Source organism: Engystomops pustulosus, chromosome 2 (assembly GCF_040894005.1).
Source record: "Engystomops pustulosus chromosome 2, aEngPut4.maternal, whole genome shotgun sequence".
Taxonomy (NCBI): domain Eukaryota; kingdom Metazoa; phylum Chordata; class Amphibia; order Anura; family Leptodactylidae; genus Engystomops; species Engystomops pustulosus.
Window position 1 is genome coordinate 68,679,496 of NC_092412.1, and position 64,289 is coordinate 68,743,784.

General features: G+C 41.2%; 1 protein-coding gene across 1 annotated transcript; it reads right to left on the minus strand.

The window, feature by feature from the left end:
• Positions 1–29,544: 29,544 nt before the first annotated feature.
• Positions 29,545–47,021, minus strand: TAMALIN (trafficking regulator and scaffold protein tamalin). The gene is made up of 8 exons (XM_072135200.1): positions 46,763–47,021; positions 35,878–35,927; positions 35,244–35,298; positions 34,092–34,194; positions 32,029–32,122; positions 31,688–31,754; positions 31,307–31,373; positions 29,545–30,137 (listed from the first exon to the last, which is right to left on the minus strand). The coding sequence occupies exons 1-8, from the start codon at positions 46,940–46,942 to the stop codon at positions 29,701–29,703; spliced, it is 1,053 nt and encodes a 350-aa protein (XP_071991301.1). The 5' UTR covers positions 46,943–47,021; the 3' UTR covers positions 29,545–29,700.
• Between the last annotated feature and the right edge of the window lie 17,268 nt (positions 47,022–64,289).

The window sequence follows — 64,289 nt, forward strand, 5'->3', positions numbered from 1 at the left end:
CTTCCTTTCCAAAAAAGTGACAAATTTCTTCTTAGGAAGGGGTGGACTTTTTGTAGCTGTATTAAAGGATCCCCAAAACCAAAAGACCACCTTAACCAGTGGAAATGTAGGACCTCGTCCACACTCAGCACACTGTAGGCAGCACCAGGAGTGGCTTTAGCAAAGCTAATCAATGCTAGTGTGAATACAACAGCCGTGTAAGGGGCTCAGAAGTCAAGACATATTATATTCCATATGACTAGATCTTAGGAGAAAAAAGGTATGAGCTTAAACAGATTACTGGCAAAAGCTTTATTGTCACCATTGATTTGGATGAGAATGCGTCTGACAATACTATACTGACAATTTCACAATACTGAAAGATACTGGGGAATCTGGACAAGCAGGTAAGTACAGGCAGTCCCCTACTTAAGAACACCTGACTTACAGACAACCCCTAGTTACAAACGGACCTCTGGTGATTGGTAACTTACTGTACTTTATCCATAGGCCACAACAAAAAGCTATAACAGTTATCACAGGTGTCTACAATTAAGCTTTATTGGTAATCCTAGTTCTGATGACAATCCAACATTTTTAAAATCCAATTATCACAGAGACCAAAAAAAAAATTTATCTGGAGTTACAATTATAAAATATACAGTTCCGACTTGCATACAAATTCAACTTAAAAACAAACCTACAGAACCCATCTTGTACATAACCTGGGGACTGTCTGTATAGCCCATCAAACTACATCTTTGGCAAAAAGTATATTATCATAATACTATAGTAGATGTTTGGTCAATCAAGTCCAACCTATAATCTTACAGCGATACAGACAAGGGCAGAAAAACGTCAGATACCAGTTGGTCAATAGTAGATTTATTATTTTGTATCCTGATAACATTTGTGTTTAAGAGTTGAAACTTTGGGGGAAGGGGGGGATTAATCGGGTTTGTGTGCCAGTTTTCTGCTGAACAAGACCTGAAATGGGTGCAATTCTTGCCGCGCGCTCGTGTGAAACCTATAGCCGGCCCCATCAACAGACGTGCGTTACAGTGCAATCCTATAGCCCGGAAGCACAACCCTCTGCTATATATATAAGAAGACCAGAGCTTCCTGACGTAAAACACTGGTGCACAATAAGCCAGTGTATGATATATGCACCCTTTATTTTTTAGCTTGTACTGTACATTTACATATTTGTGAACATCTTAAGAGCAATTGCAGAAAAAAACACAATCAGAGATTTGTAGCCTCTTCACTCATTTTAATCTTAGACAACAATTCCTAGGATTGTAGTTATGGATGGATAAAAATAGTGTTTATAAAATCTCAATCATCTGTATGCTCTCCAAACCACTCATTTATCATACGGTAAAACATAGGATTTCTAAGAACACCATACCACCCAGTCTGCTACTTATGAATCATGCATCCTCACTCTCCATATGAAGGCTAGAAAAACATATCACCCATGCCGAATCACCCCCATTCAGGCTTTACAGGCACTGAACAAAATGGAAATGGAAATTGATAATAATGCTATATCAGGTTATGTTAACCCCTTAGCGCTCTGCGCCGTAGCTGTACTGCACTGAGTCCCGCGAATAGCGCTCAGCGCAGTACAGCTACTGCGCAGAGACGATGCCGGTTCAGCGCTGTATAGCAGCCGAACCGGCATCGTTAGCCCCGGGATTTAAACGGTAATCTACCGTTGACATCCCAAGCTAACACCCGCGGTCGGAGTGGGCTCCGATCGCGGGTGTTTAACCCGTTAAATGCCGCGGTCAACGCGACCGCGGCATTTAACATGCCTTCTGGGGGTCTTTACCCCACGATCGGCCCCCCCGCACCGTTTTCGGGGGGTCCGATCGCTGTTTTGGCACCTCTGGGGTCCGATCGGGACCCCAGAGAAGCCTGGAGGGTTTACCTTTAAGATGGCGTCTGTGACGTCATCTTAAAGGCAAAGTGTCAGCCTATGCATCTGCATAGGCTGGCACTGATAATACCCTGCAATACATTAGTATTGCAGAGTATTATCAAGAACAAGCAATCAGATGATTGCTTGTTCATATCTCATGGTGGATCAGGTAAAAAAATTTAAAAAAAAATGTTTTTCAATAAAAAATTACTTTATAAATCACTAAAAATGCCCATAAGCCCCAAAACATATAAAGAGACATATAACACTCAAAAAAGTCTAAATCATAACACAAACCCCACATATATAGTATCACTGCGTCCGTAACAATCCATAGAATAAAACTAAATAACTATTGAACCCATATGATGAACGCCGTAAAAAAAAAACGTTAAAAACCCGCCAAAAATTATGATTTTTACCTATTATATCCCACTAAAAGTGCAATAAAAAGTGATCAACAAAACGTATGTACTCCAGAATGATATTGTTGCAAAGAACAACATGTCCCGCAAAAAACAAGCCATCGACCAGCTCTGTAGCCAAAAACGTAACAATGTTATGCCACTTGGAAGACGGCGATTTTTCCCCACATTAGGGTTTTATTTGGCAAATTTAGTAAAACATGAGAAAAAATATTCATGTCTGATATCCCCGTAATCGTATCGACCCATAGAATAAAGATAACATGATTATTAGGCTATACGGTGAACACGAAAAAAAAAAAAAGTAAAAAATCCAGTACAGAATTGATGCTTTTCTACTCATGACCTCAAAAAAAGTTCCAAAATTTTCAACAATAGGTGATACCAACCCCAAAATGGTAACACTGGAAAAAGCATCTCGTCCCGCAAAAAAAATGCCATCACATGGCCGTAATAGCGCAAAAGCGAAAATTTTATAGCCTTCAAAAGGGGGCAACCAGAAAACTAAAATCCTGGCAGCTGCAGGGTGCTCCTTCCCTTCTGTGCCTCGCTGTGTACCCATAAAACAAGTAACGTCCACATGTGGGGGGTCGCTGCACTCAGGAGAAATTGTAGAACAAATTTTATGGTGAGTTTTCTCTTTTTATCTTTTGGAAATGTGTAAATTTTAGGGCTAAATGAACGTATAACCGACAAAATTTGACCATTCTAAATTTCACCGCCATTTTGATTCAATTACTATGAAGATCTCAAGGGGTTAACAATCTTCCTAAAAGCTGGTTCTGATAGTTTGAGGGGTGCAGATTTGAAAATGGGTTGGTTATATAGGGGGTTTTGTAGCTAAATATGTAAAATTTGATTTCAAACAGTATTTATCCCCAAAATAGTCAATTCCGAAAATACGGAAAATCGCTATTCGATTTGTAGGCCACGTGAAGTCAAAATAAATTATCCAAACATTTCAAAAATTATGAAAATGTAAATGGGAAATGTTATTCTGCAAGTTATTTAGGTGGTAAATTTATTTGCCTGAAAACGCGGTGATTTTGAATTTCGAAAATGGCAAATTTTTCTAAAAATTCATCATTTTTTTTCTTTTTTTTGTAAATAAACGCAAAACTTATCAGCCAAAATTTACCACTAAAATGAAGTACAACATGTGGGGAAAAAACTATCTCAGAATCGCTTTGATAAGTAACAGTGTTCAAAAGTTATTACCACAGGAAGAGACACTGGTCAAATTTCAAAAAAAAGTTGCGAGCCTTAACCTGCAAACAGGCTGCGTCCTTAAGGGGTTTTTAACTATTTGACTGTTTATCTTACTACATCTGTCTTTTTTACAATAAACATATATAAATAAAGAAAAAGAAATTTGCACAAATAGTGATAAATGTCTCACAATGTCCCACTTAGCTTATGTGTGCTGGAGCTTACCGCTGTGTGCTGGAGAGGAGGCCGCACACCACACACACCGCACGCATGGCCGCACACACGCCGAAAGATAAAAGTTAATCCAGTCTTCACCAGGATTTTAAAAAGTTGCTTGCGTTCAAGAGTCCTAAAACTTTGTCATGAGCCTCACACAGGATCATAACTTTAGGGGTGCACAGTTATAAATCACATTCTGGGACCTTGGTGTCTGCAGGGGCCTATCACCAAAATTACTGTGGATTGCACATGATAGGTTGAAGCCTTCTTACAGCTATTGCTTCAGGGGTCAAGAGTATCAGGTCACACTTCTGGCTACACAGGAAAAGTATGTGCTTCCAGTTTGGGTTATGTTCAAAGAACTGGTTTGTGTACATCTAAGGAAATCTTGTACATGACGCTTCTTATTGGATCATAAATTACAGTTATACAATTAAAGATTTTTAACCAACCAACCAAACATCACATTAAAGTGACAGGTATTTGATCTTTTAGTTGTCACTTATTCATCAAGAAATTACTGGGGCTTTCTTGTAGTTCAATATTCAAAAGCTAACACCAAAATAATTCAGGTCCACTGAAGATCATACCGCCTAGTAAATACGTAGTTAACTCCACCCTGTTCCAGTAACATTTGCTCAATTTTAGAAAAACAAATGAGTTAAAGCAGAAGAAGAAGTAGAGAACTTTCTCTTGGGTGGAGATTGTTTTGCACAATGACAGTTTAGAACAGCTAAAATTTAGTAAGTTATTTAAAGTGATTGTCTGATTATAAAACCAAAATTCACAATCTACTGATGTTACATGAGAATCAATAGTCCTTGATCCCCGGCTTTTTTCCTAAACCACACCCATTGTCCCACCCCTTTCCCCACCCTTTAACATAGAATAATATCGTCCTTAATGGCCCCCACATAGTAAAATGTCCCCAGCTTGTGGCTAATCCGCCTATGGACCGCCTCCCCTCATATTAGGGCCCCCTGTCCTCTCTCATATTGTGGTCCCAACCTCATATTCTGGCCCAACGTACTCTCTGATATTGTGGCTCCCTGTACTCTTTTATACTGTGGCCCCCTGTCCTCTCTTAAATTGTGGCCCAAAACCTCATACTGTGGCCACATTCCCTCATATTGCGGTCCCCTCCCCTCATACTTCTATACGCATATGACCTGCTGATATACCTAGCTGACCTGGGACGCTCACTTGAAGCCCTACTCTCAGTGGTGGAAGAATCGGGGGGGCAATCGTGGTTTAAGGTTAACTGGAACAAATGAACAAGTGGATGATTTTGACCCTACTCTGGTTTTGGAGTCTTCAAATCTGCCCAAGCTCTTGTATCTGTACCGTGCTGCTCCGTTGTTGCTACCTAATTCTCACTTCTCATTCATGGATAACCTCTTAATCCTGTTTTTATGGGGGAATGGACCACCAAGACTTGCAAGAGATACTCTCAATGCCCCAATGGACAGAGGAGACCTGGCTTTGCCTCACATGCAAAAATATTATCAGGCACACTGTGTGGTAGATAAGGGCAGACTCTAATAATCCGTCTGCAGTCCTTGAGGTGGCTCTTGTGGACTTGTATGAGGTGCTGACCGATTTTATTTACAGCTTGTGGAGTATACTATACTATACATCTAATATGGTGGCAACTGTAACAGTATGGACCAGTGTGATGGACTGTTGAGGGGATAATACTAGGACCTGGTCTTCCGTTACCCCCCTGTGGTGTAACTCTTTATTTCCAAGTTTTACTCACTTTCAGACTTCCAGAGTTCCAAAGTTCTGGGTGCATAAAGAGGTTAAATATCTTATTCAGCTTTATCAATATGGGATTCTCAAAACATTTGTTTTCCTTAGTCAGGAGTTGAGTCTAGCACCCATTGCCTTTTATAGATGCCTGCAGTTGCGTCATTCTTTGGGGGCGCAGAATGGTGAGGAAGAACTGAAAATTTAGCATACTCATTTGGGGACCGTTGCTGAAACTAAAGGTCTTACAAAACTCATGTCCTCTTTCTATAAGCAATTGATAGACACCCAGCCCTCACCATCTGATAGAAGTTTTAATGTATGGCAGAGAGATATCCCTGAATTGGAGGATTGTCACTTTAAAGAACTCTAGCATAATTGGGGCTCTACGGTTGTTCAGTTGATACAGGTCCAATGGCTGTATTGGGTGGCACGGTGGCTGAGTGGGCGGCAAGTGGCTGAGTGGGCGGCATGGTGGTTGAGTGGGTAGCACTTCTGCCTTGCAGCGCTGGGTTCCTGGGTTCAAATCCCATCCAGGTCAACATCTGCAAAGAGTTTGTATGGTTCTCTCCGTGTTTGCGTGGGTTTCCTCCGGTTTCCTCCCACACTTCAAAACATACTGTTAGGTTGTTTAGATTGTGAGCCCCATGGGGACAGGAACCAATTTGACATGCTTTGTGCAGCGCTGGGTAATCTGTGTGCGCTATATAAATAAAGAATTATTATTATTGCGTATATCTGACCCCTCTGCATCTTCAGCAGATGAGCAGGCCCCCCTCAGACTTGTATACCAGATGCAGGAAGGGTTCTGGTAGTTTTTTTCACATGGTCTGAGAATGGCCATCCATTCAGGATTATTGGATGGACATTCATTCCTACATTAATAGGCGCTTGGGTCTCCCTGGTGTTTGTTCCCCTCAGGTGCTTCTTGGTCTGGTTAGGGATGTTCTTCAATCTAAGTATGAGATAACTCTTTTTTTATATGTTAATATTCTATGGTAGGAAGGTTATCATGTTGAATTATAAACCCCCTATGTTTCCCTTCCTTGCTGGATGGATTTTGCTGATAAACGTGGATCTTTCAATTTAAAAATTCACCTATGCTGCCAGGGAACTCTGGACAGATTCTCCCTGATTTGGGATGTGTGGTTGGCTGCTCAGACTGCCTCAAATGTAAAGAAGGAATAGCTCATGTATGTGTGTGGTGTGAGTGGTCGGAAGAATGTGATTCCACCCCTTAGGGAAATTCACTGCTTGATGTCATCTATCCTGTGTCACTCCTTTTGCACTGATGCCTTATATGTTTTTATGCCTTTCAAAAATCTAAAATAAAGTCTTCTCTTGGGCTCTGAGATGACTCGAAGGAGGGGGCTCGGACAGCCAGGGGAGGCTCTCTGCTGTAGAGTAGAAACAAAGATGTGTGGAGGCATCAGGAGCTGATCTTGCCTACTGCTCCTGGTTCCGAAGCCTGTCTAGTGTGTCGGGACTGGGACCAGGAGGTGGGACATGCTGGGACATTCTCCTAACCACCCAGGATGGCGGGATGGCACCGAAAAACCGGGACTGTCCCACTGAATTCGGCATTGTTGTTAGCTATGCAGAAATGGATAGAGAGGAAAGAGTACGTCCTAAGAAGTTAATAAACTGGAGCAGATTTACAAATTTCGTTTCGTCACCATTCAGATTTGTGAAAACTGATGCAGATACACCATGTTTATTACCAGGTTTAGAGTCTGTTACACTGTGCTAGACATTTCTCATCAGCAGAGTAGCTTATACATGTGTAATACTTACAGGGGACTATTATATCCCTTAGATAAACCATCTATAATCCATACCAATTAAGTAGGGGTCTGTCTCTTATAACTCTTTCTGAGCAGTGTTTTTAGAGACTACAAAATGAGTAACATGAGAGGTAGGACAGAGATTAGCATTGCTTTGCTCTCTCTGATGGCACTCTGTGTGACAGCAGTCAGCAAAGGGGTTTTCTGTAGTATTTAGTGCATAGCCCACAGGGCACTAAACAGCAACCACTGGTTCATGCAGCAATGTGACAGCATGTCAATATGGTACTACTGTGTAGAGAGGACCATTATTAAACTTGAAGCACTAGTACTTTATAGGGCTCACACAAGGGACATTGTTTTGTTTTCGGCACAAAGTTGGGCATTATTAGTATGATGAGCACTAAAATTCAACTATTATTGAATAGTATAACATATCTATAAATTGGGGTTAATCTTTAAAAACTGATTTTATATTCCACTATTCAAAACACATCAGACTGTCTTCCTATTCCAACCCTGCAAATGTACCTTGAAAAACAATTTTTTCAGAATTGCCTACAACATGTAAAAACTCCACTGCTACACCCCTCACCTAGTCCCTCCCTCTAACCACCAATATACAATAGATTATGAGCCCTCACAGTCAGAGTCTTCATTGTTCCAGATTAGTTTAGTTTTGAGTCTTTTGTACTTATTTGCACTTATTTTATGCTATGTATGTAGATCACTTTCCATTTATATGGTAAGATGTAATTATTGGTAATTTTTTATACTCAATAAGAATACAAGGAAGACAATTAGCATGGGTTTAATGTAATCTTCAAATGCTTGTATGACATCAAAATATAGATAACTCATAGTACAATTAATAGATAGTGGGAAATATTGCAGCTCATATCATTTTTAGTGCATAAGATAGTTACCCTAGTGGAGCCACAGTACCAACTGTCGTGATTTCAGGGACTGGTGTAAGTCGGGTGTACTTAAGTAGGGGACCTCCTGTATTTTAGTTATGTTTTTTTTAGAGGGAGAAGAGAGGGGGGAACAATATAATAATTAATAATAATAATTCCTTTATTTATATAGCGCACACAGATTATGCAGCGCTACACCGCTACACAGAGCTTGCCAAATTGATCATATGAGGGGGGGGGGGGGCGTACAAAAAAGGGGGCATTAAAGTGTGGGGGTAACTTAACAGGCCATAATACATAATACAAGGGGAGCAAAATTAAATTGGACATTATTTGTGAGGGGCCAACAGGAAAGGGGTATTGGGTGGGGGTCTTACAAAAGTTGGTGGCCACTGGATCAGAGCCATTATACATTGAGGCCCACAGGAAGGGTGAAATTGTACATTGGGGGTGGATAACAGGTAAGAGGTGTCACAGGAAGGGGCCATTATACTTGGTGGGTTGGCATAGGGACGAGGCATTATACTATGTGAGTGCCACTAAGAGGGGCATTATACAGTGTGCCTTTAAGGTGAGTATTTTACTCTGTGGGAATACAAAGGGTTATTTTAAGACAAAAAAAGTTTAGAGGTGTGGATTCAGTATTACTTATCCAAATCCCTATACAGTATAGGTAACCATTGTGCGTCTGAATTAAAAGCATGTTAGTAATAATAAGTACCCCCACCTGTCCAACAGTGGCTTCTGAGGTGGCACTGCCCCATAGTTGCCTCCCTTTTGAACCGCTTGAAAACACTCATCCACTCTCTGTTAGGTAACGCCAGCAGTACTCCTACTTGGACATAAACCAGCAAAGGTTAAAAACAGACCCAGTCCAATTTATAGCTTTAGCGATTAGGATTCACATAGCAGCTAAATGGAAATCTCCGGACCTATCCTTTACCGCGTTTAAGAACAGAATCAACCTACTGAGAATTGAGGCGACTAGGATAGACACCTTCCCACTGTTTGAAGGGATCTGAAACCCCAGGATCGCTTCACAAGGCTCCCCCAACCCTCCAGAGAGCTCTATCCCTGTCCCCTCAATGGTCCATTATGCATCAACATGACTCCAACACTTCTCCACACATAGGGGGTCATTTACTAAGGGCCCGATTCGTGTTTTCCCGTCGTTTTACCCGAATATTTCCAATTAGCGCCGATTTCCCCTGAATTGCCCCGGGTTTTTGGCGCACGCGATCGGATTGTGACGCATCGGCGCTGGCATGCACGCGATGGAAATCGGGGGCGTGGCCGAACAAAAACCCGACAGATTCGGAAAAACCGCTGCATTTTTAAAAACAATGTGTTGCGAAACTTGCAATTACCTTCACCAGGTATAGGCCGGTGAATTTCAGGGCATTCCAGCGGGCCTCGGGGAAATTCAGCGCAGCAACGACATTTGGTGGATGGCGGAGGAACTACCTTAGTGAATCCCGGCCGGACCCGAATCCACCGCAGAGAACGCGCTGCTGGATCGCGAATTGACCGGGTAAGTAAATCTGCCCCATAGTCTTGGTCTATCCACTATCTATTCTACACTATCCACTTCTTGTGATCTTGTTACCTGTATGCTTTTCTCCTTCCCCCTGTGTCCCCTTCCCCACTTTGGTTCCCCTATGTTTTATAGTTCTGAACGATAAAGAAGCTGGCTATGTATCAAGAAAAATCTGTTACTAATCCCCCTGTGTGGGGTACACCTCGTGCCTTGACCTATTGTAAGGCATTTTCCTATGTTTTTGAAACAATAAAACCTTGTTGAAACTAACAGCAAATTGATTAGTCGCCAATAGATGCAAAGGCCTGCATAAGATCTATATCGCACTCCTATTAATTTGTGCTCAATATTAACTAAGGGCAATGTGAGTGAATATAGAAATCCTTATTTTTTTTGTTCAAAAGTTGGAAATGCTGTATTTTAACATACCACACACATACAGTGATTCATCATAGATAAACTCATTACTGGCTTAGTGAAGTATAGAGTCTGAACTTTACGTTTCCTGGTAGGAATACCGAATGCACTCTGAGAGGTTTATAGCTTTTCTGAGATGTTGGCTCAGAGGGATGTTACACACGTGGTCACAATGTGGTGAAAATACAATATGCAGATGAAGCACTTCCCTCAGGGTCTAGGGGAAATTCTTGTGACTGATATTTCTTCAACGTATAACTTTGTAGTTTAATTAGTGCAACATGTATAAAGACCAATTTGGCAAGCTCTGTGCAGCGCTGCGTAATCTGTAGGCACTATATAAATAAAGAATTATTATTATTAAAGTCAAAATTACTGCCTTGATTTTCAGAGCTGCATACGTATAGAATCTGTGTAGTTACAGGGTGACTAGTGTCAGTCCGCTCACTTGAGTTATATCTTATGTTATGTGTCTGAGACTTCTGATAGCACTGAAATTGGGCCACCAGAATTATTAAGTAACATCCAATGATGTAACTTTAATGCTTTAATGTGATTCAGATGCAATAAAAGGGCTAAAAACACACGACTGTGGGCTGGTCTGTGATCACACCATGATTATAGTAAGTAAGCTTGGAGTCCTATGCTGTTATATAAGGTGGCATGGAAATTTCTAACCACATTCTGAATCCTCATGTCTCTAGCTACACTCACTATAATGTGACAATTGTATGCATGAATCTTCTGAACATTTTGGTTCATTCACCTCCGTTCTACTTTATTTCTGCAGGCAAAATGTATGTATGTATGGATGGATGGATGGATGGATGGTTCCCCATTTATAGGCACATTCTGTATATAAAGATTTCTGCAGATAATCCAGCAAACAAAGTAATGTATTAAAGGTATTTATTGAAAAACATTAAAAAAAAAAACAATTAATGCTCCTCTAATTATGCAGACCCAGCATGGGAGAGGGCGGCGACTCCACATGAGAGGTACGGGGTGTGCATAATTAGCAGCCCAGAGTGTGGGACATAATTTTCTTTTTTAGGTGATCCTGGGGTGTCAAGCTTAGCAACGGAATCAAGGTGAAGAGGGAAGGAAGTGAATCTTTATAGGTTATGTCATGTTTTTCAGGTGGATGGTTTCCTTTAATGTGTAATATTCAATAAATACCTTCCATACATTCCTTTAAAGTAAAACATGCATCAACCATTTCAGTCATTTTCTAGTCTGTTTAAAATTACTTTAAACATATCATGGTTGATTCATAGTCTGGTTGGGTCAGAGTTAGCAGAATTTCCATGATTATCCATGTACATAGGATTTCTGTTATACCCTATCTTATAAAAATTCAATCTTTCTGTGCTAACCCTACAGAAGGGCTAAGAACAATATACACAAGTCAGTGTTGGAGATCATCATAGTTTACACAGTCTTTTAATTTTCTCCATAGAGTAAATAAGTCCAGACACCAACACAATTCACATCAATCAGGCCCGGCGCCAGCACCTGGCTTACCCGGGCAAGTGCCGGGGCCCCGGGGAGCTGGGGGGGGGGCCCACTCGGGCCCCTGAATCAATTGTATCAGTGTCGCTTTAAGACACTGGTAGGAATGATCCCCTTCCAGCTGTTGTTGTTTTCTTGTTCTATGCTGCGCTTGTTGCACTGTCGCGTACAGTGGGCACATGCCGAAGAAAGATGGCGGCTGTTCCTGCGCTGCTTAGTGGGAACGAGGAAAGGTGTGGGTGGGGGGGAATGTAGCTCGAGGGGGGGGATACAGTGTGTCTATAGGGGGAGGGGGGCAGTGTAGTTGGAGGGGGGAAACAGTGTGCCTACAGGGGGAGAGGAGCAGTGTAGCTGGAGGGGGGGATACATGTGTGCCTACAGGGGGAGGGGAGCAGTGTAGCTGGAGGGGGGGATACAGTGTGTCTACAGGGGTGGGGGGCAGTGTAGCTGGAGGGGGAGATACAATTTGTCTACAGGGGGAGTGCGGCAGTGTGGCTACTGGAGGGCGGCCCATGAAGGGGCCCACTGAGGCTCTATCGCCCAGGGGCCCACTAAAACCTGGAGCCGGCCCTGCATACAATGGTATGTCTAAACTCTCAGGCCCATTTCTCTGAACATCAGTTTCCAGTAATCGTTATAATTCCATTGTAAATGTTAAACCGAAAGTGCAAAATACATTTCAGTAGAAACCATAATGAGAGATCAAAGTGGATGTAGGGCAGCACCTGGCTGTAACTTACACTTTTCAGTATTGGAAACTCCAACTACTACTAGTATCTGAATGTCATCTTTTCAAGCTAATGTCACAGCAGATATAGATAAGTATCCAGAAACAATTCATGTAGCAAATAAAGTACATATATACATAACTACTAATTAGTTCTGAAGCTTTTTATGGCAAAAATACTTAAGTTTACCACCTAGAAAATACCCACCTGTTTACACTACAGTACATCACTGATACCATATCAATAACATTGATAACAATACTATGTTATTATTATCATTATTGTTGTTCTTGTTCTTGTTATATTTTTTTTGTAATTGTTACATTTGTTTTTGTTGGTTCATAAGCAATAACCAGCAGATAGTTTATCCTCCATCCCAGTCCGGCTGGGATCATTTTAGCCCAGCAGATAACATTTTTCTAGGGGCCCACCAGTAAATAATTGTAAGTCACCCTTATTGTGATGGATTCTTTGGTACTTTTCTATAAATGAAATCACCTATTATTGCTGTAGTGTTTCAGCTTTCCACTCAAATTTCTGATGTGCAAAGTCATTTTATGATATGTGATTGCATATGGATGACAACAATAGATAAGAATGGAAACTTTTAGGACCAGAGCATCCCTTTCCTTAATGGATATTGACAGTGATGCTCTGGTCCTAAAAGTTTCCAACCTTTATGATATAATGTAACATTATGTTTCCTGAAGCCAGAGCTCCCTACTTTATTTACGAGCTTGTGCCTCAGTCACCCATTTCTGCCGCAGATTTATAATATTGTGAAAGCAAAAACTAACCACATCCTGAGCTTTTCAACACAATTTCTGTGATAAAGAGTGAAAATAAAGCATGAAGAAAAGGACTAGTTCACACAACCCACCATCATGGAACTGTGAGGACATGTAAACTAAAGGATGGTTCTTTCATAATAAGCCTGTAACAGGGAACCAGTTATCAGAAGTTGCAGCTTGCAACAGTTAGCTCATGTGGGCTTGAAGGACAGGGAGGAGGGAACAGGAGGAGAAAGGAGAATAATGGAGAATGACCCGATGACACATTGAAACAGATACACACATGACTTGATGGAGTTTGCTGGCAGGCAACCAGTAACAATTTTATCTACTTTTACAAGTAAGCTTGCTTACAAACCAGTATTGGACTCAGTATTAAAAAGGCTAGTGGAACCTATCATCAGGTGGAAATGTCAAATCCTGATGACAGGTTCCCTTTTATGTGAATAAAGTCATGTTTTATGAAAGTATTTTGTGAATACTTTCATCACGAATGGTAGTTTCCTATCTTGCACATGATGCTTAGCATAGAATGAGCATACTTAAAGGACTTCTATCACCAGATCAAGGATTGTAAACCAAATACACTGACATACTGGTGTGTGCCCCCTCTGCCAGGATCTGCTGTTCTTTCAGATTCTTATGCCTTGTTTTTTTTTAAAGAAAAAGGGGCTTTAACAATTGTGCAAATGAGCCTGAGGGGCTCCAGGCTCCATTAAATCATATGGAGCCTGGAGCCCCTCAGGCTCATTTGCATAATTTTAAAAGCTTAACCCCTTAACGCTGAAGCCACTTTTCACCTTCCTGACACGGCCCATTTATTCAAATCTGCCCTGTGTCACTATAAATGGTTATATCTTTGAAATGCTTTAACATATCCAAGTGATTTTAAAATAGTTTTCTCGTGACACATCGTACTTCATGTTAGTTGAAAAATTTTGATGGTATGTTTTGCATTTATTTATGAGAAAATCAGATATTTGGTGAAAATTTGGAAAAATTCTTGATTTTCGAACTTCAAAATGTTCTACTTTTTCCACACATAGTCATAACCGCAAAAAACATAATAACTAACATTCACTAAATGTCTAATTTATGTGGACATGGTTTTTTAGGCATCCTCTTATTTTTGTAGGATGTTATGGGCCTTTGAACGTTAGGTGTGATTTTTCACATTTTCATAAAAAACGCAAAATTGAGGGACCTGCTCAGGTTTCAAATCACCTTGAGAGGCCTAAATAAAAGTAAAACCCCATAAATTACCCCATTATAGAAACTACACCCCTCAACGTACGTAAAACAACTTTTATGAAGTTTGTTAACCCTTTAATTGTTTTACAGGGGTTAAAACAAAATCGGATACAATTTTGAAAGTAAACTTTTTTGGCTAAATGAATGTGTTTTTCAAAAAATGTACAAATTCTCAGTGGATAAAATACCAAAACGCTCAACAAAATTTGATACCCAATCCCTCCCGTGTATAACAATACCCCATATGTGGTGGTAACCCGCCGTATGGGCACACGCCAGGGCAGGGCCGGATCAAGGTTGGTGGGGGCCCCTGGGCGCAAAATATGGTGGGGGCCCCCATCGGATGTAGTCCAGACAAGGTACAGCAATCGCTACATACCACTCCCCAGCAACCGTTGTATCCAGCTCCCCCAGCAACCGCTGTATACAGCTCCCCCAGCAATCACTATATACAGCTCCCCAACAATCACTATATACTGCTCCCCCAGCAACCACTATATACTGCTCCCCCAGCAACCACTATATACAGCTCCCCAGCAATCACTGTATACAGCTCCCCCAGCAATAACTATATACAGCTCCCCCAGCAATCACTGTATACAGGTCCCCCAGCAATCACTACATACAGCTCCCCCAGCAATCACTATATACAGCTCCCCCAGCAATCACTATATACAGCTACCAGTAATCACTATGTACAGCTCCTCCAACAATCACTATATACAGCTCCCCCAGCAATCACTGTATACAGCTTCCCCAGCAATCACTATACACAGCTCCCCCAGCAATCACTATATACAGCTCCCCCAGCAATCACTATATACAGCTCCCCCAGCAATCACTATATACTGCTCCCCCAGCAATCACTATATACAGCTCCCCCAGCAATCACTATATACTGCTCCCCCAGCAATCACTATATACAGCTCCCCCAATAATCACTATATACAGCTCCCCCAGCAATCACTATATACAGCTCCCCCAGCAATCACTATATTCAGCTCTCCCAGCAATCGCTGTATACAGCTCCCCAGCAATCACTATATACTGCTCCCCCAGCAATCACTATATACAGCTCCCCCAGCAATCACTATATACAGCTCCCCAGCAATCACTATATACAGCTCTCCCAGCAACCACTATATACAGCTCCCCCAGTAATCACTATATACAGCTCCCCCAGCAATCACTATATACTGCTCCCCCAGCAATCACTATATACAGCTCCCCCAGCAATCACTGTATACAGCTCCCCCAGCAATCGCTGTATACAGCTCCCCAGCAATCACTATATACAGCCCCCAGCAATCACTATATACTGCTCCCCCAGCAACCACTATATACAGCTCCCCAGCAATCACTGTATACAGCTCCCCTAGCAACCACTATATACAGCTCCCCCAGCAATCACTGTATACAGCTCCCCCAGCAATCACTGTATACAGCTCCCCCCAGCAATCACTATATACAACTCCCCCAGCAATCACTATATACAGCTCCCCCAGCAATCACTGTATACAGGTCCCCCAGCAATCACTACATACAGCTCCCCCAGCAATCACTATATACAGCTCCCCCAGCAATCACTGTATACAGCTCCCCCCAGCAATCACTATATACAACTCCCCCAGCAATCACTATATACAGCTCCCCCAGCAATCACTATATACAGCTCCTCCAGCAATCACTATATACAGCTCCCCAGCAATCACTGTATACAGGTCCCCCAGCAATCACTGCATACAGCTCCCCCAGCAATCACTATATACAGCTCCTCCAGCAATCAGTATATACAGCTCCTCCAGCAATCACTATATACAGCTCCCCCAGCAATCACTATATACAGCTCCCCCAGCAATCACTATATACAGCTCCCCCAGCAATCACTATATACAGCTCCCCCAGCAATCACTATATACAGCTCCCCCAGCAATCACTATATACAGCTCTCCCAGCAATATCTATATACAGCTCCCCCAGCAATCACTATATACAGCTCCCCAGCAATCACTATATACAGCCCCCAGCAATCACTATATACTGCTCCCCCAGCAACCACTATATACAGCTCCCCAGCAATCACTGTATACAGCTCCCCTAGCAACCACTATATACAGCTCCCCCAGCAATCACTGTATACAGCTCCCCCAGCAATCACTATATACAGCTCCCCCAGCAATCACTGTATACAGCTCCCCCCAGCAATCACTATATACAACTCCCCCAGCAATCACTATATACAGCTCCCCCAGCAATCACTGTATACAGCTCCCCCAGCAATCACTACATACAGCTCCCCCAGCAATCACTATATACAGCTCCCCCAGTAATCACTATATACAGCTCCCCCAGTAATCACTATATACAGCTCCCCCAGCAATCACTATATACAGCTCCCCCAGCAATCACTATATACAGCTCTCCCAGCAATATCTATATACAGCTCTCCCAGCAACCACTATATACAGCTCCCCCAGCAATCACTAAATACAGCTCCCCAGCAATCACTATATACAGCTCTCCTGCAATCACTATATACTGCTCCTCCAGCAACCACTATATACAGCTCCCCAGCAATCACTGTATACAGCTCCCCCAGCAATCACTATATACAGCTCCCCCAGCAATCACTATATACAGCTCCCCAGCAATCACTATATACAGCTCCCCAGCAATCACTATATACTGCTCCCCCAGCAACCACTATATACAGCTCCCCAGCAATCACTGTATACAGCTCCCCCAGCAACCACTATATACAGCTCCCCCAGCAATCACTGTATACAGCTCCCCCAGCAATAACTATGAACAGCTCCCCCAGCAATCACTGTATACAGCTCCCCCAGCAACCACTATATACAGCTCCCCAGCAATCACTATATACAGCTCCCCCAGCAATCACTATATACAGCTCCTCCAGCAATCGCTATATACAGCTCCCCCAGCAACCGCTGTATACAGCTCCCCCAGCAACCGCTGTATACAGCTCCCCCAGCAACCGCTGTATACAGCTCCCCCAGCAACCGCTGTATACATCTCCCCCAGCAACCGCTGTATACAGCTCCCCCAGCAACCGCTGTATACAGCTCCCCCAGCAACCGCTGTATACAGCTCCCCCAGCAACCGCTGTATACAGCTCCCCCAGCAACCGCTGTATACAGCTCCCCCAGCAACCGCTGTATACAGCTCCCCCAGCAACCACTATATACAGTTCCCCAGCAATCACTATATACAGCTCCCCCAGCAATCACTATATACATCTCCCCAACAATCACTATATACAGCTCCCCAAGCAATCACTGTATACAGCTCCCCCAGCAATCACTATATACAGCTCCCCCAGCAATCACTATATACAGCTCCCCCAGCAATCACTGTATACAGCTCCCCCAGCAATCACTGTATACAGCTCCCCCAGCAATCACTATATACAGCTCCCCCAGCAATCACTATATACAGCTCCCCCAGCAATCACTATATACAGCTCCCCCAGTAATCACTATATACAGCTCCCCCAGTAATCACTATATACAGCTCCCCCAGCAATCACTATATACAGCTCCCCCAGCAACCACTGTATACAGCTCCCCCAGCAATCACTGTATACAGCTCCCCAAGCAACCACAATATACAGCTCCCCCTATATACTGTCCCCCTATAATAACTATATACAGTCCCCCTAAAATAACTATACACCCCTATAATAACTATATACTGTCCCCCTATAACTATATACAGTCCCCTATATCAATAAGTTGCTGCTTAAATTGTCATGTTGGCACTTTGCGACATATAAATGGGTTTTGGTTGCAGCTTGGGCACTCTGTCTCCAAAAGGTTCGCCATCACTGCCCTATAATAACGAACTACATACAATCCCCCATAACAACTATATACAACACCCTCCCCACATAATAAATATATACAGACAATCCCCCTATAATTAACTATATACAGTCACAATAAAATTGTTCTCACCTTCCAGCGTTCCCCCGATGCGCACCGTCATCATCTTCCTTCTCGTTGTCGGATGTAAACAAAGATGGCGGCGCCCTGCTACAGGCAGCGCGGCGTCGCGGCGCCGTGACGTCACACGCTGAGACGTCACGCACTGCGCCGCTAGCGGCAGGGGGCCGCCATCTTTTTTTATATGCGATCGTCTATGGCAGAGCAGGGAACTTATTGTTCTCTCGCTCTGCCATAGACGAAAGTGAGGAACATCGCGCGAATCAGCCGGGGAGCCCAAAGCCAACTACACTGCCCACATTTGGTGGCGGCCCCTTTAAAGGGCTAAGTGGTGGGGGCCCCAGGGCTCGCGCCCCGGGAGCCCCGCCTATGATCCGGCCCTGCGCCAGGACATCAAAGGGAGCTGCGCCATTCAGAACAGATTATGCATTGTCACTTTTTATTGGCTATACAATCTTTATTTTTTTGGCAATTTGGACATATTAGGGGCTTATTTTTTGCGACATGAGATGCACTTTACAAATAATTCATTTTCGTGGGTCATGAGCTTATTGATGAGATTTTATTAACTCTTGAATGTATGGGTGAAAAGAAAATTATCAATTTTGGTTTACTTTTTTTTCGTATTTTTTGGGGTCGTACACCGTTCACTAAAAATACTATATTATCTTTATTCTATAGGTGATTACGATTATGGTGATACCTCATTTATACAGTTTTTCATTTCTTTTTACAATTTTACTGGATAAAAACTAATATAGAGGAAATCTCATTTGTTTTTGCATCGCCATCTTTTCGGAGACGTAACTTTAATAGTTTTTGGTTGACATAGCTAGTTTTGGGCTTATTTTTTACGAGTTGAGTTGTTCTTTTCAGTGGTACCATTTTGGCGCACATAACTTTGTTTGATCACTTTTTAGAACATTTTTGTGTAGAGATTTTATGAAAAATGTACATTTTTGGCGTGTTGTACGGGTTTTGTTTTTGCGGCGTTCACCGAGCGGGTCCAAAAATGTTTCTGAGTTATTGTACGGATTGTTACGGACGCGGCGATACCAAATATGTGGGGTTTTTTGGCGATTTTGTGTTTTTTTCACTTTATTGCATGTGTATAGGGAATATTTCTGTTTAGGGGACTTTAACTTTATTTAATTAATTCTTTTTATTAAAAAAATGATTTTATGTAGTGTTTTTAACATTTTTTATTAACTTTTACAGGTTAGCTTGAACAAGTGAACCACTGATCACTTGTTCAAGTTCTTCTTCACATTACACAGTGTAATACAGATGTATTACACTGTGTAATGTAACACTGCGCTGCGCATGCTCAGTGTGTTACAGCCGGGTCCTGCCAGAAGGCACGGACCCGGCTCACAGAAGAGGATCGCGCAGCCCCGGGCACCGGCAGTCCCGGGGCTGCGATCGGAGCAGCAAACCCCCCCGGTAAGCGCCGCAGGGGGGTCCGATTCTTCTCAAATGCCCCTAGCATGCCGCGGTCAGCGCTGTTAGAGGCGGGTGTCGGCTATAATATATAGCCGACACCCGCAGCTTCTGGCGCGGGCTCCGTTCTGGAGCCGGCGCCAGAAGCATGACGTACTATTACTACATTCTGCGGGAACGCACCTCCCGCCATGCAGTAATAGTACATCAAATGTTGGGAAGGGGTTAAAGAAGCTAAAAGTAGATCCTGCCAGAGGGGGAACACATCAGTATGTCAGTGTGCTTGGTTTATAATACTTGATCTGGTTATAAATGTCCTTTCACTTCAATATGCCTGATCATTTTGTTTTTAGTACAGAGGTATCTGGTAATGACTTATTATCTCCTTCTGATGGAGGTAGAGATGCATACTTCTCTCTTGCGATGTACAAATGTGGTTTCCTAATAAGAGGACACCCACCTGTAAGAAATGTATGGTGTACAGTTTTAAGTATAGGAACAATCTTAGTGTCTGACCAAACCAGAAAATGCTCTAGAAAACACAAATATGGCAAATATTTAAAAACTCAATCCAATCTCAAATTCACCAAAGGGCCACATTTGCCATTGGACAAAGCAGTAATAGGCAAACTTAATTCATGAATTCTTCTGTCCATTCAAAATCAAGGAGAGTATTCCAAGATTATTATATGGTACATCCTGTTCAAAACATAATTCCAACCAGAACACGTCTCTATTGTTTTTTTTCAGGAGTCCTGGAAATTAATCTATTGGAACCAAAAATCAGGATAGAGGAAATGAGCAATCTTTGGTCATTTATCAAGACATGCAGAGTAAGAAAAGTTATCCAGAGTATCACATCTGTAGTAATCTAACATCAATAATTCCAAACTTAAAAATGGAATGGGAATATTGAGTGGTAATTATTGGAATTATCGGAATGAAGGTACAATAGTCAATCGAAGAGTAGTGATGAGCCAGGGTACCTGGAGTACTGTACTGTACAGATTTAAGCAAATGCGGAGCCAAAACCAGTTTTTAGTAAATTCAAGCAAGACTATTGAAAAGGTTGGACCGATATTTTTAGCTAATATGATTCCAGTGCATTTGTGTGTCCAATTATTACATGGAAATAAGAATCACAATACAGATCTGAATGAAGACCAGTATTATAAGGATATATATTCTCATACCTTCATATTTATATTGATTATTATCATGCAATGGCTCATGGTGTGGGGGTCGAACGACAAAAACCGGGGGTCGCCTAAAGCCATCGGAGCCGCAATTTTACTGTGTTTTTACTGCGAGTTGCATGGTTTGGGGTCACCACAGCATGAGGAACAGCATTGCGGGGTCACAGCATTAGAAAGGTTGAGAACCACTGATCTAGAGGCTCTGGCCTTTTGGTTGCTGCGCTGCTGGGTCATTCTACAGCAGTTCCTGCTTGGTGTAAAATTTTCCTATAGCCTGCATAAGTCTCTGTGGCCATAGTTAGTGTGTGGCAGGAATGCTGGCCCACTTGTCACCGGGCACGGCCCCCTTCACACCACATCCACTTGGCATAAGGGAAAATGCTCATAATTCCTGGTCATATGCCAGGAATTATGACTATTTCAGGGTTTGTGCACCAGAACACTGACATACAAGGCTCTGAATGTAAACTATATACTAGGGTGCATATACTGAATATCTTTACTATGAGTGAGTATAGAACTTTGGAACAGCTTCTGACTATAAACTCTTATCTTTTACAATGTTTGAGTATCACTTTTAGACTGTTATTTAAGAAATTCCTCCCTGCCTTTGGTGGAGGGCCATGTGTGTAATTATATTAAGTCACTTTATATAGCAACTTATTCAAAGTTGCTTTTCACCTCCTCGTAACTTGTCTACCGGTGACGCGCAAGCAGTGTCTGCTTCATTGCCGTTGTGACGCCTCTGTGGTTTCTCTAATTTTCCACTTCCTCAAATCAGACGCTTCTGAGGGTTTCAGCATTTTCTTCTACTGCTGCAGATTTCTAATCAGTCAGACCAGGAACTCATGGATTGCAATATGTTTGTTGTCTTAAAATACATATTAAACAAATTGGATAGTCGGTTACCCATGCCGTTTTACCTATATTTAACAGATTTATTCTTCCTGCAATAACCAGTAACCATTGAAATAATTGCTTAACTTCTCCACAACACGCACTTCTAAATTATTCACAGCTTTCCAAATCACCTAAGGGAGAGAATGGAAAGCTCATTGCTGTTATAAAGACAGAAAACTGCAATTTTCAACAAATAAAGTGTAGAACTAATTGCTTAAACAGCAACTTAATAATACATGTAATTAGTGAATATACCTCCTATAGACATTGCTAGAGTAATATTCTAAAACTCACCATTCATGATTATTCTAAAAAGTAATCAGTAAAAAGTAATGCAGTAATAGAAGTGATGTTATGGTGGCATTCAGCAACTGCAAACGTCTAGTTCTTGGGTTATATGAAGTTTTTCTAAGCACTGGATGATCCTACGGTGAGTTGAGTTTGAGGCAGGCTACAAATTTAGGGAGTCTGGGGGTACTTCATGTATTTTTTTTCAACTATATGCAGCTTTCATATGCCTTGCACTGAGAAGAGGCTTCTGTCGACTCTGCCATAAAGCCCCAACTGGTTGCATTGATAGTTGACTGTGGTAGTCCCAAAAGTTGTGGTAGTCCATTTGTGGATTATGGAGGCCAATGTGCTCTATGTTCTGCAAAAATGGCTTTGTAACCATGGCCAGATCTATGCCTTGCCACAATTCTGTCTATGAGCTCCTTGGGTAGTTCTTTAGACCTCATGATGCTCATGGGCTCCACCATGCATTGTGAGGTCTTATATAGACAGGTATGTGCCTTTCCTAATGAAGTCCAATGAGTTTAATCAAATACAGATGGACTCCAATGAAGGAGTAGAAGCATCTCAAGGAGGATCAAAAGGAAATGGACAGAAAAGGGTCTGAATACTTATGATCATGTGATATTTCAATTTTATCTGTTTAATAAATTAGCAAAACTAGCTACATTTTAGTTTCTTTTGTCAAGATGGGGTGCAGAGTTTACATTAATGAGCAAAACAAAAAAACTTATTTTTGGCTGTAATGAAACAAAGAGTGAAAAAAGTATTTGGGTTCAAATCCTTTACGCACCCACTCTAGATGTTATTTGACCAATAGCCATCTCTGTTAATTTCACCATACACATGCACACTCAACTATGTAGCTCATGTCTTCTGAATGAAAGAAAATGAGGCAGTCGCTTATTGCCCTGTGAGCAAAAAGGCTTGTGTAATTGAAATCCAACAACACATCTTTCCCCAGACATCTTCAATCATAGGATAATGATGCCTCAATACTTTGACACCAAACTTGACACACTGCTCTGGTAGGTTTTTGACGACTCTTCTTCCAGTCTCATTTACAGTTCTGTGACAGTCGTAGGTTTCTTGTTCATAGCTTTGTCACCAAGGATTCTCCAGAGGTTTTCTATTGGGTCTAGATCAGGACTATAGCCGGGCCATTTAAATGTTTCAAGGAACTGCTTTACATGTTGGGCTGTGTGACAAGGAGCATTGTCCTGCATGAAAATTTCTGGCTGTCTGAGTGAAGAATGAAAGAAAGGAACCGCATGCTGTTGAAGAAGGTTCACTCTGCCATGAAGCTGTATGAGAGGTCCAACCCCTGCTGCAGACAACATTTCCCAAACCATGACATTTCTTCCACCATCTTTCACTGACTTCTCTACACACTTTGGGTTCATTCTTTTCCCCGTTTGTCAATGAACAGAATGCTTCCTATGAGACCCAAATCGTTACGGCCATTATCACAGAGTAAAGTGCAGCAGCCCTAACTTGTAGGTATTTGAAAGTGTTCTCTAATTTTGATCAGTGTTCTTTGACAATGATCTAATTTTTGTTCTGGGCTTCAGAATATATATTTATGAAATAAAGCTTAAAATACTATTTTACACATTACGATATACAGTACTGTTTATATTTTATATAAGCTGACTTTTCCAGCACATGTTTTATACTGGAAAAGTCCTCCTTGGCTTATACTTAAGTCATTCAAGCAGGAGAACTTACGTGTTCTCCTGCTAAATGACAGGGGGCAGTCAAGTTTTCACAGTTTTATGTGGTAAAATTAAATCTGTCGGCTTGCACTCGAGTATATACTGTGTTTATATAGGACAATACAATGAGCTTGACATTAAGGAAATTGGGTGTTCTATAATTTTGATCTCCATTGTAGGTCAATAAACACTTCTCATGTATAGTAAGTTGGTGCATGTATACATTTGCACGGTTGTAAAAAAAACAAAACAAAAAACAATGTGATGGTAGTTATCTTTGATTTCCAATTCAATAATATCTTATAGAAATGGTTCTGATACTTTAGTACTGTGTGAAGGACGGTTATAATCGGTAGTCTGTGTACGCGGAGTTCAGAAGTCACAATGTAGAAACTCAAAGAATGAGTTTATTGACACAATTCAGTGTTTTATGGTAATAAAACTGAATAGGAAGTGCAAAGTCTACCCTCTGGCATGACGGCGTGGTTAAATAAGACTCAGTGTTGACAAATGGATTAAAATGAGCAATCCTGTATTATCACAAAAGAAACAGTATAAAAGAACACGTAAGCATAAAAAAGCAAGTGTCATGGTCAAAATGCAATTCTGAAAAGCTAGAAAATTATATGGGTGTATTCTTAAACTTGTTACATGCCAATATTTCCTTCCTCCAGTAAGAGACTTTTTGGGGTGAATTTCTTAAAAACATTTCTAATTGAAATCCAAAAGACAACCTCATCGTTTAGAGAGGAAAAGGCATTGTGTCATCAAAATGTGAGCACCTTAGTAGAAGTTGCATATGAAAACATCTCCAGGCTTTGTCCATTTTTTTTATTGTTTGAAAATGGTCCTGTTATTCTGTATAACCATGAGGTAGTAGTAAATGGCAACTATAGCGAACGAATACTTAGTGCATGACCGAATATGACCCTTTTAAAATACAAAGAGGAAGCATTGGAGCTTAGCACAAGGTTGGGGTGGCGGGGAGACATTCCCAAAAATGTAGGTTTCTTCTACTTTGTACCAAGCTCCAATAATCCAATAGAAAAGATATAGAGGAGAAGACATCTCCTGTATTTATAATAAAGGAACCTTTCCAGTACAGCTGACCAGCTACAGCAGTGTACAACAGAATAAATTCTGCTTACAAACCTGACATTAAGACCACCATAACATCTACACATACCAAGAAATCGTGTACTCACAGATATCTCTACACAGGTAGTCAACTTAAAAAGTGTAACTAAACTTTTGACAAACTTGCATAAATCAATAGTGCAGATGATACTAGTAAACTTTGTAATATATTTTATATTTTATGCATGTTCTTACCCTCAAACTAGAAAAGTTTGCAGTCCAGGAGTGGTTTTCATGTCTGGGTTATTTGCCCCCTTTGGATCTTAAAGGACATCTTCAACTAGGATGAAAGACTGAATGCAAATGAGCCCGAGTGGCTTCGGGCTCCATTAACACCTGTGGAGCCTGGAGCCCCTCAGATTATTTGCATATAGTCCTTTATCCTGGTGGTAGATGCCCTTTAAGATCCAAAGAGGGCAAATAACCCAAGCATGAAAACCACTCTTGGACTGCAAACTTGGCTATGATTAGATGTTCGAATCAGGTTCTGGTTAACAGCTTTGTAAATACTTAAACTAATCTCCTGACCTAAAAAAGACAGCAAAATACCTCTTTTTATAGATACAAAGCAATTGTTCATAAATGAAGTTATGAGGCCAATGCCTTGTTCCAAGATGTCAACATCCACTATCAGGACTCTATACATGACATATGATAAACTACAAGATACTGCCTACAAATCATTTGATGAAAGTACAGTTAATCCTCTAATCAGGATACCAAAGATCTGATCATTTGTGTAATATGCATTGAACATGTGCTTGTCGTAAGCGCTACAAGCTGCTTCCCTGATTTATTAAAATGTTCCACTAAACTCTGCCCAAACAGATCCACATACGTCAATTGCTCACACTACAAGTGACCATGTGTCAGGCTCTCAGGCAACTTCCTCTGCGCTCTCATGGGGTCGGGAGGCCTTAGTCACTTGGAACAAGTAGATGATGTTGGAGGCCTCTTCTCACAGATTTTATTTTGTGGGTTTGGACAAGTTAAACATGACTCCAGGTTTAATGGTTTGGCAATTTCTGCCTAAGGCTCGAACATGACTGAATAGAGAATAATGTAAAGAAGAAAAGCAGAGAGAGAACACACCGACAGCTGAATCCTGTAAGAACTATTAGTCAGCGCTGTGACAGTCCAACCAGAGCAGATCCTAATGAAGAACAGCTCCATGACATATTCTATTAGAACCGAGCTGTAAGGACAATCATTAGATGTACAAAGGAGAGACTTCAAAGACTCAGCTAAGTATTTGCATACTGCCTAATGTCCTAGGGGTGGCATGTAGATCCCGAATCTAAACATCAAATCATGGAGGGAAGTGGTGGTTTTAAGGCCAGTTAAAAGTGCAAGTGCTCTATAACAAAAACAAATCAATCTGATAGAATTTGGCGCAGCTGTCCCAGCATATGCACAGCATATCTGCCTTCATTACATGCTCGCCGCTGGCTCGCTCTTTCACCTACATGGAATGAATTAAGTTCACATGTCTTCAGATGAGATTCCAGAAGACAATTCCACGGCTGACCACTCCTATGACAACATACAGTCACGGCCAACTATGCAGAGATGCAAAGGGGGGGGGGGGGTGGACACTAAATAAAGAGGGAAAAGGTTTCTAAATATAGTCCATTTAAAATAATGTCCTGCAACAAAAGTGAAATCACACGCCATACCATCTATCCATGTCATCCATGAGATAAAAACCATGAGATAAAAGCATCTATATACCAATTGGGTCCCCTTACTCCTTGATTAACACAAGGTAGGTCCAATTCTAACAAATGTGTGGCAACTTTTACCAATCCAAAGCTCCTGACACTATTTATATATACTGCTGCCACAGAGCGCCAGATTGTTGTAGTATGAATGCAGTCACAGGAGCTTTAGCAGACCAATTAAAATGTCAGCAGTGCCAGACCAGTCATAAGATGGACTAAAACAATGGCCAAGGGACCTTAATGACAAAAAAGGGAAGCTTGGGCGATCCTAAGGGTATCGGGACACATTGCAGAATGGCTGCAGGATTTACCCCAGTATTCATCCCGCAGCTATTCCACAAGCATCAAAAATCCGATGCAATTATCTGCATTGTGATCCGTAAAATGCTGCAATTTTGCCGCAGCTTATGGGTGCAGCTCATGCTTTGCATTACAAAGACTGATGTGAGCCCCATGATCCTCAGCAATAAACAACTTGTCACTTATTTGCTACGGAACAAAAGTCAAATAGGCGTTTCCACAGATTTGGCATAAAATCCCATACGCTACAAATCTGCCACACAGCAAAATCAGAACATAATATATTTGTATATATATGTGCATAGAGTCCGAAATGCAGATGTGGAGTCGCTCCTCTGCAGTACCGGAGAAGTCATTGACTCTAGAGACTGCAGGACTCGCGCTCCAAGGTTCTGTAGTTAGTTTGTCACAGCTGTGGTGGTTTTCGGGATGTAGGAATGTGGACTTGTGGTTGGAGCTGCTGTGAGGCCGTAATGACAGTAACATTTGTCCAGCATATGGGGCTTGTTCTGCCAGTATGCTTCTGACTGGCATATTGTACTGTGTCAAAGGAGATTTGTAATCGCTACACATGGGAACAATTCTCAGGCAGAGGAGGGTGGACATTCCTCTCACACAGGCGATATACCATGGGCATGCAGGAATTTAGGAGTGCCCCGTTAATGTTAATAGCCCGGCAGTAGCATATGGAGAGCGCTAGAAGACAGTGTGCGTGTTGTATGAAATAAAATGTTACCTCTAGAAACGGCAGAAAAAGGAGTGTTCAGCTGGTTCTGATTTTAGGATGGGGCACTGGGAGCTGCAGCCTGAGAAAACATCTCATGTGAACCGTACTCCGCTAACGCCAAAAGAAGCACAGGGTCATCTCAGGACATAACTCTCATTACGTTCTTGGAAAACCTTCAGAGACTGACTTGTACAACCTTCCCATTTAAAACACCTATAAACCTAAAACACAGGTTCCCTCTTACAAGACAAACAGTAATCATAGCTGTAAATCCTGACAAGATTACACCGCTACTCATCAGTGTTACTGCAGATAGGTTAACCCTTCTTTGGCTTCGGCCTATATATAGGGAGGGTTCGCAGTTACTATTAACCCTTCTTAGCACCTGTATATAGTGGCTGGAGGATCTGTAAATGACTACTGTGCCATGTAACTGAAAGAAATTCACTGGGGGAATGCATCAGTGCTTATACACAAGCCTCCCGCTAAGGGTGTGGACAGGGGATGCCTCCGCCTGGCGCATTAGCCATTTTTTGCACCAGGATCATGGTGCAGGCCATAGCACAGTCCTACCCAGAGCCTCTTTGTATACAGGGCACATCATGCCCTGGCTTGGGAGAGTAACCTGGCACATGATGCGCCCTGTATCTAGAGTTATTTGCATTGTAGAACTGTATAAAAGGGTACTGTTATTTTTTTCAGGGTGGTCCATAAGACTACACTGGATGGTTAGAACATAGAACAGTGGTGGCGAACCTATGGCACGGGTGCCCTTTCTGTGGGCACTCAGGCCGTTGACCCCAAGAGCTCACCAAACAGCACCAAATTCACCAAATCTTCCTGCAGACCCAGGCAATTTAAGAGATGCTACAATCAGCGCTATTTTAAAACAACACTTCCTTGGCTGTTTGGAACTGCGGTAAAAATGAGAAAGTGTTGATAGAACTGCAGTATCTTTGTAGGTCATCCTACTGGACCCTACATTCTTACTATACAGAGAGACCCTGGTGAGAAGCTACAATGATAGTCTGAATGTGCCCTCCTTCTTTCAACTGTATTAGTGGCCTCAAGGGGCCGATACGATTGAAAGATGTTAAAGAGCAGGTAGCAATAAGTTACTGCTTAAAATGCAATGTTGGCACTTTGCGGTAAATAAGTGGATTTTGGTTGTAGTTTGGGCACCCGGTCTCTAAAAGGTTCGCCATCACTGACATAGAAGATCAAGAACAATAGTTAGAGATTCCCGGGGATTATTATAACTGGATAATTCAATGTGAATAAGCCCATAAACAGAAAGTTGTTAGCCACATTGATCATCATTATAAAAAAAAAAAAAAAAACTACTGCATCAAAAAGATCAATGGGAGCCTTGTATAGTTAGAGTTGACTATAAATGCAGGAAATTAACCATTTAACATACCCACAAGAGAGCCCTTCCCAGACCACGTCACAATGGTGAGTGTGTTACATACATAAAACCTGACACAGCTTAAGTAACTACATTATGTGCACGGCAGGTTCCCCTGGCATTTAGGGAGATGTGGAGTGACTAGAGGGGGTCTCTGCTCTGGACTCTATATTGCTGTGAACCAGAACAAAAATGTGCACTGTGCTGCAGCTTCCTGCTGGCTCGGATACTCCTCCGTAAGCCTTTGAAGAACTGAATTCACTAGGAGAACGCTAACATTTTCACAGAAAAACCTAGAATTTGGCACTCACTGCCTTTGCCAACATTTTAATGAAAAACAAAAAGGTATAAAGTTTTACAATAAAGTCTAAAGATGTAAATACAAAGTTTTCACTCTTTTTCCAAAACAATAAATAAATAACTTAACTTTTTTTTACATATTATAAAGGGGGGGGCTAAAGAGGACTAGCCTCCTCTTCTAATGGTCTGTTTAGTCCAGGGATAAACTTCAGAAGTCTTTTCCGAAAGCTTTTGTGTTTTTTCCTGGGTAATGATACAAAGGTACTCTGCTCCTTGGGCTTCTCCCAGTTCGTAGAAGGGCTAGTACACTTAACACTGGAGCTGCGGGTTAGTGGAGACTTGTAAGGCTTGATTGTGCTTTTGTTGGGAATGGTATGAATGTCATCTGTAGATTCAGAGCCAAAGTAGCAAGTCTGATAGACTGGATCCTCAACATCCTCACCCGTGCTGAGGCAACTTGCACTGCTGCATATACTTCCAGTGGCCAGGGAGCTGGGGAGTGCATCTTTGGTACATTGTGGAACGGTCCCATAAATATATGATCTGACGGATTCCAATGTGTCATAAACACTGGGGTCCTTTACAACGATGCCTAGAAGACACAAAGACTGCATGAGAAACTGAAACACATTATGACAAAGTTGACCACATGTCCCACAACCTTAACCCCGAGCCATGGTACATTATTAAATGGAAACAAGTATGAGCATTGTCTTCTATGGGGGCAAGACAGGACATAAATAAGCCCATTATGGCAACCCAGAGTATAGTATAACAAGTTTTTAACTATTAAAATCTGGTTCAGCTTAGTCTAAAACACACCCCAGACCATAGTAAAACATATGCAAACAATGTCATTTGTTTGGAAACCATAAATAACCAGCTTGCCAAACATTTCTCTCCTGCTTATGACAAGAGCTACAAAATTCTGTCCACTTAATAGGTAATCCACTGAAAGACAAACAGTTCTCCCAAAGCCATGTGTAACCTTTGACCTAAAGCGCCCTTCTGCACAGGTCAAGTTATAGTGTGTGTATATTGGTGTTAAATAAGAAGCACTGCAGCACTAATATTTACCTCATAAACTGCAGCTTTCATTGAGAAGACATTACAAAGTATTGTAACTTTGTATCACACCATTTGGGGAAATCTTGGTCTGACAGTGACAGCAGCGAAAGTATCTCATACTGACACAATTTAAAGAGGTTTGCACATATTGGCAAAGGGGTGGGCGGGGGAAACTATTTAAAAAAAAAAATGTATACTCCACCCTACAGTTTTGGTCCCTTTGGACCCGAAGTGGCGAGGTCCCAAAAACATGATAAAAACAGAGCCACATGCTGGCCTAGGCAATCATGAGAGTAGACAGCGGAGTTGTGCAAGAGGCGTAGCCATCACGTGCACAATGTAAATGATGTCACCACTTACAATCTTATAGACCTAAACGCAAGGTATAGATTTATAAAACACAAAAGCTCCACCTTAATATAGGGGGAACGTTATAATTATTACTGACAGTACCACACATTGTAGCATCTACAGCCAAGCTTTATTCAACAAATCAAGAAATAAACCTTTGTGTTCTCAATACACAACACAAAACACATTTACAGAAAACCTTTCCTGATGTGGGCGTTTTAGTAAATCATTAGATTTTTCATAACAATGCTGAAGAAATGTTTCTTTTCATAAAAATTGTAGTACTATTCGATTTTTGTCCCACTAGGCATGTAAGAATTTGTATCTTTATTTTTTACTTACCATGTAATAGCCTCTGCTCCTGCACCATTAGTGACCGATATTCCTCCCATTTCTCATATAAGGTTTGCTACAACAACAACAACAAGAAAGAAACCAATGAGCTCAGAGCAGTGGGAGAAAAGCAGCAAAATCTGCAGAAAGCAGGCAGCATCGAGCCCCCAGCTGTCTGATGGATGGATTTCCTGGACCACTTGTAAATGCAGCTGTAGCATCTGCAGCCTCAGGGGTGTTTAGTTACTAGCTTTATATTTATATATACCCCAATCATAATAAATTAACAAATGTAATATAAATTTATGCAAAATGATAGAGTGCATTGACATATGCTCAGCCTCTTATGTTATGTAAGAGATCGGTGGGCAGCTACTGACAAGCTCTCACCTTAAGATACTGTAGCCTGGCTTCCAGTTCAGCTCTTCGGATAGCAGAACCATAAACTGTCTCCAGCCTGTTAAAAAAAAAAACAAAACACATTATTAAGAAAATACAATTGCGAAAATACAACCAAGGGCCTTGTCCTATTACATTCACACAATAAGTACAATTTACAAGCCAGAAACTAGAACTATATGTATGCCATGAATGGTCAGCGCATGTTCCAGGATCTACAATTGGGCGTCATCATTTTATTTTCAATCTTTGGCAGCAAAAAGTCTGTTTTTGTCAAGGTGTAAATACTGAATCTTACATTCTGCAACTTGCAAAAAGTCAGTCATTCTTACCTAATTTTATTACCAGACGCTTTTATGAGTTCTACGATCTCTTTGTGCCTCACTCCTTCAACATTAAGGCCATTGACACCGGCAATAATATCACCTAAATAAATAAAAGTAACACATAAAGATATGCAACATGCATACATATCAGCCACACTGATCTTTAAACAGACAGGATTAATACACATTCTCTTCATTAAAACCAGTTAAAAACTTCCCAAGAATGTAAAGTAATCATTTTTTACATCTAAAGCTCCGCCGGTATGGCCCTAATGTCTATTATATAGTTAATGCCTGCCCTCTGCACTCTCCAAGATGAAATGGGCCTCAGATTTCATGGATTTCCCTGAATTTCTGTATAATTTGGCAGCTCTGGTTAGAACAGGAACAGAAGAAGTTCATGCTCTGTCCGTCCTGTGGACACAATTGGAGGCTCCTTTCCAAGTCCTTAGCCTCACTGACTCATTTCCTGCATAGAACATGCTGTATAATATAAAAAAGCAACAGGGACTCAAACAAAAACATCCCACCTAACATGAGTTTCACATTAACACACTGCTGTTCAAAGTCACAGCATCACAAGCCAAACAAACATCGGCTGTGGACGGAAGATTTTCTGAAGATCCAACGATTGAAATGGATCTAAGTAATCAAATTCAGCTACAGAAAAAACTAGTAAACAATATTAATTGGGTCCACATACATTATACAGTCATTTGCTAGGACTGGTCTTTTCCACCATATGTTGCACACACATGAAGTAGATTAGTGCATTAACACAATGTATGCACATCACCATATTATGTATGGGCAAAGAATATACAATAATGGATTCCAATAAATTATAAATAAATCCCAAGCGTCCACCAATGTGATAAAACACAATGATAGAAATTATGTAGATGTATAGAAACTTCATAATAAATTAATCTCAGGGTGCTAGTGTTTAAATCCTGCCTTGTATGCTCTTGAATAACTCCGCTAAATGAAAGCAAGAAAAATATATACCAGACCTCTGGATACAGGCAGTCCCCTGGTTACGTACAAGATAGGTTCTTTAGGTTTGTTCTTAAGTTGAATTTGTATGTAAGTCGGAACTGTTTATTTTATAATTGTAACCGCAGCCAAAAATTTTGGGGTCTCTGTGATATGACACATTCAAAGTAAAGAAACCACCAAAAACTCTTCTGTCAAGTCTACAGTATCCATTCCTCCTATTAACAATGGGAGGTGGAATACACACAATTATCATCACATAACATGCAGCAGAATCTGCACAAACAATCTACAATTTCCTAAAAAGGTGTATTCACGTGGGAAATACTGGCGTGACACAGCACAGACTAAAGGGAATTTCCTCTTGTACTTTCCATTCCCATCGTAACTTCATTTTGGAAGCTACTAAAACATATACCTCTCACCATATAACAATAGTCTAACAGAAAACAGCGATAATTTTTTTTTTTTTTTTTACCAAAAACTGTGACAAGAGTTTCCGAAGTTCTTTTGGTGACCCTTTCATTCTATTGCTCAAACCTTATAGTATATTTGACACACAAAGTTGGACAAAGTACAGAACTGTGTAACCCTGCCTGAGATGATGCAATGTATTATAAAAGTTCTTACTAAAGCATTTCTATAGCACACACTAGTCAGGGCCCTGTTCAGATTAGATAAATAACCACAGGTCACCTCTTTCCTATGTGATAAGATTTTCCTCCTTCCACTTCCTCTGCAGTGTGGCTTAGCCTACAGCAGACTGTCTCTGGTACCTTTATCTGTAGGCCTTCATATCTGACCATACTGTCATAGTTATTAGCATGTAGTAAGGAATGGTGTCACAACCTTTACAATTATTAATTGCTTTGTGGTTCTTGTTACTATAACACGGCAGGAAGTCATGACTTTGGTTTCCTAAGAACAACCACTCATATTTCTTATACCCGCCAGCAGGATGATGGGGATATCCCGAGGAGATGCGAGATAAACGTGTACACACATGGTGCTTGTGCTGAGGTGAATGCGAAATATTTGCTCTGCACGCTTATCCTAAGAAAAGCCACACTTACCGATTTTCAATCCACACAACATGGCAGGGCTTCCTTCATGTACCCGACAGACGAAGGTGAACATTTCCACTGTGTTTTTGTCCTTATGATGTAGTCCATAGGTCTAGAGAAGTAAATATTATCAGGGGGTTGCATTTTTATAATAGAACATATTAGCATTTCTCTATACAATATATGTTGCGGTACACATGGGCATGGTGCCAGTGTAAATGTGTAACTAATTTGATACAGGATAAAAGACTGGTTGAAATCTTATTTAATAAATGTTGTATATTCAGATATTTAGAGATGGAGAAAGCCATTTCAGTACTCAAACAGAGAGCTGTAAATGGTCACACAAATATGGAAAAAATGACATTATGCAAACACTTCCTAGCAACCATGACAGAGGCTGCGCTGGATGAGCACAGGGCCAGATGCTTATGTTAGCTTAACAGATGATGATCCAGGGACCAGACTACGTGCACGGATGTAGTGGTTATTAATTAACCACTTTCATGATCATAAGGAACCTTATATGCCAGTCACCATGATAATGCAATGGAAACTGCTAGCAGCATGTTATAGAGCAGGAGTAGTACACACTGACCAAGCATTCATATGTTTAGTGCTACATGGCTGCTATTTGTTAAAAGATTTGACAAGTTTAGAAAGCCCAGTTTGCTTTACCTCATTAACTGGGGGAGAGTCCTCTATTCCTGACCCTCATATTTTGCTCACAAAAAGCTATCCTGTATTTTACAATAAAGCCTCACTTGTAATAAGCTTATTTTGTGGTTCCACTCATGAGGGGTCCAATTTGGACAATTGTTACTTACATCTGGCCCTTAATAAGCGGATCACAAAGCAGACAAACCCATATCCAGCTTACATTATGAATCCATATTCTTTACATAAAATAATATTTGTGCTGTTCATGGCCTTCTATTGATTTTATAAGTCAGTGTAAAGTATATATATTTCACATTAATATCAAAACAGCGCCATTTATAGACTTGTTGTTGTGCATCTCAAATGTGTGAACAAAGCCTAATATTTAAAGCTAGCTGTTCCCTACAGTTATAGGATATGAGAATGAGAAAATATTACATATATTCAAGGACAGAAGCTCCTGGTAAGAGACCAACCCTCTCATCTTCACTCATTACTCACCTGAATCTCAAATCCAAATGTTTCACAATCTTCTTTTTCTAAAGTGACAATTTTCCTGGAAACACAAAGAAACAAGTTCTTTTATAGTTACATTAGTTCTCCTTCCCCCTATACATCTTTACAGCAGTTTGCCACTACCCAAGACAAAACATATGTAGTGTGTCTTGCACAATACTTCTCATTGTTCTTTATAAATGAGGCTTTGGGCCGTTCATTTAGAAAGCCACAACACCCACACATGTTCAAATAGCCCTTTATTCTTTTCAAAACTTAGTTTTGCACACTTTTATGTCAACCACTGCCTAGATCTTGAGAAAACGACCTAATAATCGGTTTATAACGCAGGAAAAACACTGTGTTTGATGCAGCGCTGCTCTATTACAACACCAAGGCCACAGTTTCAATAGAATACAATAGAAATTCATAAGCAACACATGGAAAGCAGCTACCATCTGTTCTCCTGCACCCAGAAATCAATAATCTGTCACCCCTTGGGAATAATAAGTAGCCAATGGAGACAAATGACTAACGGCAACGCAATGCAAACATAGAAATATAAGATGGACTATTAATTCTAGATTATCCGTCATGTTAACTGAAAAATATGTATGTGACAGAGGAAAAGATGTCTTACCTGTGATGTTCTGATACCTGGCTGACATTCTTCCAACCCATGGGAGATCCCTGCATGAAGACAGAGAATGGAAACATATGAATAACACACATGCTCAAAATACATGAAGAAATTCATTAAACAAAGGAAGAGTACAAGGAGTGGATTCGATATATGAACAGCAACACCTTATTCTCCGAATATGGAGCAATCCCACTAATCCAATAATGCTAATAGAGAGGAGTTTAATGTATGGAGCATTCAAGGGGTTTTATCTTTGTTCCACCATGATCCACAGGATAAGATCAGGTAAGTTACAGGTCAAAAAGGTTCTTTTCCTCTAAATCCTAGGGCCATTAACAATCCACTATACAGTAGGTTTGATCCAGACACAATCGGATAACCAGGTATAGCGCAACCTTATATGTAAAATAATGCTGAAGTTAGACGCCACCGGTAGGCATAGCTTTAGGAAAGGGGGGGGGGGGGGGTGCACATTTTGGTTGGTCTGGTCGTAGCGATACAAAACAGCAATATGCCGCTGCATGGTGCAGCATATAGCTTTTTTGTAACACTACTAACAGACCAACCAAAATGTGCACCGCCCCCCCTTTCCCAAAGCTATGCCTACCTGTGGCGCCTAACTTCAGCATCATTTTACATATAAGGTTGAGCTATACCTCAGTCTTACCTGCAAATTCATTGGGTGTATACATCCATACACCAATCAGCTAACAATCCTTGTCTTTTCACATCAAGCAATAATCCCATGATCATTTCTCTGACTAGCCACAAAAACTAGACCCCGTCGATTGAATACTAATTCGTTGACCACCATTACTCATGATTTATAGTAATGATCATCTTCTCAAAAGAACAAGAATTGGACATAATTACATCCGAAATGACAAATTTCTCTCCCAGACATCTGCCATCTTGGTAGATCCAGAAGGTAGAAGGACCACTAACATGTACTACCAGGATCATTCTCCAAAGACCATGCCCTTTATTCAGACCAGAGTCCCTATCACAGATTTTCCCTTCCTTCTTACATGGGGGTCACTAGCTCACCACCTAGCACAGCGCTTTCGAACAATTCCCATATTTCCACTATTATACTGTGCATCCATCCTAGATTAATAATCCGCCTTCCTATCCTAACACGGTAGTTTTGCCGTTTCCTTTGTTGGTGCAGTTACTGTTTGTGTGAATCATTATTGATTCTATCTAAATGTTTATGATGTGTAAAGAGCGGAGTAACGCAGGGGGAACAGACTTATAGCGGCCGCATGAATATGCTTTATGTCTTCAAGGCACAATCTAATTTTGCCAATCCTTTACAACAAAGACATCATTGAGAGTAGCGTGCTAAATGAGATAATAATCTCTGACCTGGTACCAAGACAACAATAAGGAATTCAGTAGGTTAATCTGGGATTAGACACATTAAACACATTAAGTGCAAATGCAAGTCTACAGGCAAATGGTTAATGAGAGGGCAAATTAACCAGCGACTGACTGCGAGATGGTGAGAGATTACCTATTCTAAGGAAATGAGACACTGAATGGATACCAGGTAATTATAATCATCCGTATCAGAACATGGAAGTCATTAACAAAACAACTGCTATTTACTTCCACATTCTTATCAATGTCTTGTCTTTCAGTAAATAAATACACATTTTACACATAGGACCTGCTCAGAGTTTGGTGGTTTGGCCAGCCCGCTCACGCACAGGGTTGTGACAAGCAAGGCCCATGTGTATGAGATCATTGAAATACATTGAACCATTTCTAGACGTCCATCATATTCCGCAGCGCTGTACAGAACAATCCGTTGGAATAACCGATGGAAGAAGTTGAAGACCATGTCCATGTGCAGGGGGCCGAAAAATCTGCAATATAAGTTTAGACTAAAGCTTTAAGGATCCAGCATACAGGATGGACAAGGCCATGATATTCCAAAATGAGCAACAGGTGAAAGGGATTTTACCAGGATAATTTTTTTTTCCAATCCATCGTAAGGATAGGGCCACAGCACCTCCCAGCACCACCACAGATCAGCTGGTATGTGAAGAGTGGTACAGGACATTGACCGCTCCATCTTAGTCACTGCAGTATAGCTTATTCAAATGAATGTGTGTGGATCTGTAGTAACCCAGTCTGACCACTGCACATAGAATAGAGCCATCTTCTTCCTGTTATACTAATAATCTTTATTTATATAGCACCATCAAATTCCGTGCACACTCTGTTGGTGATGGGCATTAAACCCCCACAAATCTGAATCTGTTATTGAGGACCCAATCTATGGATATGTTATGAATATTTTAAGCCCACTAAAGCCTCATAATTTTGATGGTGTTTCACACTTCTGACATATGACCTTGGTACAATGCACGAATGACGTCCGACGTCTGCTTGTACACAAATGTGACGCATCATTCACAGCAGCTCTACAAAACCCCCTTATTCAATGCACCTCCTGAATATGTAAATATGCATAAAAGACAAGACATTTGCATCGAAAAACTCTCCCCATGACGTTAAATGGAAGACAAATTCTTGTATTTACGCCATATTTCTCCATAGCACAACAAGTGCCCAGCTTACGAGGGGGACTCTTTCTCCCCAGACCTCAATCAAAAGTCTCTTTCACATTGTCCGGCGTAAATTTTAATAACGTGCGATTCATCTCCAAAGACAATTTGTGCTATTGTACTACATGAAGTCCACAACTTCGAAACAAGGGTCATATTCTGTGGGGGAGAAATGGGCCCATTCCAAGTGCATTTATTAGATCTGAATAGGAACCTCAATCTTTAAAGCAGGCGTAGGGGGGAAAATGTGAGAGTATCACAGCATTAGGCTTCACACAGGCAGGAATGTGAAATATGTATTAAAGTGCAAAGTCAACTTAATATTTGCAGCAAAAGCACAATTGTTGTAGAAACCTGAGCTGAGAAACCGATGGTGAACTTTTGAAAGAAACCTACTTTTAGCGACATGATGCAGTTACACATTACATCAGCCTCAAAATAAAGAGCTGGAAATCTTCTTACATTTTCGAGAAACAATAATAAGGAAGTATCTGATATACATCTATTTCTCCTTACAGTGGCCACTGCAATAATGACGTGCAAATGATTCACCCATGAGTAGGGTTACTTCCCGTATACCAACCATGGGTGGCTTATTCCTTTATCACACTGTATATATATTTCATATGTTAATTGACCCCCATTCTGGACCCTAACTTCTAAATGGCATTTAGTGTGGCTGAAATAACTTGTCTATGTATTATAATTGCTACAAGAGTTTTTACTTCTCGTTGGGTGTGAATGGGATGGTGCAGGTCCAGGTTGGGAGGGAGACACACAGACATGTCACATTGATACAAATAAAGGGGATTTTATATATACAATTCTAGTTGCATTATGTCTCCATTTTAAGCTTTTGAATAAAGTACCGTAGATCTCAAACCTCTGAAAGACGATGCATCTAAATATTCTGTTCCTCATTCTTAAACCTTGCAGACAGAATGATGTTTGGGATGAGATGACCACATCGGTCTCATTTCCACATAGCAATGTTTATAAGGAAGACATCACGCTAGTCTCAAATTCAGAGGAACTTCCCCAGTTACTATATAGTTACATAAGGACATAAAATACATTATCCAGACCTGTAAACAGTCCTACAGTTTACTGCAGGTGCTTATTACTTATAGATACTGCAGAACAAGTTTAGGTTAACAAAACCAGTTTGACATGTGTCAGTGGGGAATGGGGATCCTGACACTGTAGGAGACCTGGGGGAGGGATCTGGTGTGACCATTCACACAAGACAGGTGCACTGGTCCTTTCGGAGAGAACTTCCCGTTTAAAAAAATTGGGTCTATTGTAAGATGTGAATAAGGAACTACATTCCCTACAAATATTGATATTATACTGTTTGCAAACCATAAAATAAAAAATGAGCCATAAGGTAAGCAGAGAACTTGTAAGAGTAACTTATGGTCCCAGTGTCTATAAACTGCACTATGCAATGATACATATGTTCATGAGCTCATGAAACATGTCCCTGCGGTTGTCTAACACCACCAAACGCTCGGCTTATTGTCCCCAACTTCATGAACCATCTGCTCCCCAAAGGAAAGCGACTTATACGGATTAAACAAAGCGACCATTAAATGACAGCAACTTAGAGAGACGGGGTGTGACCACCGTGCCACTACTTGCTGGGGAGACCAGGAAAACAAATGGATTATTATAAAGATCAAGGGGAAAAACAGCCACACGTCAGGATAATGTCACCGAGAAAAGGAGTGCAATTATGGCAAATTACATGGAAAGGAAACTTCAAGCAAATCGACAGCGACAGGGAAGCCAACATATCATTAGCCGATTAGCCTCAATGTAAAGCTGACTAGCACCAAATGTGTTCAGAGTGGTCGCTGGCACAGCACGCACACACATCAGTCAAACAGAATTAAAATGAGAAAATGTGACCTCTGCCACCACAACAATTGTAAAGCCTGCGTGACCCCTCAATATGGAGAAGACACCGCATTAACCCTCGAAGTGTAACAGTAAAACATGCCCTTCTCATGTTCTGGCAGCCCAAGGGAAATCTATTTCTACACCTAGTAAAGGCCTGGCACCTGTTCAGAAAGAGCCGCAATTAAGTATTGTAATGTAACTTGTCTCATACTACAGTTATACACAAGCATAATAGCATTTTCTCTTACTTACACAAACGGTATTAGCAAATGTGCATTGCAGAAGCAGGTTTCACACTCAGTGACGTATGCGCAGACGAGAGACATTTCAACACTATTGTCAGGTTACATTCACTTCTCTGTTCACATGACCAAATGTCAGACGCCTAAATTGCCCATCAAGCAGATTTAACACGGAAAATGTGGTCTTACGTAAAGATTAAACCGAATTTTAAAAATCCAAATCTATATTCTTATAAAGAAAACATCGTCAACCAATTTAAAGACCCATCTCATGTCTTCTGTGTACAATCATTGGGAAGGTTCTATGTATCACCATGAGGATTCCCTTCTGTTCAATTTCTTATTTCATGAGAAGACAATGTGATAATTGAGGTTTCTCTCAGACTAGCCACAAAACTGCTCTGCAAGGCCAGGGATCTGATGCCAATCTGTCAGGAACAGGTTGGGTCTCACAAGGGACAAGCTGCACTAGTAAGAAGTCATTATTGTGAGACTTGGAAGAGCACAACTCACAAAAAAACATCTTATGAAGATGGGTTACTACTCCGGACATGATTATTTTTTTTTTTTATAATATTGGACTTTTTATTTTGATTTATGTTCTACAGTTTCTGTTTTTCCTCCAAGAAGGTTATGACTAAACTGTCAACTGGGCGTTACCATTCCGCTTCTTCAAAAAAGTTGAACTCTACACATTAATTCGGTCAGACTGGAACACACCCAGTTGTCATAATAGTCACACATTAGACAGTGCCATAAAACTGCCCCACAGTTTCAGCAGATCCTGGCCAATATTTGCTGACCCAGTCGATGACACTTTCAGCAGACAGGAGTCTGCCATCAGCTACGAATTCATTCCTCAAACAATGGTCAGCCGAGAGAAATTAGCCATTGTGGCCACCTATCTCACTTATAGGGGCTATGTCTCCTACCAATGACTCGCCTCCATTCATACATGTGCACACTCTGCTCCTAAACAGATGGTGGAAGCTATTGGCCTTTGCACTCACTTTCTGTGTGACTATTGATACAAAGAAATTGAAGAACGCATAGGAGGATTCCTCGTCCCAGCTGCTTATGACTTTATACATGAAGGTTACTACAACATATCACTGTACTGCTCCACTACACAGATGGAGGAAACACAGGAAAGGGATTCCTGCTGGAGATATATAACAATTCACAACAGCTGACCCGCTCGCCCACTTCCAGCCCTGTATTGTCTCTAGCTATGCAGTGGGACACAAGTAATTTAATGCCATTTTGCACATATTATTCTAAGTGAACGCTCCGCAACATATGCCCCATAATCTCACTAATAATCTCCCTCCCCTAACCATTTATCCTTATTACAGAGAAAACTTCAGTCTTCTGTCGCCCTCGCAGACCCCTGGCAGATGCTTCGCTTTCCCAATGTGACTTGGCTGACTACAAGTCATGCAAATTAGTAAATAATTAGGCCTTCGTTTGATAATAAAATGAGCCCTAAAGAAGGCCGCTCTACGCAAAGCGAAACTTGATTTTCCAGTTTCGTGTTAAGTAAATAGCCAGACGTTTGCATAACTGACAGCTTTTTATCTGGGTGCCAAAGGCTGGATGCAGCCTGAAGTCATTATATTCCTACAGATCAGATTTCTATTTCATTATATTCCATGATAAAGCACTAGCACAGCTGAGCTCTACAGTCAGATACAGAGCCAGTTTGGCAAGCCCCACCATCGTATACTATGTACAATTAGGTCAATGTACCTGGGGTACACTGCACACTACAATGCTTCACGTCCCAATGATACAGAGCTCCTGCACACAGCCAAATCCAGATGAAAATCCATGGAAAACCGTCATGTGGATTGTCATGCAGATATGGCTGTGCATTCATAAATCATATACATGTGCCACAGCATCACAAATATTTTTCATATCGGTTTAAGTGGCCCAAATCTACCATAAAGAAATGGACCATTGTGATGTTAGAAAAACTAGTACACTAAGGCCTCGTGCACATGGCCGCTGTGTTTGGATACGTACTAGCTGATGTTTCAACAACTAGCACACGTCCCCATGTATGAGTCAACTGTCCAAGCCAAAAACAAACCTTAGAGCCGGTCCTATTACCGCTTCTGTGTTGCTTTTTTTCACACTAAGTTACCGGAACTGAAGTCAGCAAGTCAGTTCAATTCCCATTTGGAATTCACGATGGACGTTCCAGCCGGTACATGCTGCAAGTTTGACGCATCAAACATGCTCGTGGGCAAGACGTCCAACAACGGAGCACGTGTCCATTCTTTGCGGTCTGTGAAAAGCACACATGTGCAGGTAAGCCTGAGGCCGCATTCCCACATGGAGACAGTGTTGCATTTGCCGTATACTTTGAAACACAACATAAAGGCTCCTCCTACGATCACCTGTTCAAGAAACATTGCGTTACTAAATATGATGCAAGCGCAATGTTACTTCCAGTGGCCACAGCATTTTTGTGATGCCTCAGGCTGGTGTCACATGTACAGTTTGCATTGGGTTTAGAAACACTGCGTTTGGGCCGAGCCATGCCCCTGGATGTCTGCATTACGTTTCTAAACCCAATGCAAACTGTACGTGTGAAGTATGCTATCCTCTATGGAGGAATACATCCGGTGGAATCCAACCTAGTATGAAAACACTGGAAGGATGGCCCCGACAATGTTACTAAATAAAAAAGTATAACAACACTTTGATAAATGAATTGTCTTCAATCACAGATATATGTAAAGATGATATATAGCTATTATACCACACAAGTAGTCAGAATATGTTCATTTAAGGCCAGACTCTGGAGATTTCTGACAAGAGAGTCAATTTTGGTCTTAAAGTGATCTGGCTCCTGAAGTCACAGCAACTAATTTGTCACAAGACAGGCTGTAATTTCAGCCTTTACCTTTGGCTGCAGACTGTCCAGACTGACCCCTGATGTCATCCATCAACCGGCGAGAGGAACCTAGTCAAGTTGTTATCCTTAACTCCATTATACAACAATGTAGACCCTGGCCCATGGGAATCTGTACTCCAGGAGGAATAAATGTAATGCTATATGACCTGTAACACAGCACAGAGCATCTATGGAGAATACACATCACACTTGCTTCAAGCTGTACTTCAAAGTAGTCACTTCTTGGTTGCTCACGTTTCAGGCTTCAGTAGTCTCAGCGTGGTCGATTTAATCACCATTTAGAATATAAATCCTTCAAATACTTCCTGAAATACTTCTCTTGCCCCTTCTAGAAGTGATCCACAAGAAAGAACCAGTCAAATCAATTAGATGCACACCTGCTATTAATATAGTGAGCTGTGGTAGACTAGAGGCAGGGGCTACCTGCAATGACAACCTCACTGTGTTTTCATAAGTTTTTAAAATTATGCAAATGAGTCAATTTAAATCTATTGGGCCAGAAGATTTTGCATAATTTTAAAATCCTCGTTAGTAAAAATTAGGAATTAGAAAGTTAAAAGACATCAACATATAAGTGTGCTTGGTCTACAATCCCTCATCCTGGTAGTATATGCCCTTTAATAGGGCTTTCTGAAACACTAAAAAAAAAAAAAAAAAGTAATAACAGTAGTAAAGTTGATATACACAAGTTAATCACACACAATGAATGGTCACAACCACAATGGTCTCTAGAACAATTTCCCATATTGTTAGATACCAGCCCGGTACACAAAACTGACTGGCCAAGCGATTGACCAAAAAACATAAAATCCTATAAGTAGAAGAGGTGCACACTAATGTGTACAATGAGAACAAAGCTCCTAAGAGAAGTTCAATGACAGCTGTGGTCAGTAAGGTGCGTGTCAGATGCAGAACTGAGAAAGCGTCTAGCAGCCGGCGGATGTGCAACCATCTGAGACTCCTACACTTATTCCCGGAGATGCAGGGGATAAAACTCTGCTTCTCGCTTAGTTCAACCTCAAATGTCTCAGACGAGTAGTAAAATAGAGCATCTACCACTTAAACCTAATGTACCAGATGTGAAGAGATGTCACCATTTCACAGAATTAGTAAAAGATGAGAGATAAGAGTGACATGTATGACACAAGGCAATGATGAGGCTATTGATAGATCCTATAACGGACACACAGGTTATTATAGGATAGAAGAAGAGATGATGCACACAGAGAGCATGTAAGGGGCACACAGGCAGAATAGGGGCAGTTATCAGGCGAGAAATTTTGAGTGTCTTTTGCATACTGGATTTATTACGGTGGCCTAGGCTGTTATTTTAAGTTAAAAAGTTCCATATTTGCAACTTTTTGAAAAGTAGCTCTTCATAAATCTAAGTCTACCACATCAGGATTCATATGATGTACCAGAACGTGGAGTATATGTATTACAGGTAACAGAGGTACTGTCACTGCATGACATGCTGCACAGGTAGGATAATTGGGGACCACTGGCAAAGGCCAGGTCATGGCGTCAGAGGAGAACAGCAGATTACAACTACAGACAGAAACAGAAACTTAGTGCATGTACCACAAAGATCAGGTTTTGTATTAACACTATGGAGAAACAGATCATTTAGACCAGTGATGGCAAACCTTTTATAGGCCGAGTGCCCAAACTACAACAAAGACCCGCTTATTTATCGCAAAGTGCCAACACAGAAATTTAATTTATGATTTATACTCCTTCTCTGTCACAGCTTTCATTGATACCAGCACCATGAGGACACCAATAAAGCAGAAAATAGTCCCAGGTAGAGCCATCACTTTAAAATAGCTCCATGCACAGCAAGTCCTGGGCTGTCTGGGACTGCAGGAAGATGCCTGGAGTCATCTCTGGTGATGGCCTGAGTGCCCACAGAAAGGGCTCCGAGTGCCACCTCTGGCACCAGTGCCATAGGTTAGCCATCACTGATTTAGACATTCACCATCCAGAGTCTACAGGAAATGTGACAGGACAGGTAACCCCATAAAAGGAGAGGTTCAGAGGGTCCTGGTATAACAGGTCCAGAGTATGACACAGGATAACTATTGTTATCACTGCTCAGGTACTGCGACTACAGGAAAGCAGCAGAGGAGACAGCACAGGTAACCCTGTAACAGGAGAGGTTCAGAGGGTCGTGGTAGAACAGGTCCAGAGTATGACACAGGACAACTATTATCACTGCTCAGGTACTGCGACTACAGGAAAGCAGCAGAGGTGACAGCACAGGTAACCCTGTAACAGGAGAGGTTTTGCAGGAACACATTGTAGAACAGGTCCTGATAGCATAGAGTACTGTAACAGACTATGCACTATACAAGGCAAGTATTGTTACTACTCTGAACTGCACACATAACAATGTGTAGGCACATAATAGTGTATGCACCACAGAGTACAAGTCCCATCATCTGCAGCAGGACTGGTATTACACAGGTACATACAGGTATGGTACCTAGACAACAGCGGACTGGGTAACAAGCATGTTATTATAGAACAAGTACCCCAGGTATTAGATACACAGACATCACCCACCTTGGAAAGACAGTAAAATACTATGTAACACACAAGTCACACAGGACATTGAGCACCTACCTAAGTAATGCATTATATACATTATATATATACAGCACCCACATCAGTGCCATACTGGGTCCATCCAGGACAGAAACATACTATGTACCACACAGGTACAACCATTATATATATCCATACACACAGCACCCACCTCAGTGGTGCAGCTACTATACCCACAGCACCCACCTCAGTGGTGCAGCTACTATACACACAGCACCCACCTCAGTGGTGCAGCTACTATATATACACAGCACCCACCTGAGTGGTACAGCTACTATATACACACAGCGCCCACCTGAGTGGTACAGCTACTATATCTACACAGCACCCACCTGAGTGGTACAGCTACAATATACACAGCACCCACCATAGTATGACTCCCAGGACAGTACTATGTCTCTATGTAGCAGACAGTGGCAGATATCAGAGCTATAGCCAGTACCGGGCACAGGTGCAGCTCTGCCATACACAATACACGTTACCCCTGCAGGGTGACAACACGCCGCCATAGACAACACCATGACAAGAGGAGTGGGCGGCGGGGTCAGCCCGGGGCTATCCATCAGTGCTGCGCCGCTCTCCCTCCCGGTGCCGCATTGTCCCTGTGCAGACAATGCGGTGCCCATTACCTTCTTAGCCCTGGGCAGGGTCCCGCCGGAGACCACCAGCGCCTTGTACATGTCATCCGTCCTGTAGTTGCCCAGCGCCATGTAGGGATCCGCCTTGTCCCTGTCCCGGTATATGGCTTGATCGGGCGGGGAGCTGTAGTCCTCCTTGTGCTGCAGCTTCTTGAGGCGTCTGAAAGTCATCGCTGTCCCGGCAGCTACCGCCACTCACCGCCTCAGCCCGGCCGCCAGCAGCGCTCTGTGTGTATGGGGAGGGGCGGGGCCCGGCATAGGGATATAACTCAGCTCGGGGGCGGGGCCAAAAGGTCAGAGCCACGCCCCTCCCCGCAGGGCGAGCACGTGCCGGCCGCATCTGCCGCCCCCTGAGTGTGATCCCCGCTCTCCAGGAGCATTGTATCAGCATCAGCAGGGGGGGAATACACATACACCAAGCGGGAACCACATACCTAAGTGATGAACAGTGCCAGCACTTGTGCTCCTGAGGTGACAATAGTCCACTTTATGTAGGAAATGTGAACATAAAACATGTCCCTTAAACAAGCGCTTTTCTACTCCAATACTGACTCCTCAGTCATAGCTATAGAGCCTAGATGTGTGACTTAGGCGAGTGACGGTGGCATTTTTTGGCCGTTTAAAAACGCATGCGGTTTAACAAGGCATGAGTTTTTAAAATGTATCCCTTTTTTTACTGTTTGCAATGCGTTTGGCAGCTATAAAGCAGCCAATCACATGGTAAATATTAAAAAACGGATGTGTTTTTAAACTGACATGCCTAAAAACTGACCAAAAATACGCCACTTGTGTCACCGGCCTTAGGACCCATTAACATCTTAGAAACACATTGCAGGATTATCATCATGGTGGTGACGATTCTGTTACTTTAATAGACATTTTAGTACAAAATGTGGACTTTATCCTCACTCCAGATAAATGTGTGCATTCACCGCCCACAAACAACGGATCTGTGTTTCCATTGTTTGCAACCGGCGTGTTCTCTGCATGAGAACTCCTCTTACACACTGATGACAATCGAAATGACTGTCCAAGCCAAAAGTCCTGGCTGTCCTTTACACACGTGGAAACCATGGCTGTCTGTATTACCCTATAGAAATAGTATATCACACATCCCCAACAACTGTGCAGGGGACCTTAAAGGGGGTTGCCAGAGGTTGAAAACCATGGCTACTTTCTTCCAAAAAAAAAAAAAAAAAAAAAGCTCCTCCCCTGCCCATAGGTAGTGCGTGGTATTACAACTTATCTCCATTATCTCTATACAGCTGGGCTGTATAGCGTGGTCAGGTTTGGCTGCCCTTTTGGAAGAAAGTGGCCATGTTTTTGAACCTCTAGACAACCCCTTTAACACTAGGTTACATTCAGATGTGGCATTTGCCTTGCATTTAGAATGTGATGTTTTTGAACCTCTAGACAACCCCTTTAACACTAGGTTACATTCAGATGTGGCATTTGCCTTGCAATCAGTAAGGAGCACCCACATGTTTGAACGCAGCCTCGGGATTCCAACTTTTCTTCATTACAGTGGTTGACCCTATATAAAAAACATGGATCCTTTCTTCCAATAACAGCGCCAAACACACATGGCTTGTATCTGTAATCTGTATTGCAGCTCAGATATACAAGCACAATGGCGTCGTCAGTTTTGGCACTGTTTTTGAAAGGAAGCAGTCATATTTTTCAACCTCTGGACAACCTGTTTAAAGGTGCGGTCACGTGGTGCGTTCTTGGTACGTTTTCAAATGCACTCAAATCGCGTGCGGTCGGCTGGTTTGAATCAGTTATTCTTCATTTCTGGAAGTATAAAGAGCTTTATTAACATTTTTACAGCTGCTTAATCTTTCACAATATGCTTCCAATAATCACATCACAAAACAGCTGAAGAATTGCATTCAGTTTTTGGTACATTTTTGACCGCACAACTAAAAATTACTTTTGTAACTGTAGTCCCAGGCTATAACCGGTGGCTCTTAATGTGGCCCTGGTCTAAAGAGAGAACATGTCATTACATGTCAACCGCAACTCAATCATTGGAATCATGCATACAATAAAAGACAATATCACCCAGTTTAAAGGGGTTTTCCAGATCAACGGTAAAGGTTATCTAGTTGGAGGATTTAAAAAAAAAAAATCCCAAATTCTTTGTGGTGGTGTCTTCATTCCTATCAACTTTTATCAATTTTGTAGGCCTAAATCAGAAGCCATTTCTGATATTGGCTTTGAAATACTGGTGTAAAATACTGAATAAAGAGAATATAGATTGAGACTTGGCAGCTCGAAGAAAGGATTGGGATAGCTGAAGTGTTAAAAGAAAACAGAGGCAGAGACACACAGACAATGAGACTGACTAGAAGGTGATTTATTTCCTTAGGCCAGGTTCACACTACCGATGGAGTGACCATTGTTCGGATCCATCAGAGGATCACAATAATGGACATTTAACCCCTAGGCGCACCAGGACGTTATAGTACGTCCCGGTGGCTAGATACTTAGCGCACCAGGACGCACTATAACGTCCTGCTTCTGGCACCGGCTCACGAACGGAGCCGGTACCAGAAGCAGCGGCTGTCAGCTGTCTAGTACAGCTGACAGCCTGCGCTAACACCCGCGATCGGAGCCGACTCCGATCGCGGGTGTTAACCCCTTACACGCCGCGGTCAAGCATGACCGCGGCGTGTAAGGGTCTTCCCCCTATGGATCGGATCCCCCGTGCCGCTTACCGGGGGATCCGATCCTCTCCTGGGCAGCTCCGAGGACTGGCATGTGCCCCGGAGCTGCCCGGTTTCCATGGCAGCCAGAACCCTTCCGGGTCTGACTGCAAACTGTCTGAGCATGCGCAAGCATGCTTAGACAGTTTACACTGCTCTACAATAAAATAGTATTGTAGAGCAGTGTATTGAACTTAAACCAGTGATCAGAGTATCACTGGTTTAAGTTCAAGTATGTAGAAGTAAAATTATGCAAAAACACTTAACACTACACATTATAATAAATAAAAAATAAATACATAAAAATATAAGCCCCTAAAATGTCACTTTCCCATAAAAACACTTAATAAAGTATAAAAAACATAAAAACACAAAAAACCCCCGCATGTTTGGTATTGCCGCGTCCGTAACAATCTGCATAATAAAACAGAATCATTACTGGACCCGCACGGTAAACGCCGGAGGAAAAAAACGCAAAAAACGTTCCGAAAAAAAGATAATTTTTAATTAATACCCTATAAAAAATGCTCTAAAAAGTGATTTAAAAAATTTTATGCACTCTAAAATAAGCCCACTAAAAAGAACAACTGTTCTCGCAAAAAATAAGCCCCTAACAAGATTTGTCAGCCAAAAAATAAAAAAGTTATGCATATGAATAGATGGTGATGCTAAAATGAATAAGATTTTCTCCAAATTAGTTTTTATTCAGTACAATTGAATAAAATACACAAAACCCCCACATATTTGGTATCCCTGCGTCCGTAACAATCTGCATAATAAAACAGAATCGTTATTAGATCCGCAAAGTGAACCCCGTAAAAAACAACCTCAAAAAACTCTCTCTGAAAAAAAGATGATTTTTTATTAATGCCCTTTAAAAATGCTCTAAAAAGTGATTTAAAAAAGTTACGCAATCTAAAATAAGACCACTAAAAAGAACAATCCTTCTCGCAAAAAATAAGCCCTTAAACAGATTTGTGAGGTGAAAAATAAAAAAGTTATGCATATGAAAGACGGTGATGCTAAAATTAACAACAATTTTGCCAAATTACTTTTTATTCAGTAAAAATGGGAAAAAATAAAAAATATATATAAATGAAGTATTTTTGTAATCGTGGCGACCCATAGAATAAAAATAATATACTATTTTTATGGTATGGTTAACGGCCAAAAAAAAAACACATAAAAATGTTCCTAAAAATTGACGATTTTCATTTCCTCCACCAACAAAGCTTTAATTAAATCTCACCAATTAGCTATAGATGCCCCAAAATTATGTACCAGAAAAGTGCATCTCATGTGGCAAAAGAAATAAGCCCCTATAGGTCCTCAATAAAAAAAGAAAAAAATTATAGCCTGTACAATGTGACATAGCAAATCGGATCTGGATGGCGCCTCCTTCCCTCCTATGCCCAGCCGTGCGCCCATACAGCAGGTTACCACCACATATAGAGTATCCGTGTACTCGGGAGAAATTGGGTATCAAACTTTGTGGAGCCTTTTTTAATTTAATCCATTGTAAATGTTTAATTTTCCACCCAAAATGAGTGTATTGTGAAAAAATATTACAATTTTCAGACTGCACCTCCGTTTTGTTTTAACCCCTATAAAACACCTAAAGGGTTAACAAACTTCTTAAAAGTGGTTTTTCATACGTTGAGGGGTGTAGTTTCCACAATGGGGTAATTTATGAGTCTAGCTATTATTTAGGCCTCTCAGTGTCAATTAGAAGTTGAGCAGGTCCATCTAAATACAGGTTTTGGTGATTTTACAAAAAATGTGAAAAATGATACCTAAATTCTGAGCCTCAGAACATTCTAGTAAAATATGTGGAATCTTAAAAAACCATGCCAACATAAAGCAGACATTTGGGAAATGTAAGTTATGAATTTATTTGGGTGCTATGACTATCTGCATCAAAAGTAGAGAATTTAGAACGTTGAAAATATAGAATTTTTCCAATTTTTTGCCAAATTTTGTTTTTTTTCATAACTAAACGCAAAAGATTTCATCCAAATTTTTAAACTAATTTGAAGTACAATGTGTCACGAGAAAACAATCTCAAAATCCCCTGGATTTCTCATAGCGTTCCCACGCTATAACCACTTATAGTGACACAGGGCAGATTTGAAAAATGGGTCCGCGTCCTTTAGGCCAAAAGATGCTGTGTCCCGTAGGGGTTAAGAGACACCACTGCACCTGCCCCGTAAATGGTAGCACCGAATCTTGTTTACCAAGTGTCTAGGCCACTTATCACACAGTATTTTATCAGTACTTTGCATCAATATTTGTAAGTCATATATTTAGCTTTTTTTTACGTGTCTTCTTACAAGCTATAAATGAAAAATACTGACCATATGATTACAATGTAGCAGTTCTTTTAACTTGGACGTTGAGCAGTTCCACAAATAGCTCTTCCATATCTTCGTTGGGTTAGACGTTACTGTCACCTCTGGTTAAGCCTTAATATGGTGTTTTGAACCCGTTTATAGGCTGTTTTTTAGCAGTTCGTTAAAAAACACACATATGTTTTTGAAAACGCATGAGTTTTTTAACGGAGTGCCTAGAAACAGGTCCAAAGCGCCCCTTGTGCCACCACCCATACTTGTTACTTGACCTGTTCCTATTGATTTTATACATACCATCATACTGAAGCTTATGATGTCAGTAGCGGAAGTGAATCATAACATAAATGGAAGTATATAGAAAGATTCTAATTTACATTACTTTTTTGTAATACATTGCTAGTTTTGGCTCCATAAACTGCACCATCACCAGCATGAGAGAAGAGCAGGAATGTCATGAAGCAAATCTCATTTAGACCCTCCCCCATGTCCCATTCACCGGCAATTTGGCTTTTGGTCTCAAGCTCATTGACCTATGCTACTTATATTATTTGTAATCGCTGGTCCAGAATTACTTATCTCTTCTGAACCATAAAAGACCAAAACTAAAAGAAAATGTTCATGATTTGACCCTGCCGTCATGCTTGTTTCCTCTTTTTTTTGACAGTATGGGACTGAACACAGGGATTTGTTTGTAATCTGTGACTATGGAGACACATAGTTCTTGGATACTGGATACTGAAAATGCCATTTTTTATTATAGATTTGTTGTAATAATGCAAAAAAGAATATATTTAAGCAATACAACAAAAGTTATATTTTGGAATAATATAATTAAGGCAAATTAGATTAGATTCCTTGGACCAACGTCTTGGACAAAGTAGAGTGACAGGACAGTGAATGACAGTCCTAGATAAAATGTGTAGACTAATCCTCCTAGTCACAGGGCATTGCTGTTTTATTTCTATGGCCTGGTTATTTTAAGATTTTTTTTTGCTCTAACTTAACAATCATCATGCAAATGAATTACGTTTAGGTAAAGACATTTGAGGGAATAACACAAAATAAAATCATCAAGTAACTGAATTATGTAGAAAATGAGTCATGATCCTTTTATTTAGTGTGATCTGGAACATAATTTGAAGAGTATAATGTCTCCCCATCTTAATTAGAGTGATGGCAGCACTTCCCATCTACATGTTACTGTTAGATGGAAGGATTAGAGCTCTGAATACAATGATCACAAGTCACACTGGGATGTATATGGATAATGTTCAGTTGACCTTAGAGATCATGTACATGTACCTTAATCCCACAGCCATCTGTGCGCTTTACGTTGACATACAGCAGAGATTTCTGTATATGTGCCTGAGCTCACTTTTCTATTAAGATCTGGGTTTATATCCTTTACATTTGCTGACAGATGGTTTCCAGTGCTAGGTCTCTGTTGGAAGAGTTACACTGGCCATACAGTTTAGATAATGTTCCTGCCCAACAGCTATCCTGCCAAATGCAGATACACAGTGGCAGATTTGGTATTAATGTGGACCCTAATGTATAGCTCGACTCCAAATGGCAAAGCAAGAATTGTACTGATACCTGCTTTGTTAGTGCTTCTTATTGGCGCTCGGAGGATGTCAGTATGGGGCCTCTCTAATCTGTAGGGCCCCAAGCAATTGCTTGGTTGCTTTTATAGATATATTTATCCCTGTATTATATATTTATATAGATATTGCACTAATCTCGTGATTGCATAATAGGTAACATCACTCCTTTCAGTCAGTTTTTGTAGTTTGTATTTCTTTGCTGTGCCTTTTATGTCTTATTTATAAAGTGTCGGTGCCACAATTTTGCTCCTTTTTTTACCTTTCGCATCAGTTTTTTTGGTCACTCAATTTGAGCAGAACTTGTGAATCTCGACACTTTACCTGCTCTTCTAGTTTTTCCAACAGTTTTTTTTTTTGGTGCAAATTGCATCGCACACTTAGACTCACAAAAAGCAAGTCTGGTTCTATTTCCGCTTCATGAACGTGGAGCCGTTTCAGACACTTTTTGATTATGCACCAATTTATTAATCCCTTGCACCACAATCTAGCATCCCTCTCTAAGTTTGTGCGCCCAAAAAACCATTCCTGCAACACTATTGACAAATCCTCCGCACTGTGTTCTCATTGGGGAGCAAGCAGCTGCCAGACACCTCTCTCCTACGAATAAAAGAATCAGGCATGCCGAAAACCACCCTCAAACACCCCTGGTATTTTTGTTCCCCCCATTTACTTAAAGTGCTGATGTAGGTGCCACGTGTATGGGTTGCACAAATCTGAAATTTATCACCTTTCTGTAAAACCCAGAATACCCCTTTTATAAAATGTGAATCGGGTATTTTCTACCCCATTCAACTGTAGCATAAAAAGTCCCTTCAAAATAAGGAACATGCTACAGATTTTAAAATCCACAGGATCTTCATTACTGTAAGGGATTCCTCAAGGAAAAGCTCTAGATTAGCCCCATTGACAAACAATGGGGCTAATCGATGTATGAATCTGTTGATACATCTGTATAAAAAAATTCTACTTTTAGAATGTGGTCGGTCTGTGAATGACGGACCAGGGAACAGAACTCCTTGCATCATCGTATTTAATGATGCAAGGAGTCCCTTTTATCCAGTTCAAACAGTGCAGTGCTGCTGTTTCACAGGGAAGAAAGGTCTCCTTGTATTGCGTATATACTGTGACGCTTCCAGTCCTCTGCACTGTGGTCCATTTGTGAAATCCAGCCATTACAGATATATGATTCGTGGACAGACCACGATTATCTGAAAAAGCCCTCAAAATAACACCATAAGGACCATAAATTATAACTAAGAAGCTAATGCTTTGCAAAATTGAATGAGGTATATACATTTGCAATATGAATTTTAATTATACAATGATGTACAATGTTCTAGTAATAGCTAAAAACAATAATTACTAAAACATTTTGCTGTGGTTTTTGCTGCAGATTCACTGCAGATAGTAGATCTATAGTAAAGATATAAATCCTTTCCACAACAGAATGGTATAAATATCCATAGGATCTTATTTTTGTGTGTGATATTTTCTCTAAAACATGTCCGCTTGTATTGTGATTTATTGTGATTTTATTGTTGGTTTACTGCTGAGAATCTGCACCATAAATTTTCTGCATGTCCGCCGAGTCTAAACTGAGCTAAGTTATCATAGTCATTTACACCTATGTGTATTACCAGTGTACATCATGTTCTGCAAAGCAACTCAAAATTAGCAAATGATAGACAGGTTGAAATGTTTAGCATCAGGCGCTGTTCACACTAGTCTAGTCAACAAAGGACTGACCTAATTCAGGTCATGCTAATTGTAATTTACTGGTTGCTTTATTTTGTTGTCCTCAGGTAACAACCCCCTGGGGCTCTTCTCACTATTCAGGGCACTTACATATTTCAAAACAGGTCCCTTTCACTAGATGCTAATAGGAGACAAGTGCTGCACAAACACATGGAACATGTTTCTGCATGTCTTACAAAGCGGTTCCACTGTACAGGGGTTATTGGTCAGTGTACGTTATCATGGCTGATATAATAGAACAGTAATTTATGTTATTTAGTACATATTAAACACACATATTATATTGCAGCAAAACTTAGTGGCGTGAGAAATTCCTTCACTTCATATTTTTTTTAGCATATTTAGCTTTTCTTTTTTTTTTTTTTTTTGCATATTGCTTGAATATACTGTAATATTTCGACACTTTGGGTTCTGTTGGCGGCCAAACTTTTCACCGCCTCAATATGTTACTGTTGGTAATAGAAAGGTGTCTTCCTTTGATGTGTCTATGGGAAAAATAATTTAATATTCAATATATTGAAATCATCACGTGCATTTCTGTTTTACACATAAACTTTGATGGGAGCCCACCTCTCCACCAGTAATAACGGAAAGAAAATTCTTATTATGGATGAGAAATCCACTGATACTACTCATACTTATTCTATAAATACAGCCTATCAATGTTCCATAGGGATGGACTACAAATCAGCTAAAGAACATTAGGTTTTTTCACTGAAATTCACATGTTAAATCATTAAGTAGACAAATACTGTGGCTTGGCCTTGTAGCAGCTTTGGTAACTATTAGTTTGTTACAAATTTTTAGACTCATTTTTATATTGCGTAAATCCAAATTCATCCTTGTTTTTGTTCCATTACCCTGTGCCCCCCACTTAATTAATTCTATAGTGTAATGCCATTTATGACAAAGTGTGGCAGAAAAGGATAAACAGGCAATTAGTATGTTATGCTTTTTGTTCTTTGTCAGTTTTACTGATTTAATTTTTTTATATCATTGGCAAAATTTCTCCTATTTACCTAAATTATCTTCTGCCATGCCACATTGGAAGAGGTCATCAGTGCCAATCTGATTGGGAACCTCAGCAATTACTAGAATAGTGTAGAATGTGCTCCTTAATTCCAGTGTTGGCATGGAAGTTACAGGGACATGTTAGTGGATACCTTTGTCTACCTTCCTTTCCTGAGGCATTCAATATTGGCCCTGTTTTTTTTTTTTCAAAAAGATCTTACATTGGTTTCAATGTTTAATGGATTTTTGTATCAACAGCCTTCTTGTGAATATACCTTTATATAGTGTGTTTTCCAACAGCTATTACTGCTAATGCCCTGGTACACATGCACACTTATCTTGGCTTTTCATGCATGTGCCTGGCTTATTTTTGTTATAAAAACTTACATGTTCTAAGACTTTTTATCCTGTTCTCATTCATTCATGGAGCGACAAGTGGAACAAATGCTGTCTGCCATTCCATTAATTTCCACTCATTATGTGAGTGCCAGAGTCAGGGGGCACCCTTATAGAATATCAAAAATCCCAAATATTCTACATCTTCAGAGGCTACATCTACAAAGAAAGCCCCTCCCCCGTATTCTTTTTGGGGTTTTGGTATTAACTTTGATTCTAAAGTTTCAATATCTTTATTACATGTTAATATAAAAGAATGTATGTACAAAAGACAAACGCCCAACATCTCAAATAAGCCAAAGTGCCAGTATGCATAAGTGAATACAGCACTCAATCTATCTTACCCTTGGTATAGCATTAGAGGAAATGAAGATGAGGCACTCAACATGCATTTTGCATGTTCACGCTTCCTCAAGGGGCTTGAAGCATGAACACGCAAAACACATGTCGATCAGTATTGGTCTGCATAAAGCTTTTCAATACAACTATATAGAGAAACTTCTTTGGCAATAACACATGCAAATGTATAGGTATTACAGGCCCATATGTAGAGCCATACTACTAGGCATACATTGGACACAGTCCCACCTAGTGTAACCTTGTCCCTTCACGTCTGTCTGAATGAGTCAGAACATTGGAAAAAAAAAGCTGCTGATTCTGCAAGTGTAAAAGCTTCTGTGTGTTTACTTTTTGCTGACTACTGACTGCTGGCAAACAAATCTCCTTATTGCCGCAGGTAATTTATGGCCGCTTTGGAACTCATGTTTACAACCATATCCCATAATGCACCGATTCCTAATAGTGACACCAGTGTAAATTGTAGAAAATCCATGTCTGTTTATGCTATTCTTCCTGTGATATGGATATAGATCTTCTTACACTTTGCTCCACCACCAGGCAATATACAGATAATGCAGATTTTCTTTTGTGATTGCAAATAAACAAGTCCATGAAAAAAAGGTTTCTCCACCAGATTTGGCTTAGTAATAATAATCTTTATTTATATTGCAGCATCACCATGTAAGGTTACATGAGAAAATCGCCTAAATCACCTCTGGTGGCACCCCCTGTTGGATGACAGGGGGTGGGATCTTGGAGGCAGTACTGCCTCACTAGCATGTTTCAAAGTTTCATCAGATTTTTGCCGCATTTTGCAGCAGAAATGCAATTAAATGTGCAGTTAGTATGCAGCATTTACCTGCAGGACCTGGAATGACATCATTCAGGTCATCCAGTCCTGGATACTCCAGGGTAATAGTGATGTGTTCGCGAACGAGCCGGCTCTTGTTCGCGAACGACGTGAGCCGGCTCACTTACCCCACCCCTAACCATCTCACCATGCCTCCTTTAACCTGATACAATCGGGTAAAAAGTGGGGTGAATGAGTGGCTTGCCGCGTCCTATTATATATTTAATAGGGAGCCGTTCACTGGGAGCAAGAAGTGCCGGTTCTTCTTAGTGAACTGGCTCATTAGACTCCGCCCACTAGGAGAAGCTGTAATTCCCATCACTACATGGTAAAGGACCTGCAATGATGTCATGATCACATGACCCGCAGGTGAAAATGCAGTGTACAGGCGATAGCCTGTAGAAGATGTGATGGGTACTGACTGTGAGATGAGAGCTGACGGAGGCACAGTATGTGAGTTGCAAATTAATGAGGGGGGGCAATAGGGGCTAACTGAACAAAGAGGAGGGAGAACATGAGGAGAGCCAACAGAATGAAGAGGGGGAGAACATGAGGAGGGCTAACTGAATGAGGAGGAGGAAGAACATGAGGAACATTAGTGGGGGTTCACAGAATGAAGAGGGGGAGAACATTAGGAGGGATAATAGAATGAGGGGGAAGAACATGAGGAACATTAGTGGGGGCTCACAGAATGAAGAGGGGGAGAACATTAGGATGGATAATAGAATGAGGGGGAAGAACATGAGGAACATTAGTGGGGGCTCCATGAGTGATGAGGGGGGCGAACATGAGGGGCAGCTAACTGAATGAAGAGGGGGAGAACATGAGGAGGGCTAACTGAATGAGGAGGAGGAAGAACATGAGGAACATTAGTGGGGGCTCACAGAATGAAGAGGGGGAGAACATTAGAAGGGATAATAGAATGAGGGGAAGAACATGAGGAACATTAGTGGGGGCCAGGGGCGGACTGGGAATTTAAAATGGCCCTGGAAAAAAAAATAAAAGTGGCCCCATCTTATGGGCGGAGTCAAAACAAGTGGGTGTGGTCAGATAATGTGGGTGGAGTTATAACAGACAAGTTGTTGGTAGATGGCCTTAATGCAAAACAAGAACATCTTTTGCTAGTAAGTGAATAGAATGTGCAAGGATTGTGACCTGTCGATCAGTAAATTATGCCTTAATTACCTTTCCCCTGTGCCATACATGTAGAATTCAGAGAAAGAATATATTGATACTGCCTCCTATGTACAGGAATAATGCTACAATAACACATTTAGAATAACACATTCAATCCTGCCTTCTATATACAAAATAAAACTACTACAATACCTTCTCCCATGTACAAGCCAACTACTATAATACTGCCTCCTATGTACAGGAATATAACTACTATAATACTGCCCCCTGTGTACAGGAATATAACTACTATAATACTGCCCCCTATGTACAGGAATATAACTACTATAATACTGGCCACTATGTACAAGAATATAACTACTATAATACTGGCCACTATGTACAGGAATATAACTCCTATAATACTGCCCCCTGTGTACAGGAATATAACTCCTTTAATACTGCTCCTATGTACAGGAATATAACTACTATAATACTGCCACCTGTGTACAGGAATATAACTACTATAATACTTCCCCCTATGTACAAGAATATAACTACTATAATACTGCCCCCTATGTACAAGAATATAACTACTATAATACTGCCCCTATGTACAAGAATATAACTACTATAATACTGCCCCCTATGTACAAGAATATAACTACTATAATACTGCCCCCTATGTACAAGAATATAACTACTATAATACTGCCCCCTATGTACAAGAATATAACTACTATAATACTGCCCCCTATGTACAAGAATATAACTACTATAATACTGCCCCCTATGTACAAGAATATAACTACTATAATACTGCCCCTATGTACAAGAATATAACTACTATAATACTGCCCCCTATGTACAAGAATATAACTACTATAATACTGCCCCCTATGTACAAGACTATAACTACTATAATACTGCCCCTATGTACAGGAATATAACTACTATAATACTGCCCCCTATGTACAAGAATATAACTACTATAATACTGCCCCCTATGTACAAGAATATAACTACTATAATACTGCCCCCTATGTACAAGAATATAACTACGATAATACTGCCCCCTATGTACAAGAATATAACTACTATAATACTGCCCCCTATGTACAGGAATATACCTACTATAATACTGCCCCCTATGTACAAGAATATAACTACTATAATACTGCCCCTATGTACAAGAATATAACTACTATAATACTGCCCCCTATGTACAAGAATATAACTACTATAATACTGCCCCTATGTACAGGAATATAACTACTATAATACTACATATATACACAGAAGCGAACATGAAAAAAATCAGTATGTATCATATACAGCTACAGAAAACACATGAGATCCTCACCTATTACATCCAGTGACATCAGGTGACGTATCCTCGGATTGTTCTCGTTCCTCATCTTCTCCATTAGTTCCACCATCACCTTGTCTCTTCCTCCAGGTACACAGCTTTCCTGCAGAGTTTACCACACAGACGTCTTATGTTCTGCACTTTCCCATTGTCCCTTAACTGTCCCTTCTTCTGCTACCACCAATACTGTGCCCCAAATACTGTAATAGAGCCCCCTACAATATTAGTACCACACAAATAGTGCCCCATAATGTAACTGTAATGGGAAGGATAATTTATTTCTTCTTTCTCTCCTTTAACCCCCCCCCCCCCCCTACCACCACCACCACCGACCCAACCCAGTATTGATAGAGCTCCTACTATGACCCAGGCATAAAAATATTGGCCCCAGCCCGCCCCAGACATATAACTAATGCCCCTGCCCGCCCCAGACATATAATTAATGCCCCCTGCCAGCCCCAGATATATAATTAATTCCGCCCCGCCCCAGACATATAATTAATGCCCCCCTGCCAGCCCCAGATATAGAATAATGCCCCCCTCCGCCCCAGACATATAATTAATGCCCCCCTGCCAGCCCCAGATATATAATTAATGCCCCCCTGCCAGCCCTAGATATAGAATAATGCCCCCCCCGCCCCAGACATATAATTAATGCACACTGCCAGCCCCATATATACAATAATGCCCCCCCCCAGACATATAATTAATACACACTGCCAGCCCCATATATACAATAATCCCCCCCCCCCCGCCCCAGACATATAATTAATACACACTGCCAGCCCCATATATACAATAATGCCCCCCCCAGACATATAATTAATACACACTGCCAGCCCCATATATACAATAATGCCCCCCCCACCCAGACATATAATTAATACACACTGCCAGCCCCATTTATACAATAATACCCCCCAGACATATAATTTATGCCCACTGCCAGCCCCATATATACTATAATCCCCCCCACCCCAGACATATAATTTATGCCCACTGCCAGCCCCATATATACTATAATCCCCCCCACCCCAGACATATAATTTATGCCCACTGCCAGCCCCATATATACAATAATACCCCCCACCCCAGACATATAATTTATGCCCACTGCCAGCCCCATTTATACAATAATCCCCCCCACCCCAGACATATAATTTATGCCCACTGCCAGCCCCATATATACTATAATCCCCCCCACCCCAGACATATAATTTATGCCCCCTGCCAGCCCCATATATACAATAATACCCCCCCAGACATATAATTTATGCCCACTGCCAGCCCCATATATACAATAATACCCCCCAGACATATAATTTATGCCCACTGCCAGCCCCATATATACAATAATCCCCCCCACCCCAGACATATAATTTATGCCCACTGCCAGCCCCATATATACAATAATACCCCCCCAGACATATAATTTATGCCCACTGCCAGCCCCATATATACAATAATACCCCCCCAGACATATAATTTATGCCCACTGCCAGCCCCATATATACAATAATACCCCCCACCCCAGACATATAATTTATGCCCACTGCCAGCCCCATATATACAATAATACCCCCCACCCCAGACATATAATTTATGCCCACTGCCAGCCCCATATATACAATAATACCCCCCACCCCAGACATATAATTTATGCCCACTGCCAGCCCCATATATACAATAATACCCCCCCAGACATATAATTTATGCCCCCTGCCAGCCCCATATATACAATAATACCCCCCCAGACATATAATTTATGCCCACTGCCAGCCCCATATATACAATAATACCCCCCCAGACATATAATTTATGCCCACTGCCAGCCCCATATATACAATAATCCCCCCCACCCCAGACATATAATTTATGCCCACTGCCAGCCCCATATATACAATAATCCCCCCCACCCCAGACATATAATTTATGCCCACTGCCAGCCCCATATATACTATAATCCCCCCCACCCCAGACATATAATTTATGCCCACTGCCAGCCCCATATATACAATAATACCCCCCCAGACATATTATTTATGCCCACTGCCAGCCCCATATATACTATAATCCCCCCCACCCCAGACATATAATTTATGCCCCCTGCCAGCCCCATATATATAATAATCCCCCCCCCACCCCAGACATATAATTTATGCCCACTGCCAGCCCCATATATACAATAATACCCCCCCAGACATATAATTTATGCCCACTGCCAGCCCCATATATACAATAATACCCCCCCAGACATATTATTTATGCCCACTGCCAGCCCCATATATACTATAATCCCCCCCACCCCTGACATATAATTTATGCCCACTGCCATTCCCAAATATAGAATAATGCAGCCCCCCCTCCCAGACATATAATTAATGCCCCCCGTTCTATAATTTTAAAAAAAAAACCCATCATACTCACCCCTTTGGTGCAGTTTCTTCCTGTCTTCCTCGGTCTTCGGTGGCTTGGTGTAGAGGCGCGGGATAGTGACGTCACTGCTCCGCGCCTCCACACCAAGCCGCGGAGCTACACGGAGGCAGGCGACAGCTGACATGGTAAGTGCCAGCCTCCTCCATGCTACACAGGTTGCGCAATGACGTTGATTGCGCAACCTGTGTAGCTGGGTTTATACACAGACGCAGAAGCAGCGGTGCTGCGCTGCGTCTGTGTACTAATCAATAGTAACTGCATCGTACGATCGTACGATGCAGGTACTATAGATTATGTGAAAAGTTTTAGCGAGTGCGGACCGGCCCCGCACCAGCTCCGGACCGGCCCCAGACCGGCCCAGGACCGACCGGCCCACCGGGAAAATTCCCGGTGGGTACAATGGCCAGTCCGCCCCTGGTGGGGGCTCCATGAGTGATGAGGGGGGCGAACATAAGGGGCAGCTAACTGAATGAAGAGGAGGAAGAACATGAGGAGGGCTAGCTGAATGAGTAGGGGGAAGCACATGAACATTAGAGGGGGCCCACTGAATGTAGAGCAAAGAACATGAGGGGGAGTTTACTGAATGAAGGGAGGGGAGAAAATGTGGGTAACTTTTTTACTTTGCACAAATGATCAAACACCCCATGAGAGAATCTGAGTTGCGCCACATGTTATAAACATGTTAGCTATCACTGTGTCAGGCTTCCGCTCAATTAACTGTCTATGGTACTATCTTCCCCAGCACCATAGATATGAAAACTGCAGCATAGAACATGTTGTACTTTGTTAGTTTTCACCTGGTTTATGGGTACCCAAATTAATTAATAAGCATAGTGTATACCTATTCGAGTGGGGGGTGTCTTTCTATAGTTCACCTCAGGAAGCAAAAAAGCTAGGTTCAAATTATGGGGGGCATATACAAATAAAACAAGACATCACTGAGTAAAAACGTTGTCATATGGAACACTTGGAGTGAGAGCCCTGCTCTTGAACTTACAGTGGTGGAGGGGAATTAGAGTTTACACAATGGTCAAGCCATAATTTAATAAACAAAAATGCTGCTTGAACCAGTCTCTGCCATTGTATATACAGAGTCCAAAGTGAAAAGACTGCAGAGAAACCTGGTATTTGGTGTCTACACAGTGCACAGGATGAGTTAGTAAAAACAGAGTTGAAGTCTCATGCAGTTCTAGAGTGTGATAAACTTTCCTAAAGAGTTGGGTTTCAGGAGCATGTTTAAAGCTTTGGAGGTTGGGTATAAGTCTGAGGAAGGGTATTCCAGATAATTAGTACAGCTTGGGAGAAGTCCTGGAGACATGAGTAGGATGTTCCAATTAAGGTAGAGAATAAACTAAGATCACTGGCAGATAAAAGAGCACTGGTTAGGTGATAGACTGAGATAAGAGAGGTAGGGAGGTACAACACTGTGCAGAGCTTTGTGGATGAGGGTTATTATTATAAACTGCATTCGAAGGAGAAAGACAACCAGTGTAGTTACTGACAAAGATTGGAGGCACCCATGAAGCATTTGGTCTCAAAGCTAAGTATGGCTGCTGCATTGTGAATTGATTGTAGAGGGCAACGAT

Excerpts from the sequence above, each read along its gene's own strand:
- TAMALIN (XM_072135200.1), bottom strand. The coding sequence starts at position 46,942 with ATGACTTTCAGACGCCTCAAGAAGCTGCAGCACAAGGAGGACTACAGC. Across the intron at positions 35,299-35,877 it reads CAGGTATCAGAACATCACAG|GAAAATTGTCACTTTAGAAA; the intron begins GTAAGACATCTT and ends TTGTGTTTCCAG. Across the intron at positions 31,374-31,687 it reads CCAGGCTACAGTATCTTAAG|CAAACCTTATATGAGAAATG; the intron begins GTGAGAGCTTGT and ends TTGTTGTTGTAG.